General features: G+C 38.9%; 1 protein-coding gene across 1 annotated transcript; it reads right to left on the bottom strand.

Moving 5' to 3' along the window:
* Window positions 1–25039: 25039 nt before the first annotated feature.
* LOC142178811 (putative expansin-B14) lies at window positions 25040–53616 on the bottom strand. The gene is made up of 4 exons (XM_075248532.1): window positions 53479–53616; window positions 26108–26256; window positions 25714–26026; window positions 25040–25159 (listed from the first exon to the last, which is right to left on the bottom strand). The coding sequence occupies exons 1-4, from the start codon at window positions 53614–53616 to the stop codon at window positions 25040–25042; spliced, it is 720 nt and encodes a 239-aa protein (XP_075104633.1).
* Window positions 53617–72089: the final 18473 nt, after the last annotated feature.

Below are 72089 nucleotides of genomic sequence, written 5' to 3'. Positions count from 1 at the left end.
AATTTATGCTTTTGAATCATTTCTGCGGCCGCGAGAGAAATTTTGCGGACCGCACAATTTTAACTGCGGACAGCACAATTTGAAATGTGGTCCGCACAGTTAACATTGCCTCCGCACTTTGGGAGTTTGCGGCCGCACGTCCGCACTCCAAAATGTGCCCTCTGCACTTCAAGTGTCCCAAATCCGCACTTCAACTGTCCCAAAACATCATCAGAGTGCCGAAGTTCCCAAACCCGTTCAAAACTCACCCAGAAACTCACCCGAGCCACTCGGAACCTCAACCAAAATACCAACAAGTCGTAAAACACAGCGCAGACCTACTCGAGGCCTCAAACCACATCAAACAACGTCGAAACTGCGAATCGCACTACAAATCGAACTCATAAATTTTCAAATCTTCCAACTTTCAAAACCCGTGCCGAAACATATCAAATTAACCCGGAATGACGTCAAATTTTGCATGTAATTTTTAAATGACATAACGAAACTAATCCAACTCTCAGAATCACATTCCGACCCCGATATCACCGAAGGGAAGTTCCGGTCAAACTTCCAAACCTTCCAATTCCAACTTTCGCCATTTCAAGCAAATATCAACTACGAACTTCAAAATAAATATCCGGACATACTCCTAAGTCCAAAATAACCATACAGAGCTATTGGAACCATCGAAATTCTATTTCGGAGTCGTTTCCTCAAAAGTCAACTCTCCGGTCAACTCTTTTCTTTTAAACTTCTTAAATAAGAATTGTTCTTCCAATTTGATCCTGAATCATCCGAAAACCAAACTCGACCACACACGCAAGTCATAATACACATCAAAAAGCTGCTCGAGACCTTAAGTCGCTGAGCAAGACGCTAATTCTCAAAATGACAAGTCGGGTCGTTACACAATACATGTGTAGAAATAATTGAAAGTTTTACACCGAAAAAGAGAAAAAATAGGTTTCTGAACGTGAAATCAATAGGTAATTTGACTTCAGATTATAGTCTTACGGGCAATCAAATATGTACTTATTGTATTTTTTTCCAACTTTTCTGTCAAATAAAATTTACTAGAGTCGAATGTTAAAAATTAAAATTACACCTAACATATTTTCGTAAGGAAATCAATTTAAACCATTAGATCTTGATAAATAGTGGATTGAATTAAAATTAAATTTTTCTTTTTTGGCCATGAATTAGAGCTTTATGTAGCTGCTATATATGTATTTCCGATAATAATATCTTCTTAAAAGATTTACCACTTTTTGAATTGTGACTGAATAGAATTTATTTCAGTTATATAAAATTATAAAATAAACGCTAAAGAACTAAAGATATTTTTTTGAACATAATAAATATTGTTCTCATTTAGATAGCTCAATAAATAAAGATATCATATACCATAAAAGTTTTTCGGATGCCTTATTTGTGATTTAAAAATGACTTATATGAAAATTTGAAAATTAAAATTAAATCTTTTGGTCTTCTAAATATTTAGGATGAAAGTTGACATTATAGTTCCTAAATATTAATAGTGACAATATAAAGTTTAAAGAATAACTAATATTGAAGAGTATTTTACTACAACTAACTTAATTTAAAAAGATAATATAGTGAGACATTGTCACCTATAAGACTGAATAACCGAATGCAAGAAAGAAAAAAAAAACGATATCTCATTTATAATATATTTGGTCTTCTACTATTTCATCTTTAATGCTTCAAATTCATATTATTACCAATTTCACTCTTAATTTTATATCATAAATTGACCTTTTAAATTTCTTTCACTATTAATGCTCTTCCTACAAAAATTAATTTATATACCTTAAAGAGTTGTCGACGTGACAAATAAACTTACTTATATAATGATTAAAAAAAATTAACTTGAACTCTTTTGTATTAGTTAATTCAAAAAATTAATTATTTATTCTCAACATTAAAGAATATAAATTAACTTTTATTATCAAATTCTTAATATTAGTTCATCCCAATTTTAAAATTTAACTATAATTAGAACTTTGTTCAATAGAATTTTTAATTTCAAATAGTTAAAAATCATTAGTATGTCAATTTTGATTCGTTTTAGTGCTTCCAAAATCATTGTTCATTAGTATGTCAATTTTGATTCGTTGTTGTGCTTCCAGAATTATTGGGCTTTTTACTTCTAGAAAATATTACGCATATTTCTAAAGTTCTGAATAATAAGAAAATCTTATAGTTTAATATAGTTTTAAAGCTTTAATATTAATAGACGTCAAATAAGGACATTCATATAAGGTCTTAAAGCGTTAATATTAATAGACGTCAAATAAGGACATTCATATAAGGTAAAAAGTTTAATAATTTAAAGTGCTAAATATTAGGATTTGCTTTCTAGTTTAATAAGGAAAGATTTTATAAAATTTTTTTAGTTGATTTTAAAGTTCTAAAATTTAGAAAAGCAACTTAAAATTATAAATTTATCCAATGTGAAATCTTTTTTTAAAGGGTAAAAAAGGCGAACGACATTTCGCTAAGGGCCTTCGTGCTTTTAATATAGTATAGATAGATAGATATATATATATAGATTTGATTGTCCATGTTTTGTAATTATTATATAAGCTAAAATCATAATGGAATATAAAGTCCCAAAACATTAGGATTTCTCACATAGTTTAAATAAGAAACGATTTAAATTTTAGTAGAATTAAAATTCCAAAATATTAGGAAGATAATTAAATGACTATTTTATCCAGTATGAACTCTGTTTTTAAACGGTAAAAAAGGAGAGCGACATTTCGCTAAGAGCTTTCGTGCTTTTAATATAGTATAGATATAGATAGATAGATTTAGTGTGTCAAATTAAAGTGACACATAAAAAGCATGTGAAATTTCCTCCCCTGTTGATCAGTACACAGTGTTATAAAGATGAAGCTATTTAGATGCAAACTTCCAACATTAGTCTAAAAAATCTCTCCACACGCATTGAAGTGAATCAATGGCAATATGTACCAATGTGGGGATGCTACTCATGGCCACCTCCAAAAGACCTCCGCCACTAGCAGCTACTTGTTTAATTTTCTTATTCCAGCCGTGGAAAGCCGTCACTTGTATCAAAATCTTCCCTCTCTCTCACGACCCAAAATCCATTATAGGTCGTGTTGGCGCCTAACATCGCCGTCAGGCAAGCCAACAATAATTTATCCACTTAATTATTCATTTTTATTACTTTTGAAATCATAATTTTTATTAATTAAATAGTATAAAATAGAATTTACATGGTAAAAATAATAATATTACGTGAACTACAATAATGAACACCCGTAGGAACCCTAAAAATCTGGTGTCACAACTGTATGAGCATTTTTCTAAGGATTACAATAATAATAATAATAATACAACATTTGTCCAGAATGTAAATAGACAGGATAAAATACATAGTACGATGGAGACTCGGTGGCTGTGATGTGTAGCCTGGAATGCAGCTCACATGAAGTCCCCTCAACAGGTGCGCCTACGCGCCAAGATGATCAGCAAATGACTTGTCAGATCCTGCATAGTTAGTGCAGAAGTGCAGCATACAACAACAATAACAACCCAGTATAATCCCACTAGCGGGGTCTGGGAGGGTAATGTGTACGCATAGCTTACCCCTACCCTAGGGTAGAGAGGTTGTTTCCGATAAACCCTCGGTTCCTTCCCTCCAAGAACTCCCCACTTTGCTCTTGGGGTGACTCGAACTCACAACCTCTTGGTTGGAAGTGGAGGGTACTTACCACTAGAGCAACCCACTCTTACCACTAGGAAATATTCAGAAGTGCAGCATGAGTACAAAAATCAATACATACCCAGTAAGTATCTAGCCTAACCCCGAAGAAGTAGTGACGAGGGGTCGACATCGACACTTACTAGAGGTCCAAATAAATAATATGATAAATTATAAGTAGATATAAAGCACACAATAATAATGGGGTAAATCTGTAAGTTACATAATCTTCTGAATATTTCCTTTAAGGTATGAATTTCTCAGTCTTGTATTTTATCTTAACAGCTCCGAAAATGTCAAGTGCTAATATCAAATAAATAAAGAATACCATATAAATTATTGGGCATCAGTGGAAAGGTTTATTTCGTAAATATTCGGACTACTAGCGATATAACGCACGATTCTGACGAGGTCGTTCGGCCCGATCCAGAATAATATGTACACTGCCGAGCGTCGTGCGGCACGAACCATAGATGCATCTATATACTACCAAGGCGTTCGGCCCGCTCCAAAAGGAAAGCAAGGAATTTACCGAATTACGAGACACGTGTTTACAATACAACACATGGGCATAAAATGAATATGATCTTTACCATTTTTCAAATAACTCACACACAACTCAAAGTGTTAAGGATTGGCCTAGTGTACATATATATTTATTTCTAAATCAATTTTTATTATAACTTCAATTAATTAAGCCAGCAGAATGAGTTCAAAGAATTCAAATATTACATGATAAGATCCTAAGTCTACCCGGATGTAACGACCCGCCCGGTTGTTTTGAAAGTTATAGCCCCGATCCCCTATTAACTGCTTCTACCATATCTATTTCTGCTATTGTGACTTACCGGGAGGGTTCGTTTTGATTTTTAGAGTGTTTTGGGACACTTAGTCCCTAAAACGGGAGCTTAAGTCTTAGGATTTTGACCGTAGTCGGAACGTTATGAAGACGACTCCGGAATGGAGTTCTGTCATTTTCGTTAGCTCTGTTTGGTAATTTTGGACTTAGGTGCATGTCCGGATTATATTTTGGAGGTCCGTAGCTTATTTAGGCTTGAATTGGCGAAAGTCAAATTTTTTGAGTTTTGGACCGGTAGTGGAATTTTTGATATCGGGGTCGAAATCTGATTCCGGAAGTTGGAGTAGGTCCGAAATGTTGCATATGACTTATGTGCGAAATTTGGGGTCAATAGGACATGGTTTGATAGGTTTCGGCATTGGTTGTGGAAATTTGAAGTTTCAAGTTCATTAAGTTTGAATTGGAGGGTGATTCGTGATTTTAGCATTGTTTGATATGGTTTGAGGGCTCGACTAAGTTTGTATGGTGTTTTAATATTGGTTGGTATGTTTGGTCGAGGTCCCGGAGGCCTCGGGTGAGTTTCGGATGGTTATCGGATCATTTCTGGACTTGGAAGATTTTCTAGTGCTGGGCTGGTTCTGCTATAATCGCACCTGCGCAAGGCTGCCTGCAGGTGCGAGCCCGCAGGTGCGAGCAAATTGGCGCAGTACCGGAGTTTAGTGGATTGGTCAGGGGTCGCAGGTGCGTGGAAAAAGGTCGCATCGGCGATGCCCGCAAATGCACGAGGTTGTCCGTAGGTGCGAAGTAAGACCGCAGAAGCGGACGGGATTTCCACAGGCGCGCACGTGCAGGTGCGGCCCTTTCATCCCAGGTGCGGAGGCAGAGGGAGCAAGTGATTTGCGCAGAAGCGCTCATTGTTCGCACAAGCGCACGCGCAAGTGCGAGCCCAGGCTCCGCAGGGGCGGAAATGCCTGTGCAATGTTTAAAACCGAAGGGCTTCGTGATTTTTGTCATAATGGACATTGCAAACTCGGTTTAGGGCAATTTGTGAGAGCATTTTCGAGAGATTTCTTGAGGTAAGTCCCTTGTGCTTATTTTGGATCAATAATCTTGTTTCCCCATTTATTTTTCCACCTAGTTAGTGTATATTTAAGGAGGAATTTGGGAGTTTGAGACTAGGGATTTGGAAAGTTTGATTTCTGTATTTGAAGGACCATTTGGTGTCAGATTTTAGTAAATTTGATATGGTTAGACTCGTGAGTGAATGGGCTTTCGGATTTTTTAACGTTTAGCCGATTCCGAGACATGGGCCAGGGTCGATTGTTTGGGCGAATTTTGGAATTTTTGTTAAAATATTGATTTCATTAATTAGATGAGTCTATTATGGTTGTATTCATGATATGCAATTGTGTTTGGCTAGATTTAGGCCATTCGGAGTCGGATAATCGAGGAAAGGGCATTCTTACGGATTGATTGAGCTTGACTCGAGGTAAGTGGCTTGCCTAATTTTGTGTGGGGGAAATCCCCTTAGGATTTGGAACTATTTTGATATATGAGCGCCGTGTACGTGAGGTGACGAGTACGTACACGGGCTAATTGTGTAAAAACCCGATTTTTCTACTAAGTAATAGCCTGATTTCTTTCTTATTTGAGTTTCATCAGCATGTGTAGTATCCTTCTAGATTAGAATAGCATGCCTACTTGCCCTAACTGTTTACTTGAACTACGTGCAACATGTTTATTGAATTTACCTGTCTTTCCTTAATTGGTACTTAGGTTGAATTGTAGAATTTTGTGTCGTAACTATAGAATTCTTTTGTTTAGCTGCATATTTACTTTGGGACTACGGAACGGTATTCTGGGAGATCCCCCTATACTACATATTTACTTTGGGACTACAGAACGGTATTTCGAGAGATCCCCTTGTACTGTATATTTACTTTGGGACTACGGAACGGTATTCCGGGAGATCCCCCTGTACTGTATATTTACTTTGGGACTACGGAACGGTATTCCAGGAGATCCCCTTGTCTTGCATATTTACTTTGGGACTACGGAACGGTATTTCGGGAGATCCCCCTATCTTGAATATATACTTTGGGACTACAAAACAGTATTCCGGGAGATCCCCCTGCATATTTACGTTTGGGACTACGAGACGGTATCTCGGGAGATCCCTATTGTATTTCTGTGTATTGAGCTGTTACCTTCTATGAATTCTTTCTTGTTAAATTTTAGTCTTTATCTTACTGCGATATTTCATTCTTGCCTTGCTTTATTATCATATTCTAGTAGGGCCCGGACCTGGCCTCGTCACTACTCTACCGAGGTTAGGCTTGGCACTTACTGGGTACCGATTGTAGTGTACTCATGCTACTCTTCTGCACATATTTTTCGTGTGCCGATCCAGGTGCTCCTTATCTACCGCATTATCAGTGATCCGGGTCAGCTTTGGAGACTTCAAGGTATATCTGATGCGTCCGCAGACCTCAGAGTCCCCTTCTACTCTTTCTCATGTCCATTATCTTCTGTATTTTTCCTTTGTTAGATTCTGATGTATAAAGACACTATATTTTCCTTTTGTAGTTTGTGATTCACGATGTTTCGAGTTTTGGGATTGATGTGTATTTTTGAATAGTTAATTGTCAAAGGTTAGGCTTACCTAGTCGTAGAGACTAGGTGGCGTCACGACATCATACGGAGGGGAAATTTGGGTTGTGACGCCGGACATAAACATGTTATGGCTACGTACGGAATATCGTCACCTTGTGCGCACGTAGCACCCACAACTAGTTGCACATGACAATAAATATTACCTAGGGGTAGGTTTCCCCCTTATAACGACCCGACCAATCGTTTTGCCTTATAGATCGCCATTCCCCTAAATAAGACTCCCATAGGTACTTTTACTGTTTTATGACTTGCGGGGATGGTTAGTTCGGGATTTGGAAGGGTTCGGGTTGAAATCGGAACACTTAGTTCCTTAAGGTTGGCTAAATAAGGCAAAGTTTGACTTTGGGCAACATTTTGAGTCAACGACCTCGGAATTGGGATTTGACGGTTCCAATGGGTTCGTACAATGATTTTGGACTTGGGCGTACGTTCGGATCGGGTTTTGAATGACCCGGGAGTGTTTCGGCGCTTAATAGTGAAAGTTGACTATTTGAAGTTTTTAAAGTTCTTTAAATTTGGTTTGGAGTAGGTTTTGGTGTTATCGAGGTCCGTTTGGAATTCCAAGCCCGGGAATAGTTCCGTATGGTGATTTAAGACTTGCACGCAAAATGTGGTGTCATTCCGAGTAGTTTAAATATGTTTCGGCGCGCTCGTAGTAAGTTGAAGAACTTGAAGTTCCTAAGTTTATTCATTTTGGTTTGAGCGATGATTATTAGTTTTGGTGTTGTTTTATGCGTTTCGAGGGTTCGAGCGAGTTCGTTTTATAATTTTAGACTTGTTGGTACGTTCGGACGGGGCCTCGGGGGCCCCGGATGCCTTTAGGATGATGCGCAGATTGAGTTAAGACTCAAAAAAGGCTGCTGGTGCAACAGTTCTGGTGTGACTGCATCTGCGAGCTTTGGGCCTCAAGTGCGAGCCCGCATGTGCATGGGTTGGGTCGCAGAAGAGGCTTTGGAACGTTTGGCCATGAACCGTAGATGCGGGTTGTCACGACCCAAACTCACCTATAGGTCGTGATGGAGCCCAACATCCATGCTAGGCAAACCAACTAATGATTTAAACATATATTCATTTTTAAAAAAAATTTCAGAATATTCAAACTCTTCGAAATATCAAAAATTAAGAAAGATATGAGAAAATAAGATAAATTAAAACCCAAGTGAAATAATTAAATTCACAAATTCTACTAGTGTGTGCCAAAACCTGGTGTCACAAGTGCATGAGTATCTAGTAACTTATACAAAATTCTAAATAATGTCTGAAATAAAATAGACATAATACAAATACAAGAGGAGGCACTAATTGCTGCAGAACGGCTCACAAAGGTAGCTCACCACTAAGCTTCTGGGTAATATGGGTGAGCGCCGATAGGTCCTCCGATAGTACCTGTCACAGGTCCTGCACAAAAAGTGCAGCAAGCATAGCATGAGTACGTAAATAAAGTGTACCCAGTAAGTATCAAGCCTAATCTCGAAGAAGTAGTGATGAGAGGTCGACTTTGACACTCACTATGGGTCAATAATATTACAATAGAATATATTGAATTAAACATGATTTTAAGATGAACAACAATAATTTTTTTAACAAGCAGAAATAATTAATTCCCTACATTTCAATAATTTCCAATTTATCAATTAACTTCACAAATAGCAATAAAAATATCAAGGTATCGTGTAATTATTATTATTAGGCACGATTTTGGCCGAGGTCATACGGCCCGATCCAGAGTGCCGTGTAAACTGCCGAGGGACGTGCAGTGCAATCCATAGATGCATCTATACTGCCGAGGCGTTCGGCCCGCTCCACAAGAAAGGAGGACATCTTCTTATGAACCTCCGAAATGAGAAGTTATTATAATATTAACGCGTTGGATGTTCAATATATATATATATATACATTTTTGAGATTTAATGCAGGAGGATGTACAAATTTCTACAACAGTTAAATATTCTGAACAAAATTTCAAGTGAGATTTCAATCTTTTACCATTTCCTCTAACAATTTTCAACATAATTCTATTACTTTAATTAAATAAGGATACAATTATCACAAGTAATTCATGATTTGATTCCTAAACTACCCGGACTTTAGCAATATTAGTAGCTACACACGGACTCTCGTCACTTCGTGCGTACGTAGCCCCAACAATTAGAAACAATTATTAATTTAAATCACCTATGGGGTAAATTCCATCTTACAAGGTTAGACAAGAGACTTACCTTGTCTCGAAGCCCACTTCCTGATCACAACGCCGCGTAAAAATCCCAATTCGGTGCCGAAAACTCCGAAACTATCCAAATGTTATATAAAATAATTAATACATGTTCGAAAATTCGGATTTAGACTATTAAATAAATTACCATCCAAAAGGGTAAATTCCTAAAATTCACCTCGGGCCCACGTGCCCGGATTTCGGAAATTTTTGGAGGAAAACGTTACCCATAATCTCAATATTTCAAATATACAATTTTCATCCAATTCCATAATCATTTTCGTGGTTAAAATCTCCTTTTTATACAAATCTATGTTTTTCCTCTAACCCTTTATTTTCACAAATTTACAGGTTATAATCTACCCATAATCTATGTATTTAAATCAAAGTGTGTACAATTAACTTACCTTCAAGTTGCTAGTTAAAATCTCCTCTCAAAAAGCTCCAAAAGCGCCCAAAAATGGAGGAATTACGGGCTAAAATGGCTGAGCCTCGCCCATTTAAAACGTTCTGCCCAGCATTAATTTCGCACCTGCGGAGAGCTAGCCGCACCTGCGCCTCCGCACTTGCGGAAAAATCTTCGCAGGTGAGAGTTTCCCTCGCCTGGCCAAGCTTCGCATCTGCGCCCTAAGGACCGCACCTGCGCGTCCGCTTCTGCGGTGCTTCTTCCGCACCTGCGGCTCTAGCCGCTTCTGTGCCGTATTGCATCGCACTTACGCACTCGCAGGTGGGCCAAAAATCTCGCTCCTGTGATCCCTGGGCGTGTTTGGCTTGTACGCTTTTGCGGCTCGTGGCTCGCTTCTGCGAACTCGCACCTGCGGCTGCTGCTCAAGTGCGGTTGCAGCAGAAGCTGGAAGCTTCAGCTGCTGCTCGAAAGTCCAAATTTGATTTGAGCCTCGTCCGATTAACACCCAAGGCCCCCCGCGGCCCCCGCCCGAACATACCAACAAGTATGAAATCATAAAACGGACTCTCTTGAACCCTCGTAATGTGTAAAATAACATCAAAACTAAGAATCATGCCTCAAACCAAATTGATTCAATTTAAAATTTTCAAATTCTTCAAACTTACTCCGAACGTGCCGAAATATACTTATACTACTCAGAATGATACCAAATTTTGTGTGCAAGTCTTAAATCACCATACGGAGCTATTCTCAGGCTTGAAATTCCAAATGGACTTCAATTACTCCAAAACCTACTCCAAGCCAAATTTAAAGAACATTAAACCTTCAAATAGTTAATTTTCACTATTAAACTTCGAAATGCTCTCGGGTTGTCTAAAACCCGATTCGAACATACGCCCAAGTCAAAAATCATCATACGAACCTATTGGAACCGTCAAATCCTGATTCCGGGGTCATTTTCTCAAAATGTTGACCGAAGTCAAACTTGGGCTTTTAAAACCAAATTAAGGAACCAAGTGTTCCGATTTCAATCCGAACACTTCCAAATCCCGAACCAACCATCCCCGCAAGTCATAAATTAATAAAAGCACATATGAGGAGTTTTATTTAGGGAAACGGGGTTCTAAAAGTCAAAATGACCGGTTGGGTCGTTACATTCTCCACCTCTTAAACAAACGTTCGTCCTCGAACGAGTTTAGAATTATACCTGGAGTGCTGAATAAGTGTGGATATCTGCTCCACCTGTCCTCCTCGGCCTCCCTAGTCGCTTCCTCGACTGAGTGGACCCTCCACTGGACTTTTACCGCAATAATCTTCTTGGACCTCAACTGGCGAACCTGTCTATCAACAATGGCAACTGGCTCCTCTTCATAATCCAAGCTCTTATCTAGTTGAACCGTGCTGAAGTCCAACACATGCGATAGGTCGGCATGATACTTTCGGAGCATAGATACATGAAAAACTGGATGGACTCCTGATAGACTGGAGGCAAAGCAAGCTCATAAACAACCTCCCCAACTCATCTCAATACCTCAAATGGTCTTATAAACCTTGGGCTCAACTTGCCCTTCTTCCCAAATCTCATGATTCCCTTCATCGGCGAAACCTTAAAGAGAACTTTTTCACCCACCATCAATGATAAATCATGCGCTTTCTGATCCGCGTAACGTTTCTGCCTGGACTGTGTTGTACAAATTCGATCCTGAATTAATTTTACATTTTCCAAGGCATCTTTTACCAAATCATTACCATGTAACTTAGCCTCACCGGGCTTAAACCATCCGATGGGTGAATGACATCGCCGACCATATAAAGCCTCAAATGGAGCCATCTCGAAGTTGGATTGGTAATTGTTATTATAAGCAAACTCGGCCAAAGGCATGAAACGATCTCACTGACCTCCAAAGTCAATCACACATGCCCTGAGCATATCCTCCAAAATTTGAACTGTCCGCTCTGACTACCAGTCAGTCTGTGGATGAAAGGCTGTGCTGAGCTCTATGCGGGTCCCCAATTCACTCTGTACTGATCTCCATAAATGTGAAGTAAACTGAGGGCCTCTATCTGATATGATGAAAATTGGCACACCGTGCAACTGCACTATCTCCTGAATATAAATCTGGGCCAACCTCTCCGAAGTATACGTAGTCACAACCGCAATAAAGTGTGCCGACTTGGTCAACCTGTCGACAATGACCCAAACTGCATCAAAATTCCGCAAGGTCTGCGGCAACCCAACTACGAAGTCCATAGTAATGCATTACCATTTCCACTCTGGTATAGTCCTCTGCTGAAGTAGGCCACCTGGCCTCTGGTGCTCATATTTAACTTGCTGGCAATTTAGACACCTTGCTATATACTCAACTATGTCCTTTTTCATCCTCCTCCACCAATAATGCTGCCTCAAGTCACGATACATCTTCGTAGCACCTGGACAAATAGCATATCAAGAACTGTGTGCCTCCTCTAGAATCCTTTTCCTTAGTCCATCCACATTAGGAACACATCAACGATCCTGGAGTCGCAAAACACCATCCGCGCCAATAGTAACTTCCTTGGCACCACCCCATAGTACCGTTTCTCGAAGAACCATTAAGTGTGGATCATCAAACTGGCAAGCCTTGATCTACTCAAATAGTGAAGACTGGGCCATAACACACGCAAGAACTCGGCTGGGCTCTAAAATATCCAGCCTCACAAGTCTGTTAGACAAGGACTGAATATCCAAAGCTAATGGCCTCTCCTCTGCTGAAATGAAAGCCAAACTACCCATTCTCTCCACCTTCCTACTCAAGGCGTCTGCAACTACATTTGCTTTGCCCGGATGATATAGGATAGTAATATCATAATCTTTTAGTAACTCAAGCCATCTGCGCTGCCTCAAATTTAGGTCCCTCTACTTGAACAAATGCTGCAAACTGTGATGATCAGTGTAAACTTCACAAGACACCCCATAAAGATAATGCCTCCAAATCTTAAGAGCGTGAACAATTGCAGCTAACTCTAAATCATGTACCGGGTAATTCTTCTCGTGGGGTTTCAGCTGACGTAAGGCATATGCAATAAATCATCCCTCCTGCATTAATACACAACCCAAACCAATGCGTGAAGCGTCACAATACCCTGTATATATTCCCAAACCAAAAGGCAACACCAACGCCGGTGCTGTAGTCAATGATGTCTTGAGATTTTGAAAGCTCACCTCACAATCATTAGACCATCGAAACAGAGCACCCTTCTGGATTAATTTGTTCAAAGGTGCTGCAATATATGAAAAGCCCTCCACGAACCGACGATAATAACCTACTAAACCTCGAAAACTCCTGATCTCAGTCGCCGAAGTGGGACGATGCCAATTCTGAACTGCCTCGATCTTTATAGGATCAACTTTAATGCCCTTGCCCGATACAATACGCCCCAAGAATGCTACAGAATTTAGCCAAAACTCACATTTGGAGAACTTAGTATATAGCTTTTGTTCCTGCAGTGTCTGAAGCACCACTCTCATATGTTGTTCGTTCTTTTCCTTACTACGCGAGTAAATCAAAATATCATTAATGAAGACAATGACAAATGAATCGATATATGGCCTGAATAACTTGTTCATCAAATTCATAAAAACCGCCGGAGCATTAGCCAAACCGAAAGACATCACCAGAAATTCATAATGACCATATCTAGTCTAGAAAGCAGTCTTCGGAACATCCGAATCCCGAATCTTCAACTGGTGGTACCCCGACCTCAATTCGATCTTAGAAAACACCCTAGCACCCTGCAACTGGTCAAATAGCAATACGCGGCAACTGGTACTTGTTCTTAATGGTGACTTTGTTCAGTTGGAGATAGTCAATACACATTCGCATAGTTCCATCCTTTTTCATCACAAATAATACCGGTGCACCCCAAGGCGATATACTCGGTCTGACGAACCCTTTTGCTAGTAACTCCTCAAGTTGTTCTTTCGATTACTTTAATTCTTTCGGAGCCATGCAATACGGTGGGATAGATATAGGCTGGTTATCTGGAGCCAAGTCAATACAAAAATTAATATCACGATCTGGTGGCATGCCTGGAAGATCTGAAGGAAATACATCGGAGAACTCACGAACTACAGGCACTGAATCAATAGTCGGAGTCTCTGCAGTAGTATCCTGAACATTGGCTAGATAAGACAAACAACCCTTCTCGACCATATGTCGAGCTTTTAGAAAGGAAATAGCATGATTAGATGCACTGACAGACGAACCGTTCCACTCCAACCTAGGAAATTCCGGCATTGCCAAAGTAACAGTCTTAGCATTGCAATTTAGGACGGCATGATATGGGGATAGCCAGTCCATGCCCAGGATAATCTTGAAGTCGGTCATATCAAGCAGTAGAAGATCTGCTCTAGTCTCATAACCACAGAATGTAACAACACAAGAGTGGACACATAAACAGGAGTACTCAAGGACTCTCAAGAAACACCCAGGAAATGAGCAAATAGGGATGACACATATGAATACATAGATCCTGGATCAAATAAAATGGAGGCATCCTTGCCGCAAACAGAAATAATACCTGTAATCATTGCATCTGAAGCCTCTGCATTTGGTCTAGCCGGAAAAGCATAGAACCGGGTTTGAGCACCACCTGGCTGGCCTCCACCTCTAGGACGACCCCTACCTACCTGCCCTCCACCCCTGGGTGGTCGGACGGCTGGTGGAGCAATTGGTGCAGTAATCATAGGCTGCTGAGCCTACTGCACTGGTCTACCCCGAAACCTGGGGCAAAATCTCTGCATGTGACTGGATCCCCGCACTCGTAACAACTTCTCGGTGTGATGGGTTGCTGACTAGAAGTTTGACCCTAGGGACCTGAATACCCACTGGAAGAACCCTGAATAGCTGGTGGGCGATAAGAGCTTTCTGGCATAGCACTGAAATAAGGTCGCACTGGGGCACCCTGAGGAGGCGGTGGTGCTGGATATGGGGGCCTGCTAGACTGCCCTCTCATGAACTGAACTCTACCCCCAGACGGAGTACCTCTGAACTCTCCAGAATATCTAAACCGCTTATCCCTCATAACCTTCTCTCGGCTACGCTGACGCACACCTTTCCTTCGGGCTATCTCCATAACCAACTCATATGAAGTCCCCATCTCAACCTCTCGGGCCATAGTGTCCTGAATGCCAGTATGTAAACCCGCAACAAACCTCTATACTCTCTCTGCCTCAGTAGGGAGTATCATAAGTGCATGGCGAGATAACTCATAAAACCTCGCCTCATAATCGGTCACTGACATCTGACCCTGCTGGAGCTACTCAAACTGGAACCGCAACTCTTCCCTCTGGGAGGGTGGAATGTACCTGTCCAGGAAAATACGGGTGAACCTGTACCAAGTCATGGAAGGAGAATCTGCTGGATCTACGGGCTCTGCCCTCCAGCTGAAAAGTAGCAAAGTCTACCCCGTGAGACTTTAATATCCTCATGTTGTGCAGTATGTCCCTGCACCGATCAATGAAGTCCTGGGGATCCTCATGTCGCTCACCCCAAAGACAGGAGGATGTAGTCTGGTCCATCTATCCAATAACTTCTGCGGCTCGGCGGCCGCAGCTGGTCTGGGCTCAAGTGTAGCTACTGCCACTGGCTGGACACCACCCACAGGTAGTGCACCCTGGGTCTGATATACAATAGCTGCCTACCCATGAGCCTATGCAGTAGGGGTCTGTGCTCCCCCACCTGCCTAAGATGTGGCTAGGTCTGCTGGAAATAAACTGGCCTGAGTCAGTGTGTCCATGAACCGCAGCTTATGGCCCATGACCTCCTGGAATCCCAGTGCAGACGTGAAATCCACTGGAGCTGGCTCTGCTACGGGCTCCTCGCCCTGTTCCTCAATAATAGGATCCTCTGATGGACCCACTGGTGGCACAACCGGAAAACTCTGGGACGTCCACGTCCCCTACCACGGGCTGGAGCCCTCCCTCGGCCTCTACATCGGCCTCTAACAACATGGGGAGTAGCTCTTCCCTGGTCTGGAACCTTATTAGAGCGCGTTCTCACCATCTGTGAGAGAATAACAGAAAGATATTTAGTACTACATTATTTTCACGATGGGAGATGAAGAAAGGTAGTTTTCCTAACACCTATAACGTCTCGAAAATAAGTACATACGTCTTCGTACCGATCCGCAAGACTCTATTAGGCCTGCTCATAACTTGTGAGACGTACGTGTACCTAGGCCTCTGATACCATGTTGTCACGACCCAAACTCACATATAGGTCGTGATGGCGCCCAACATCCCAGCTAGGCAAGCCAACTAATGATTTAAACATATATTCATTTCTTTAAAAATTTTCCGAATATTCAAACTCTTCGAAATTTAAAAAATTAAGAAAGTATGAGAAAATAAGATAAATTAAAACCCAAGTAAAATAATTAAATCCATAAATTCTACTTGTGTGTGCCAAGACCTGGTGTCACAAGTGTATGAGCATCTAGTAGATTATACAAAATTCTAAATACTGTCTGAAATAAAATAGACTGAATACAAATACAAGAAGAGGTACTAGTTGCTGCAGGACGGCTCAGAAAGGCAGCTCACCACTAAGCCTCTGGATAACGTGGGTGTGCACCGATAGGTCCTCCGATAGTACCTGTCTCAGGTCCTGCACAAAAAAAAGTGTAGCATGAGTACGTAAACAACGTGTACCCAGTAAGTATCAAGCCTAATCTCGAAGAAGTAGTGACAAGAGGTCGGCTTTGACACTCAGTATGGGTCAATAATATTACAATAGAATATATTGAATTAAACATGATTTTTAGATGAACAACAATAATTTTCTTAACAAGCAGAAATAATTAATTCCCTACATTTCAATAATTTCCAATTTATCAATTAACTTCACAAATAGCAATAAAAATATCAAGGTATCGTGTAATTATTATTATTAGGCCCGATTTTGGCCGAGGTCGTACGGCCCAATCCAGAATGTCGTGTACACTGCCGAGGGATGTGTGGCACGATCCGTAGATGCATTTATATTGCCGAGGCGTTAGGCCCACTACACAAGAAAGGAGGATATTTTCTTATGAACTTCCGAAATGAGAATGTATATATACATTTTTTAGATTAACACAGGAGGATGTACAAATTTCTACAACAGTTAAATATTCTGAACAAAATTTCAAGTATGTGAGATTTCAATATTTTACCATTTCCTCTAACAATTTGCAACATAATTCTATTGCTTTAATTAAATAAGGATACAATTATCTCAAGTAATTCATGATTTGAGTCCTAAACTACCCGAACTTTAGCAATATTAGTAGCTACACACGGACGCTCGTCACCTCGTGCGTACGTAGCCCCAACAATTAGCAACAATTATTAATTTAAATCACCTATGGGGTAAATTCCATCTTACAAAGTTAGACAAGAGACTTACCTTGTCTCAAGCCCACTTCCCGATCACAACGCCCCGTAAAAATCCCAACTCGGTGCCGAAAACTCCGAAACTATCCAAATGTTATACAAAATAATTATTACATGTTCGAAAATTCGGATTTAGACTATTAAATAAATTACCCTATCCAAAATGGTAAATTCTTAAAATTTACCTCGGGCCCATGTGCCCGGATTCCTGAAATTTTCGGAGGAAAACGTTACCCATAATCTCAATATTTCAAATATACAATTTCCATCCAATTCCATAACCATTTTCGTGGTTAAAATCTCTTTTTTATACAAATGTAGGTTTTTCCTCTAACCCTTGATATTCACAAATTTACAGGTTATAATCTACCCATAATCTATGTATTTAACTCAAAGTGTGTACAATTAACTTATCTTCAAGTTGCTAGTTAAAATCCCGTATCAAAAAGCTCCAAAATCGCCCAAAAATGGAGGAATTACGGGCTAAAATGGCTGAGCCTAGCCCATTTAAAACGTTCTGCCCAGCAGTAGTTTCGCACCTGCGGAGAGCTAGCCGCACCTGCGCCTCCGCACTTGCGGAAAAAGCTTCGCATGTGAGAGTTTCCCTCGCCTGGCCAAGCTTCGCATCTGCGCCCTAAGGACCGCACCTGCGCGTCCGCTTCTGCGGTGCTTCTTCAGCACATGCGGCTCTAGCCGCTTCTGCGTCATATTGCATCGCACCTGTGCGCTCGCAGGTGTGCCAAATATCTCGCTCCTGCGATCCCTGGGCATGCTTGGCTTGTCTGCTTTTGCGGCTTGTGGCTCGCTTCTGCGAGCTCGCACCTGCGGCTGGCCAAGCGCAGGTACGGTTGCAGAAGAAGCTGGAAGCTTCAGCTGCTGCTCCAAAGTCCAAATTTGATTTGAGCCTCATTTGGTTAACACTCGAGGCCCCAAGGCCCACGCCCGAACATACCAACAAGTTTGAAATCATAGAACGGACTCTCTCAAACCCTCGGAACATGTAAAACAACATCAAAACTAAGAATTATGCCTCAAACCAAATTGATTCAACTTAAAATTTTCAAATTCTTCAAACTTACTCCGAACGTGCCAAAATATAATTATACTACTCGGAATGATGCCAAATGTTTCTTGCAAGTCTTAAATCACCATACGGAGCTATGCTCAGGCTCGAAATTCTCAACGGACTTCAATTACTCCAAACCAAATTTAAAGAACATTAAACCTTCAAATAGTTGATTTTTACTATTAAACTCCGAAACGCTCCCGAGTTTACTCACACTGTCCATAGCCAAAGAAATAGGACGCCTCTCAGGCATAAACTCTCGCATTTGTGATATTACCATAACCTCCATACTTGGTTTTAATCTTTCACAATCAAATGACTAACATGCCACGCTTATACAATCTTTTCGTGGGGCAAAATCCCATGACCTTTTCCACCAGGTAGCAAAATCTACACCTCCATACCACCGACCGTACTAATTCTATAAAGTAAATCAAGAATCCGCATATCAATATACAAGGCCTCTTCAATAGAAAGTCGTTCTCAGGTTACACTAAAGAAAATGCCAGCTTACTCTGAACATCTGAGTTTTTCCCTACTCATTCGAGCTCGTGACATTCTTGTCACACCGAACCGCCACCTTGATCCTCAACTTCCAATTCCCATGCTTCTCACTGCACCCATCATGCCGCTACACGAGAGTACAAGAATTCATCATAACCCCTGAACTACTAGTAGAATAAACACTTCATTGGCTAGAAACCTTTCACTTAACTCATTTCAGAAGAACTAATGCAACACACAATTGAATTCCCAAACCGCAGAAAATACAAACCTCAAGTCGTGATCTAGACCGTCATGACTCTTCCGGAATCCCTTTACACAACAAGGCCATTTGAATCAAATACCTCCCGAATCAATCAAGTTACGGTGGTTGTCAAGCCCGCTCGTACATCCACAAACCACATGTATAACCTTACATGCTGAAGGAACTGATCATTGCCACAATCATGTTGATTCAACCATTACTAACCGACCCAACTTCTTTCAATTTACTCTGGACTTGCTTCAGAAATAATAATAATACCTCCATTAAAAACATACAAACCCAATCCGCACTCATCCCGAGTGACCGGAATCGCGAGACCACATCGTCTCGATGCTCATGAACCATCTCATACCCGTCTCAAGCGCACAATAGCATCTCCAACTAGTACACCCATTTTGCAAGACCTTCCGCGAATCCGAAGCTATTTCTTCCTTTACTCCAATACTGTACCGCATATCCGATGATGACATAGAAAATTCCAAGTTCCATTCGCAATCCACTATGAAAACTCGGTCCTTAACCACACAACGGACCAAAAATCCTTAGGAACTGCACTTAAATTCTTGAACCCACTAGGACTGTTGTCGAGAGTCACCCACTCTGATCTGGTCCCGAATATAACCAAACTCCAACGCTCTGCTATCACATGAACACCCTCTCGAAGAAGCAACTAGCTGAATTCCTTTCCTTGTACATTACACACATAAGAAGCATAAACTCCGAGTCTACCCAAAAGCCTGAATATGACAGATAAAGCCAAATATAGCACACATCCATCGAGTTCTTGGCTGAATTACCCCTGATGTTTCCTTTTCTTAGTCATAAATAATCCACCAATGCACCGATAACCAGAAGCTGCACAAGCAGAGAACCACGCGATCCAATCGTAGACGGTGGGGCTCCCCCACTTAGCTGTAAGCTACAATTATGTAAACCTAAAACTCACAACAATTTCTCCATCTCAATTACCGTGATCTCGCACCGTCAACCTGCCAAATTTCTTGTAGTTTCTTATTTAACGTTTCATGAAAATTTTGAATTATCAGTCAAAATCGTATACTCGACTTTTCGCTTCGTAGTAAGTAGAACTCTTCGTAGAAACTTCATCAAAATCACACAACCGATGACCTGTCCACAGGAGATAGCCCACCTATAGTATTCCATGCTGACATCTTCCAATAACGCTCACAGAGTACAACTCCCACGAGTTCAGTAAACCCTCCTGAGCCCATGCTCGTCCACCAGTTGTACAAGTCTATTCCTTCCCCGTTGACATCAACTTAAAGTTCAACAATACCTTCCAAACCCGAAGCTATGTTGCATCCGTAACGATAATCAAATATTCACACTCCTCTTTATTTCAAGAAAACTCCTTCCTACCATATCCAATCTTCCTAGATATAGTAACCACTATCCCAAATAAAATTCGTAGACCAAATCACCATCCATCATGATTACCATACCGCTCTAAACTTTCTCAAGGCACACAGCTATCCTTCCACAAAATCTATATGCTAATCTACCATTCTTACTTCGGTTAAACCATATCCTTTAAGCAACTTCTTGACTTCTGCTTTTCATACTTGACCTGCTAGTAATTCAACCACCGCGAGACACCTCCTCCCATGTCCTTCCTCATCCTTCGTTGCCCAATTGCTGCCTTAAATCAAAATCCATCTCTGTATCACCTGAACTGATAAATTGCTACCAACTCTAAACCTCCTCAAAGATCATCTTTTTCGAGCCATCGGCATTAGAAACACCGATTTGATTCTGAACCGCTACACACCGCTATCTCTGACAACCGCTCCTCAGGCACCATTTCACAACACCCTGCCCCGAAGGCAAATCAAAGAAGACCATAACACTAGTGAACCCTAATGCGTTCGAACAAGGACGATGACACCACATCACAAATGAGAATTCCACCACACTCAAAAATATCAAATCTCATTACTCCATCAACCAAAACCTGAACATCTATAGTCCGGTTGCCTTTTCTCCACTGGAATTTAATGCTGAACCTTTAAATTGTGCACCGAGGAATCCTCCTTTAGAGACATTTAGTGCCTTAACACATAAATGAGCACCCCACCATTACATCAATACTGTGAGATAACAACGCATGAACATCATAGCAATCTGTGCATACCTCAAAAGCATCAGAAATACAGCTATTGAGCTGAAATGACATAACATCCTTCCGCAAGGCGACGATAATTATCTACCCAAACACGTAGGGAAGAACATCCTGCACCACGTCTGTAGTACTAATATAACTACACGACGTCCAATTGACACTAGCGCTCAACATCGTATAAGAATTAGTAGGAATGGAATAAAGGAACAAGCCTCAATGGAATCAAACCGCATGATGAGGAAATCAAGAAGGGAAGTGCTCCTAACAGCCCTGTAGCCTTTCGAAGATAAGTACAGACGTCTCCGTACCGATCTGCAAGACTCTACTGGACTTGCTCATGACTCGTGAGACCCAAGTGAACCTAATAATCTGATGCCAAGTTGTCACGACCTAATATACATTATAGGTCGTGATGGCGCCTAATACCGCCATCAGGCAAGCCAACGGTGATTTATCAACTTAATTACTCATTCTTATTACTTTGGAAATCATAATTTCCATTAGTTAAGTAGTATAAAATAAAATTTACAGGGTAAAATAATAATATTACGTGAACTACAATAATGAACACCCGTAGGAACCCTCAAAACCCGGTGTCACAAGTGCATGAGCATTTTTCTAAGGAGTACAACAATAATAATACAACATCTGTCCAGAATGTAAATAGATATGATAAAATACATAGTACGATGAAAACTCGGTGGCTGCGATGCGTAGCCTAGAATGCAGCTCACATGAAGTCCCCTCAACAAGTGTGCCTACGCGCCAAGATGATCACCAAATGACCTGTCAGATCATGCACATTTAGTGCAGAAGTGCATCATGAGTACGTAAATCAATGCGTACCCAGTAAGTATCTAGATTAACCCGGCGAAGTAGTGATGAGGGGACGACATCGACAATTACTAGAGGTCCAAATAAATAATATGATAAATCATAAGCAGATATAAAGCACACAGCAATAATGCGGTAAATCTGTAAGTTACATAATCTTCCGAATATTTCCTTTAAGGTATGAATTTCTCAGTCTTGTATTCTATCTTAATAGCTTCGAAACTATCAAGTGCTAATATCAAATAAATAAGAAATACCATATAAAATACTGGGTATTAGTGGGAAGGTTTATCTCGTGAATATTCGGACTACTACCAATATAACGCACAATTCTGCCGAGGTCGTTCGGCCCAATCCAGAATAATGTGTACACTGTCGAGGATCGTGTGGCATGAACCATAGATGCATCTATATACTGCTGAGGCGTTCAGCCCGCTCCACAAGAAAAGGAAGGAATTTACCGAATTATGAGACACGTGTTTACAATACAACACATGAGCATAAAATGAATATGATCTTTACCATTTCTCAAATAACTCGCCCACAACTCAAAGTGTTAAGGCTTGGCCTAGTGGACATATATATATATATTTATTTCTAAATCAATTTCAATTATAAATTCAACTAATTAAGCCAGCAGAATGAGTTCAAAGAATTCTGATATTACATGATAAGATCCTAAGTTTACCCGAACATAAACATATAATAGCTACATACGGACTCTCGTCACCCCGTGCGCATGTAGCACCCACAACTAGTTGCATATAACAATAAATATCACCTAGGGGTAGGTTTCTCCCTCACAAGGTTAGACAGGAGACTTACCTCAGTCCGAAATTCCATAACCGGCTCCAACGCCACTCTAACACCTCAAACTGATGCCCGTCACTCCAAAACTAGTCAAACAATGTGCAAACTAATCAAAATTTACTTTAATACCCATAATTACTCAATTTAAATAATTCCCAACTCCGCTCGAAAAGTCGATAAAGCCAACCCTCGGGCCCACGTGCCTGGATTCCGAAAGTTTTTGAAGATAAACCATACCCATAACACCACGAACTCAAATATATAATTTATTTCTAATTCCATGTCCAATTTCATGGTCAAAATAAAAAAAGACCAGATTCTAGGTTTTCAACAAAAAATCCCAAATTCCTACTAACTTTCATGTTTAAATCCATATACAAATCATATATTTAACTTGTAATAGGTGGGAGTCACTTACCTTGCCATAGATGATGAAAAGCTCCACTTGAAGCTCTCCAAAAATCGACCAAAACTAAGAGAGAATGAAAGAAAATGGCCAAATCCTGTTCTTAAAAGAACACACTGCCCAGCGACCATTCGCAATTGCGTAACAGTAGCACTTGCTTCCCGAAGGTGCAACTTTCTGCTTCTGCGGGCCCTCAATCACAGATGCGCATCCTCTTCTGCAGAAATCCCCCCCGCATCTGCGGACTCCCTAACTCGAGCAGCTTCTGCACATGCGCGCATACGACCGCACATGCGGTCTTCCAACCCAGACCACCTCCGCTTATGCGCTCCTTCACCCGCATGTGCGGTAAACTCCTTGCACCTGCGTCTCCAACCAACCTTAAGCCCAACCGCTTCTGCGGTCTTGCACCTGCGGCCCTTTCCATGCAGGTGCGATTGTATCAGATCCCAGCTGCCTCAGCACTGCTCCCAAGTCTAAACTCGATCCGTTTTCAATCTGATTGGCATCCGAGGCCCTCGGGACTCCATCCAAACATACCAACACATCCCAAAATACAATACAAACTTAGTCGGAACCTTAAACCACATCAAACAATATCAAAATCATGAATTGCGCCTCGAATCAAAGTTATAAATTTCCAAATCTCCAAATTTAATATCTTGTGCCAAAATGTATCAAATCAATTTGGAATGACTTCAAATATCGCACACGAGTCATAAATGACATAACGAAGCTATTCCAAGGCTCGGAACCCCAAATGGATATCGATAAACATCAAAATCCACTTCAAACCAACTTATGAAATTCTTAAACTTTTAAAATGCCAACCTTCCATAATAAGCGCCGAAATGCTCTCAGGTGATTCGATACTCAACCCGAACATACGCTCAAATCCGAAATCATCATACGAACCTATTAGAACCTTCAAATCCCGATTCTGATGTCATTTACTTAAAAGTCAAATCTTAGTTAATTCTTCCAATTTAAAGCTTCCGAAATTAGAATTTTCTTTCCAAATCAATCATGAACTTCCCGAAATTCAATTCCGACCACACGTACAAGTCATAATACCTGAAGTGAAACTACTCAAGGTCTCAAACCGCTGAACGATGTGCTAAAACTCAAAACGACCGGCCGAGTCGTTACACTCTCTACCGCAGCTACATGCGGCATGAAAACTGAACCATCACCTAATCAGTGCTATTTCAGCTTCAGATCAAAATCCCACTAGATGTTCAAGGAATTACCAACCTACTATGTGGGATTTTGAATATATTCAGTCCATACACAATAATTATGCGGTAAAATAATTTGTTTAGCACATATTCATGTTATTGAATAATCTGAATAATTAATTTGTTGTAACATCATTCAAACGATTACGTACGTTAATATTCGAGCTGATCATCAATTGTAAATGTGTTGCGTAGGGAGAGAAGTATATGAAGCGTTTTAACAAATTGAAGGAGGAAATGAAGAAGATTATAATGGCTGAGGGATTAGAAGAATTAGAGAAGTTGGAGCTGATTGATAATTTACAAAGGCTTGAAGTTAGTTACCACTTTAAGCATGAAATCATGCAAATTTTGAGCAGCATAAACCAGCACACTCCAGCCACAAGAGAAGTATATGAAGCGTTCTATGGCCGTGACTTTTCATTGCCTTGCATGTCTTCTTTTGTTGCTCCATTTTGTAGTTTTCAGGTGCCATTTCGTGTAACTTTTCTCCACTTCATGTCCAAGCATTCCTACACGTAAAATAAACTCTATTAACCTCAATTGTCGCACAAATTAGCATCCAAATAACAAGCAAATAGGGTAAATAACGTCAAAATATATGGAATTATAGCACGACGTTTACAAGTCTCCTGAATTGGACAAAATGATGTTGTTTTCTGATGAAGAGAAGAGAAAAAAAGAGAAAAGAGGAAAAAGATTGAAGGAAAAAAAAAAGAGCGTTCTCTAATAAATTTTCATAACTTTAGGGATTGTTTGTGGGCGGATATTGTGAATACTCAAGGGTGGTGGGCAGATATTGATGCATTCTTCCCGTAGAAATGATACTAGGTAGCCACTCTAAAGGTCTGCTATTTAGGAATTAGCCAATGTGTCATGAATTTTAATTTTTCCGTTCAATTTTTCAGGACACAAATATACTGAATTGTCCTAAATTTATGATTTTTGGTATAAAATTTCAGGACAAAATAAACAATGACTAATCCCTAAATAGCATACCTAAGAATGGTTGTTCGTGTATTTCTCCCTTTCTTTTTCCATTGCTTGTGAGGATCATACAGTAAGAGGACAAAAACAAAACGACTTGAAAATAATAATATTTGAAAGATATTTATTAAACTCCTAAAAGGAGAACATTTCGAAGTCATATTTGTGACATTGATTTTACTCATTATTTTTGTGTTTGTGTTGAAGAATACAATAAAAAATTGACATTGGAATTGTAGGCTTGTCCAGGTTTCCAGCCAACAGGAATGACATTGGGAGCAGTAAGTTTCTTATTGAACTCAGTTGTGAGCCTAAGAGAATATGGAGCAGGCTGTGTTGAAGGGTTAATATTAGTACTCCATGTTGCCCCAAATACATGATTCATAGTTATCGACTGCGTAGATCTTGCTGGCACAAGCTCCACTAAATTAATATCACCATCTCCACTTTCAAACTCTACATTTACTGATAAGAAATTAGCATTAGATCCCGGATCCACCTTGAATGCTACATTTGTGTTCTTGTATACGCACGGTACCCTACAATAATAAATACAACTGCTTTTAATAAATATTCTTTGTGCTGTCGGTATATATATCTCTATTCAGAAAAGTATGTACCTTTGGTAAGAGATTGAAATATTTCCCATATTATGTAACGCGTCAGCTTGTCCAGGCTTGGCCATTGCTCGCATGGCAGTTCCACTTAGATCAAAATGAATAGCACCTGAACACTGGTTTCCTGAGCAAGGGCCAAGATTACATTTCACCTATAATTTCAATGTATAAGTCATTCACAAAGTCTTAGACATTAGAGCAATTTATCGAAGGATTTCACTAATATATACTGACAGTGCAAATTAATTTTTACACTATTAGTTAGTGCATTTTAATATGTTATAACATGTTACTAGAAGTGACGAAAAACTAAATTATGGGCAAGAATTAATATGGACCTGGTAGCAAGCTCCGCAGCCTAAGCCTTTCGTGTGTAGAGGAGGATTTCCAGCAGATACAAAGGAATTATAAGGGGTTTGTGATACAGCATTTGTATATCCACAAGCTCCTCCATCTTGCATTACAAAAATGAAAATTAATTGTATGGTCCAATTAATAACAAATCTCATAAAAACAATTAAAAAGATCGAGTTTAATTACCCTGACTGTGTGTCGAAATCAACCTCTAATATATATAAATTAAATTAACGAAAACAAATTTTGTATGCATTAATAAAAAAGTTTTATTCAGAGTATAACATCATTAATTACCACTTCCTGCTCCATTTGGAGCGCCATAATATGTTGTTACAGCTGGTTGAAAACCAGCTAAAGATGCATGAGTGTTTTAACATGTGCACAAGTGCAGTGTTTAAACAAACATAGAGCTATAAAAGTGAAAATGAGAGGGAGATTAAAAGCCATAATATGCTTGGTTTACTAGATAGAACAAGAGTTTATTGTCCTTAATCTTTTTTTCTAATTGCTTGGAGAAACTCTATGGTATGGGTGCTCTTCTTATAGTGGAGAAAACATAATGCTTACCAAATATTAAGGAATATTTGATATCTAAAAGATATTAATGATCCTCCATGTTATACTGTAGTTTTACTTACCATAATGGCAATATATTAAAACTAATTACCAAAGAAGTACATATAAGTCTTGATAGATATATAGAAAGTTAGAGCTGACCATTGACTAAATTATCTTACACAAAGAAGATCTTGCTAATTTACCAAAATCATCCCTAGGTTCATTAAGAGATGATAACTACTTACTATTTCACATGAAATTATCTCGTTGATCACTTGCCAATATTCTTTGATATATTTTTGTCTAATCTATTAAAAGATCTTGAGAATTATTTTCTGACTGCTATGATCTTGAGATACTCTTCAAATCCTTATATTCTATAAATTCAGCTAGCCAATAAATATATAAAACATGCTATTTACTTGATAATGAAATTTAAAAGTAGACGCATGCACATATACGTACAAAACTTTCATAACTAACTTATGTTCGGACAACTTTTTTGTGGATAGTCCAATAGTGATAAAGTATGTGTACAAATGATAGATTATGCACAAAATTTATTACTGCTTCGTCTCAAATTATTTATCGTATTTCTCTTTTACACGTCTCTTAAAAAATATTAATTAGGCGGAGGGTTGAACTACTTGAACGATTGCATATAGATGTTCGTAACATGCAGCGGAAGATAATAACAATCCTAGGCCGATCTTTTCGTATTTAAAATTTATTTACATGTCAAAAATCGAATCTAAGACGTACCTGGTGAATAGAGTCTCGTTGCAAAATTTATTCGATAGTGCGAAGACTCTATGCGTATCCACACCGAGACCGATCCTTGCTATTAACTTTTTGATCAATGAAACCCGTGAACAAATTAAATGAAATATTGTGCTGAAATTTTTCTCAAAAATCTCAACTCAACGGTAGAAGAACAAGAAACACTTTTTCTTGTAATTGTATTTTCTCTCTTAGCTTTGTATTGCATTCTCACTTTCTCAAGAATTTCTGAGGCAAATTTTCTCCATCACCTTTCATATAGCATCACCTATAAACTCTTTTTCTATTTGATTGAGGTAATGATTTACTTAGGTAAAAATTTATTCCAAAAATAAACTTTATTTTATATGGAAATTCGAAATTCCATCAAATTGGCATCGTGACTGCCGATTTCAAATTTAATTCCAATTGGAATACAAGTATCAATTAATATATTATATTAAAAAATACCAATCCCATTCTTAATGGGTTTGAACCAACATCACGTCCTTCCTTAGACTTATTGGCAATCCAATCCTAAATTGATTTTTATATATATATATATATATATATATATATATATATATATATATATATATATATATATATATATATATATATATATATATATATATATATATATATATATATATATATATATATATATATATATATATATATATATATATATATATATATATATATATATATATATATATATATATATAAATAGAAAACTTCAATTTGTTCACAATATTAATTATATCCTTTGTGCTAACAAAGAATATAATAATATTTCATTTGGACAAATAACTAAATTTATTTAACTAATTAAATTCTTTAATTTAATTATCAAATAATAAAGTAATTAATCCTTTAGCAAAGATCAGAACACTCGTTAGTGTGCGACCCATAGGTTCAATACTAAGACGGTAGTAAATTGATCACATCAATATACTAATCAAGGGTGGCGTCTAGCAACACTCCTTACCGACCAGATAGAATGAAGTATACAATTTACTCTCAAGGACCAGTAAAATAATAATATAGTAATTTCTTCTGTCCTTATAGCTCTGGGTCACCCTAGGATATGGTTCAACTATCAAATCCTAATAGGCGACCAACTATGTGTTCATGTCAAATATAATCGATAATTGAATGACCTAAGAAACTCTTTTCTTCTTTCATTCAATTGCCCTGGCCAAGGTCTTAGTTTGGTCGTTTATAATTCATGACAACATGGAGCTTAAACTCATTACCAAGAGTTGACAGATTCCATCTCGATCAATCACTAATTCTACAAGTATTTAATCATACATGATATCCTTTCTACTATCTCCCTAAGGCCATAGGTGTCTAGTATCAAAGCATAATAAATAACTTGTCAATTACTATAATGATCTCAAGTCAAAGGAAATTCTTACATCATATTCTTCAAGAGAATATCCTATTGACAATTTATGATAATTGTCACAACCCAAAGCCACGTGACCGACACCTGGTACCCTACCCGACCCGAGCAAACCAAACCATGTGATGCACCCAAATCATATGCATGAAAACCAATTTAACTGCGGAACCTCCTTGAAAATCATATATATATTTTCAAGTTAAATGATAAAATATTTTTCAATTCAAAATCACACATGACCCCTTTCATGATAATAACAATGAGACTAAGTAAAATAGATATACTTTCATGTATGTCGTGTACAACCCCGTTACTACAACATTTCACAACTATCTAAAGATTCTCTATACCAAAGAATAGAACCAACGGTTGGAGTAATTCCTACAAAATAAAATAAGGAAGAATATGATAGCTACCACTGCTAAAAAATCTGGTTTTAGTGACGGACAAATTTTGTAGCTAAACAAAAATATCCGTCGCTAATCTCATTTAGCGACGGATTAGCGATAGATTATCAAGAAATTCTGTTAGCTACGAGCGATTTAGCGATAGATTAGCAACGACGTTCGTAGCTAATTCCAGATTTTTTTGTAGTGTACCACCAAATAAAAGTGGTGATTCATAATACTTCGGAAAGAGAGACATCCTTTCCTGACCGCATGCCACGTATCATACATCATCCTGAAACATATAAAGTAAGCAGGGCCCTGGAGGGGGCCCCTAAGGGCTGAGTACACCACAACAGTACTCAATAAGTGTCAAAGACTCTTTCTAACTTAAGTTCTTGGAACAAACTTTATAAAAATAATGCACCAATATTAGATATAAAACGATAAGAAATTTTATCAATTCATGACCCTTGTTATTTTAAATAACAACCAAGTGAAATATAGCTCGCAATATAAACTTCTAAAGCATTTACATCAATCCAAGATTTTGTATAAAATCATACAAAATCATTCCATTTCTTTAAGTCATCGAAATTACTTTCGGCTCCTTAGGCCTAAACATAAGAAAATCATCCTTACCCTTTACTGGGAGTACTATACCATCACCGACATAAGAAGGTCAACTAGGTTATGTACCAAGTGGAAAGTATCATATATCCTACTTGCTCAGGTCGTCTCATCGTAGTGTCATACGAATCGACTCAGCCATGCTAATAATAGCACAAAATAGTACTCTCTCGAGGGAGAGCACTCTGTCGTAGTCTATACCACAAAGTGGCCATCTACGCCTACATCGACACGTGTAGTTTCATGATAACGAACACGATATATCCAAAGCCAATCTCGGTGAACACACGTAACTCCCAAAATATTTGATACTTCAAAAATAGATTCATAGCATAGTAGCCTCAAATGATCAATTTTTATCAAATCATAGCATTTATAGAAAATCTAAATCCTTTGAACAAAATTTAAATAAATAACCTTTTACATACTAAAGCCTTTAGCAATTTAACATCAATCTTTAAAAGATACCACAAGTGCCATTCTGTTCGTCAATTTTCAAAAGAAATACTTTCCATGAAAGCTTATCTTTAGCACTCAAATATGTATACTCTTGTAAATATGTAAGTTTTGATAAAAACTTATAATATTTACCTTGAGTGTTATTTTGCCAACAAGATTTAAAATAAAATTTTATAAAACAGTATGACACTACATATGCAATATAATATTTTAATATATGGAGACATCCGTTCTTGTTTGTCCTTACAAGCACGAAAGCACATTTGCAAACAACTTAAGTATTAACTCGAAACATGCTTTTAGAGAAAGTTCCTCAAGAAGAGTAAGTTTTAATCAACTTACCTCACTTTCGCTTTATTAACATTCACAAGCTTTCAATCCTCCTCCATCATTCTAATATTGATTAAAATGCTCAACATCACCAACAAGTCGCTATCTATAATTAGATATCCTAATTACATCATGATATGACCTAAAATATTGATCAATATCCATATATGGCTTATAAGTTGGCTACAAGCCTCCAACAACTCAAATCCCCAAATAGTTTTACATGCTAGACCATTCAATTTTATTCTTATGTTTTAATACCCATTCGAAGTCATTAATCACACTACATCAATTGTCAATTGCCACCAAGTTACAATTCATCGTCTTCCATAATCAACACTTGAAAAATATACAATTCGAGTGATTACTTAGTTGATCACTTCTATCTTTTGCTAACAAATAATTTCATAGATTTATTGTATTCATAAATTTCATCGCCAAGATTATCATTCATCTTCTCTCTTATTTTCTCAAAAGTACTATTCATGCCATGAACTAGAGTTTCATAATTTAATATTTCAACCAATAAAACTTGTGACAAATGCTTCAAATACTTCTAACTACTCATAATAAATGAGTTTAAAGTATTGGAATTACCTCTAGTAGATCAATCCTGAAAAATTACAACTTTGGTAATTTTTGTGTTCTTGAGGATTTGATGATAAAATCTAGTATTTGGATGTAAGAATAATGTTAGAACTCATGTATATTGAGTAAGAATCAATCCAAAATATCATTAACAACATACCTTAGTTGATTGGACTTGATTTGAGCTCAAAATCTTCTCTTCACCATCAAGAACCCTAACCCCTAATATACAAAATACTCTCGTCCCCCGATTTTGCATTTATAAGCCCAGATTTCTAGGTTTTGGATGCGGCCCTGGATGGTTCGCATCCCCACTTCACTCCTCTTTGAAGCTCGGATGTGGACCTGGACGCTATGGCAGCACTTCACTGCCAACTTTTCTTTCTGACGCGGCCCCAGATGCTTCGCATTCGTAGACTCCTCTTCCAGCCTTTGGTAATTTGGTCATAACTTCTTCTAGGAATGTCCAAATGACAAACGGTTTGAAGCGTTAGAAACTAGACTCGAAGATATTTTATTTAATAGGTTTTCCATCACATAACCCCTTATATATATGTAGATATGTTCGTCTAAAGTTTGGTCTTGTGCATGCTCATTTCGAACTTTAATCTATCATGTAATTTCCAACTTGACTTGGGCTTAGGGCTATTCTTAGACCCCACATCACTTATAATATATCTAGTACACTTATTATCATATCTAATTGATATCCATCATATTAATAGTCCTCGTCTGCACACAAAATAATATAATTAGTACACATCAACTTTCTTAATAGCTCTTAAGTACTTCAAAATATTTTCGGGGTGCTACATTCTCCCCCACTTAAGAACATTCGTCCTCGAATATTTTATAAGTCACTTATAAGAATGGAGTTACCATCCTTTTCCCTCCAGCCATTATGCATTGGCACTTATGACTACATGGGTCTTATACTTTCTTTCCAAAATCTCAACTTACTTATAGCCCTTAAAATTTGGCTATCTTTACAAACTCTTAAATATTTCGGCAGAGTTTTTCCTATAATTAGGACTATCCAAAAACTTTAACCTGTCCAAAATAATTCCTCACACGGTAACAAATAACAATATCGCTCAACAACCAACAATACATAATATAATGTACCATCTTGACCTCACTCGGCCGTACATATACCATAAGTGCATCAAATGTTAATCTTTAAAACTTTTAACTTGTAACATATATGAATACCATTCAATATCAATAATTTCTACTATACATAGCTCTTATATCACTATTATACATGCCTGCATTTTCTTTAGTCATGCATACGTCAAGTTGTACCTGAAAAGTATCTTCAAATAAATCAAAAATCTCTCTGTGATTGGACTTCCTTAATAAACAATAACTTATTTTCATGCCCCCTTAATTTCTTTGCTTGATCAAGGCAATATCTCATAGTTTATGAGATCGAAGTTATATTGCCCACTTGGTATCTGCAAAACTTGTTCATTACGACTCGTAGTCTCAAACTTTCCTTATAACGAATACTTTCAAATTAGTCTGTTGTCCTTTATGAATCCTGTTTCCAGAAAAAGTCTTCCCACTTAAAACTTTTAATATTCGCTAATCATCAAAACTATTTTGGCTACCAAACACGGCACCGAGACACCCTAGGACACTTTAAAACCTTAGGTTCTGATACCAAGTTTGTATACCTTTAGAGTTCATGTTAGATCCATAATTTGATAACTATTGTTACCAATAAGTTTGCTCTAAAAGTAATTCAACTCACTTCGTTTGAGTTCATGACACTAGTTTGCCACCTACTCGCGGACATCCGAGTTCTAGTTTTATTTCTTAACTTGTACCAGTTCCTTGACACCATTAAGTATCTTGTGATATTTTTCTACCATAAATTTGGGATTGCATTTATTTTCATGCGCACCATAGACATGCTACCGTAGCCCGTAAACTTTTAATAGTCAAGAGTCATCGTTACCATGATGGTACTTGTACTCTTTTAATATTAGTGCTCTTCTTTGAACCCGTGCTTTTTACTGACATACTTTTTTTTTTGTATAGATGTCTCTCTCATTTAAGAATAAGCATTCCATTACCCCTTTCTATTTTATTCCGTGCAAAGTGTGCACATATTAAAAGGACTCCCTTATTCCATACAATTCCATGTATAATTCAAAGTACTCCCTCGTTCTCCGCAATACTTGAATTTAATTCAAATCGCACATGTCCCAAAGTTGTAGGAATACATTCGAGTTGCCTATTAAATCCTTGACTATCAGACATAAATTTCAATATCCCTGATGCAGAACATCTTAACTATTGCTCGTAATGAGTTTGCAATTGTTGTACAAGCACTTCATGAAAATTGTACCCTTCTGATCATAAAGGTTACTGATAATACCTCATTCGTCTTATTTGTTTTAGTAACTATAACCTTTCCTTTCCTTTTATTTTTTATTTTTTTATAAACCATCACTTTAAAGGTGACATCTGCTTACTCAGACGCTCACCCACTTAAGAGCAAATGAAATTTAAAACTCTTACCTACCACTCAAAGAGTTAACTAAAATTTCGGATAAATATTCTCGGACAATTTACATGCTCACCTGCTTTTACGAGCTATTCATCCCCCAATTAGAAATCTCTACTTTACCGCTTCAATCTTTTATCGTACATTGTCTTTTGTTTCATCATTATACCGATATGCCAATTATTCTGACAATATGATATATTTGTTATACTCATAGGAACTTTCTTTATTCATTTTTGTATCCAAGTATCACGTCGCTACTAGCTGCAACATATATTGATAAGGGCCATTATTTTACGCCCTTACAACATCTTTATAGTTAGCACTTCACTCTTTCATGTTCACTCTACCGTTGAAATCTCTTCTAATATTTCACCTTCAACCCATGCTCTAATACAGTTCTAACAAGTACGACTACCTTGCGCCTTTCATCTCATGCTTAAATATGCTGAACAAATGTGACTCCCTTAGGCTAAATTCACATATCATTATATAACTTTTCACAACATATAACATCTTCACAATGCTACATGTAAGAATTACACATCCTATCTTTATGCCACCATCATGTTCTCAAGCCACGTATATAGATGAGATTCCGTAGTATATATCTCTAAAATTATATTTCTTGCTCTTAAGTCCTTTCATGAAACTTTATTTTGATGGTATCCCACCGAGTAGGCTAATACTTATGATAAAGATGGAATACATGTAGGGTATTATTACATCATGTCTTCATCACAATGTGAACTATTTTGGTCATAGATAATACCACATATTTACATCAACACGTTTCATACGATAAATATATACTTGCATATTTTCTCATTCTTCATGGTATCGTTGACCTCGTCCATACACATTATGTAGGGAGTTATGACACATTATCATGTAGTCTTAGAATTCTTGTACTTCTCAATCTCCAAATCCGTACCATAATCATTTTCAATCATTATTTTGAGCCTTACGTCGTACACCTTATATGTATAACTTTCCAACAACTTTAACTTAGCCTATGAGCCATTTATATATTTATTCTTCTTGAATCATAAGGATTCGTTCACTCACAAGTTAACTGCTCTTTTAATATCGGGCACATATAGAGTTGCTTTGAGATCATTCTTGGAAATTCTTAATTTTTCATCATCTCAACATAATAAAATAAGACATACCTCGACTAGAAAAAACTCAAGATTATCATTCCACATCATTTTTCCCCCTTCTCTAACAACCTATATTGCTTCTTATAACCTCCAAGATTACACCTTTTATGCATCTCATGCCTTAATATTTTTACGCTTACCCATTTAAGTTCGCATACTTTATCCTCGTATACCTTGGTATGCATAATTAGAGATTGACTTTTATTTGTATCACATTCATCATCTAGAGGAACCCAAGGTTGTCAAGCCCATCTTTTACATATGGAATTCTTAGTCTATCCTCAACTCGTACTAACACGTGGTACTTTATTTCTTGTGTGCCACTTATATTACATATGCCACCATCATGACGATAACCTATCATGCTTAAGGGAAATCTGATGTCAAGTACAATTAAGGGTCATCTCTCTAGTCTTGTAACATTCCCTTTTCGGATGATCAAGAATTCCCTTTTTTTTGGAAGGTGTCTTTGGTCATTATTGACATTGTTTTAGCTATGCCAAACTTCTTATGAGTCATACTATGTTTACTACAAACTTGACAGATTCACATTCACTTATCAATTAGATCTATATCACCTCTCTATATCTTGTCATGATAATTTAAGATGCAACATCTTCATTTACAATATTCTTTTTTTTGTTCCTTTTCTAAACACGTTAATGGTGATTACCGTAGTAAACAGTACCTCCAACATCTTGACCAACGATCTTGAATTGAAATCTAGGGCCTAACATATGTGCCCTTATTTACATCCTTTAGTAAAATTCTTTATAAGTCAGGACAACATCCTGACAATACTAGCTGACATCATTACCTTATTTTCTTCCATGATTTCTCAATATTCGACTGAAAATTCTTATTTACCAAAGTCATACGTGTTGACTGTATCAGTCCCAATCTATTCTCAACTTATCCTTCTATTTTGAATAAATCTGACACTTTCTGGCTACTAGCCCAAACATCTCGTATTATAACTTGAACATTGAGCTTCATTCTTCTCACTTCAATATCTTCCTCAACAGGAAATCAATACGATCAAGAATCCGTACTCTCACTTCAGGCGCAAACGCACGATATAGAGTATGAAAAAATGAAATTCCCTAGATATCATTGTAGCATCCCCGATATATGTGTGGCCGGCAACACAACGATAAGAGGGACTCTACTTGACACAGCTCCATAAACTTCCTAGGACTCGACTTAGAACCTAGTTCTCTGATACCAAGTTTGTCACGACCCAAAGCATTGTGACCGGCACTAGGCACACTACCTGACCCGAGCGAACCAAACCATGTGATGCACCCAAATCATATGCATGAAAACCAATTTAACTGCGAAAGCTCCTTGAAAATCATATACATTTTCAAGTGAAATGATAAAATATTTTCCAATTCAAAATCACACATGACACATTTCATGATAATAACAATGTGACTAAGTAAAATAGTTATACTTTCATGTATGTCGTGTACAACCCCGTTACTACAACCTTTCACAACTAACTATGGAGCCTCTATACCAAAGAATAAAACCAACGGTTGGAGTAATTCCAAAAAAATAAAATAAGAAAAAATATGATAGCTACCACGAAATAAAAATGGTGCTTTATAATAACTCGGAAAGAGAGTCATCTTTGCCTGACCGCATGTCACGTATCATACATCATCCTGAAACATATAAAGTAAGAAGGGCCCTGGAGGGCTTATAAGTTGGCTACAAGCCTCCAGCAATTCAAATCGCCAAATAGTTTTACATGCTAGACCATTCAACTTTATTCTTATGTTTTAATACCCATTCAAAGTCATTAATGATAATACATCAATTGTCCATTGCCACCAAGTTACTATTCATAGTCTTCCATAATCAACACTTGCAAAATATACAATTCGAGTGATTACTTAGTTGATCACTTCCATCTTTTGCTAACAAATAATTTCATAGGTTCATTGTATTCATAAATTTCATCTCTAAGAATACCATTCATCTTCTCTCTTATTTTCTCAAAAGTACTATTCATGCCATTAACTACAGTTTTATAATCCAATCTTTAAACCATTAAAACTTGTAACAAATGATTCAAATACTTCTAACTACTCATAATAAACGAGTTTGAAGTATTGAAATTACCTCTAGTAGATCAATCTTGAAAAATTACAACTTTGGTGATTTTTGTGTTATTGAGGATTTGATGATGAAATCTAGTATCTGGATGTAAGAATGATGTTAGAACTCATGTATATTGAGTAAGAATCAATCCAAAATATCATTAATAACTTACCTTAGTTTATTGGACTTGATTTGAGCTCAAAATCGTTTCTTCACCATCAAGAACCCTAACTCCCAATACACAAAATACTCTCTTCCCCCGATTTAGTATTTATAAGCCCAGATTTCTGGGTTTCGGATGCAGCCCTGGATGCTTCGCATCCCCACTTCAGTCCTCTTTGAATCTCGGATGCGGATCTAGACACTATGGCAACACTTCACTGTCAGCTTTTCTTTCGGACGCGGCCCCAGATGCTTCGCTTCCGCAGAATCCTCTGCCATCCTTTGGTAATTTGGTCATAACTTCTTGTAGGAATGCCCAAATGACAAACGGTTTGAAGATCTCAAAACTAGACTCAAATATATTTCATTTTATAGGTTTTCCATCACATAACCCCTTATATATATGTATATATATTCATCCAAAGTTTAGTCTTGTGCATACTCATTTGGAACTTTAGTCTATCATGTGATTTCCAACTTGACTTGGACTTAGGGCTATCCTTATATCCCACATCAATTATAATATGTCTCGTACACTTATTACCATATCCAATTGATATCCATCATATCCATCATATTAATAGTCCTCGTCTGCACACAAAATAATATAATTAGCGCACATCAACTTTCTTAATAGCGCTTAAGTACTTCGAAATTTTTCGCGGTTCTACATTCTTCCCTACTTAAGGACATTCGTCCTCGAATATTTTACAAGTCACTTCTAAGAATAGAGTTACCATCCTTTTACCTTTAACCATCATGCATAGGCACTTATGACTACAGGGGTCTTATACTTCCTTTCCAAAATCTCAACTTAATAATCCTATGATCAAGAACAAATTTAGATTAAATTATAAGAAACTTCACTCTCATTATTATGATCTACATCACAATGTCAAGTCTCAAAATTTAATCAAGGACCTTATCAAGTTAATCAAATAATTAATAATAACTATGATAAAAGAATATCAGATGCCATATATTTTTATATCAAATAGCGTTCACAAAAATATGTTCAAATCATCAAATGTGAGATTAGATCTAGGGCATATCTACTATATCCCTAATAATCTCCCACTTGCACTAGAGCCAATCACTATTGTATTTCTTTCCCAATTTTCACTTGTGCTTGGCAAACTCCTTTACGCCAAAAGCTTTAGTGAATGGGTCTGCAACATTTTCCTTTCCATCAACCTTTTGAAACTCAACGTCTCCACGTTCAATGATTTCTCTTATCCAGTGATACCTTCGCAAAACGTGTTCGGATTTTTGATGTGATATTGGTTCTTTTGCTTGAGCAATGGCTCCAGAGCTGTCACACAATAATGGAACTATACCTTATATTTAAGGAACCATACCAAGTTCAGCTAAAAACTTTTTCATCCATACAGCTTCCTTAGTAGCTTCACTAGCTACTATATATTCTACTTCAGTCACTAAATCATCTACTGTAGCTTGTTTGGAACTTTTCTAACTCACCGCACCACCATTTAAGGTGAATACATAACCAGAAATAGATTTGCTATCATCTCTATTTGAATAGAAACTTGCATCAGTATAACCTTCAAGTTTCAACTCAGAATCTCCATAAATGAGGAATTGGTCTTTAGTCCTTCTTAAGTACTTAAGAATGGTCTTCACCACCTTCCAATGTTCCTCACCAGGATTTGCTTGATTTTGGCTAGTCACTCCAAGTGCATAAGCCACATCAGGACGTGTACATGTCATGGTATACAGGATAGCTCCCATATCACTAGCGTATGGGATCCTACTCATGTGTTCTCTCTCTTTATGTGTTTTAGGACAATCCTCCCTACTGAGAGTTATTTCAGTGTCTATCGGTAGATAGCCTCTTTTTGAATTATCTATGTTATACCTTTTCAAAATGGTATCAACATACAAAGACTGGGAAAGTCCAAGCAGCTTCCTTGATCTATCTCTATAGATCTTTATTCCTAATATATAAGCTGCTTCTCCCAAGTCTTTCATGGAGAACTGTTCAGATAGACAAATCTTTGTACTTTGCAATGCCGGTATGTCATTCCCTATGAGCAATATATCATTAACATACAGTACTAAGAATATAATTATGCTTCCACTAACCTTTTTGTACACATAAGGTTCTTCTTCGCATCTAACAAAAATGAACTTTTCAATTGTCTTGTTAAAGAGAATATTCGAACTTCGAGAAGCTTGCTTTAGTCCATAAATGGATCTTTGTAGCTTACAAATTTTATTATGATCAGACGAAGATGTGAAACCTTCAGGTTGTGTCATGTACACATCCTTATCTAGCTCACCATTAAGGAAAGCAGTTTTCACATCCATTTGCCATATTTCATAATGATAGTATGCTGCTATAGCAAGCAAAATCCGAATTGATTTGAGCATTGCCACGGGAGAGAAAGTCTCATCATAGTCGACTCCTTCTTTCGGATGATATCCCTTGGCAACAAGATGGGATTTGTAGGTCTCCACCTTTCTGTCCGCTCCAATCCTTTTTTTAAAAACCCATTTACAACCTATAGGTTTTATATCCTTTGAAGGTTCAACTAAAGTCCATACTTTATTTTTCTTCATGGATTCCATTTTGGATTCCATGGCCTTTTGCCATCTCTCATAGTCAGAACTTTGTATAGCATCTTCATAGGTCTTAGGGTCATCATCATTATGATCAACCTCATTTAATACATCATCTTGTACCATTAGATATAATCTAGTTTGTACATGACGTTCTCGTGTAGACCTTCTAAGATGCGTTTGTACAACTTGTTCACCTTGTGCTGGATTTGGTTGTTGTTCAATTTGGTTTGGAACTGGTTCATTAACCTGTTCTTGAACTACATTTAGTTCTTGAACATCAACCATTGAAGTTGAAGTTCTTCAACTTGTGTCTCATGATCTTGATTTGTTGTTGATTCATTAGTTTCTTGAACTTCACCAAGTTCTATTTCTCCTCTATAATTTCCTTCCAAAAGAAATTCCCTTTCCAAAAAGGTTGCTCCTCTAGCCATAAACACTTTATGGTCAGAAGGGTGATAGAAATAATATCCCATTGTTTCTTTGGGATACCCAATGAACCTATACTTATCAGATCTTGAGACAAGTTTATCAAATCTAGGATGGAAGGGGGGAAGTCTATATGTACAAACGATCTAGGCATGTATTCGAAGTTTCCCTGGGGTTGGTAAGGCGAAATGAGGCCTCCCTAGCCCATTGAGTGCTCTACCTCGGGCCATCGACATCATACGCTCTACTGAAATTAGATTTCGCGAACAAACAGCTATATCCGATCTTGGTTGGCCTTTCAACCCTAGCCACAAGTCATCCCCGTATTTTGCCACATACGTGGGTTAGAGCTCTCTTCAACCCGCTCATGGCTAGATCGATCGGTTTCAGGTCAAATAGGAAGAACTAGAAGATTCCACCTCTAGAAAGCGCCTACACCTAATGGCTTAAGCTGTTGTTCCCATTTCCTCGCTGACCCATCATGCAAAAGGTACGTCGTTATAGTGAGTGCGCTTTACATAAAGTAAAGGCTCTAAGCTCCGCTCCTTCGACTGATTGTTCGCATCGGATCTCAGGTTCTCTATTGAACTCCCTAAATAGGGTTCTTTTCACCTTTCGCTCACGGTACTTGTACGTTATCGGTCATTGAGGAATACTTAGGCTTAGAAGGTGGTCCCCCTTTATCGCGTAAAAGCGATCAACATTTGAACACACCGCGTTTTACTGGGAAGTATCGAACCTTGAGAACGAATCTACAGGGCCATCACCTTCTTTGGCCAGATCTTCCAATCTTTTCACAACTACAGTTCACTGCGTCTGCTCCTTTAAAGGGCGGCGGCTTGAAAGCTTACCTTATTATTAAATAAAGGTTTGGAACCCTAACCAACATTTTGGATTTTGGACTAGGTTGGGGGTCGTTAGACCATAGCTTGCTGCTAAAAAACATTGCTAGGCTAGCGCGGCTCGCTTTGCTCTTCAAGCTCCGCCCCCCTTACTCAACCTCAACATCTATAAAAAAATCCCTTTATCCTTTTCTAAATAAGGTACACTTTGAAGCCATAGCTTGCTGGTTTTTCCATCATCCAATCCACAACAAATCGAATGAAACCTAGCGAAAAAGAAGTGAACACTTTGCTAAGGAACGAAACTTTGTGTTTGTTTTTCTTCAAACCCCCAATTCACTCTTGCTCGCTGCTATTAACGGGGTCTCGGTTGATTTCCCTTCCTTTAGCTACTAAGATATTTTAGTTCGCTAAGTTTGAAAAGTCCAAAGAGTGCAGACTAGCCACGGAGCTTGGATACGGTTTCCTGATCGGAGATCCATGGATCACAGACGGTATCTCCCTATGGCCTTTCGCCTCTAAAAGTGTCCTTCCTTCTCAATGCCCGGGCATCCATCCAATGCATTCTTTTCGATCTTGTACCCGATGTAGGCTTGCAAAGTACATGCGTCACAAGCGGTATACTGAACACCAACCCAATCTCGATGAAAAAAAGGAAAATCAAGTACATACTTAACGACCTCTATTCCTGACGTGAACGGCCACTTTCCATTAGTTAGACTTCACACACTATATAAACAAATAGCTGAAGTGCGCGATAGAAAGCAGAAAAATAAATTGATTGACTATTGAGTGCACACCCATAAATAAACGACTATGGGTAGTTCAGGTGCATTTAAAGTCAACTACAACTAGAAGGCATATCGATCTTGACACCAACAAACCTTTGACTTTGACTGTGAAAAGCGGAAAATAAGCACACAATAGTTTAGAGTAGAAGGGGTGAAAGCCACTTGATTGTAAGGAGAGGAGCTATAAGTTGGAATTCAATAGTCTAAGAAATGGTCATCTGTGCGTAATAGCTACTGGTGTCATCACCCTGCAAAGAGGTGGGGTCGCGCCCCATTTTCTTTCTCGCGAAATCGGGTTTCGACATGTGACAACTCTTTTAAATGGGTATTAAAAGAGAAGAATCACCACCTAACAATTTTAAGGTGCGTTAGGGCAAATAACTCTGTTTGACTAGTCAACGTCACCAAAGATCGGGTAAAGGCTCAAATTACCTCAAAGAGAAAGTGTTAGGCACTCTTCGAGGTCCACAACTATGGGTCCCGGCCGAACTTAGAACTATGTGGATTATATAATTAGACTAGGTGATCAAATAAATAAAGAGAATATAAAGGTCGGAGAAGTTCATTATCACACAATTGGCACAAATCTTAAGGACTACAAGGATACAACTACAATGTTTAAATGACTAAATATAGATATCAAGTATATAAAAAAGGGGGGGGGTCTTAAGTTTTGTAGCCTAAAGGATCACCCCGTGCAACATAAATAATATTTCACAACTCCTTTTAGATAGGAGTTGCTCATATTATTCAGCGGACACAAACTATCATCTCCTGCTATCCGATTACTATGTAAAGTTGTTTACCTAAAGCGCTCTAATTCAGTTCTAAGTCATGTCCTATGCGTGCACTACCCGTCCCATGCCTATGGCCCAGGAGGCTTTGGACCTACTATTTGGATAGTTTTAGATGGTACTTAGGTTGCTCAAAAATGATAAATTTAAGCGACATTCAAAACATGTAGTAATGCATATAAAGACAATAAATGGCTCAAGTTGGCCTCCACATGTAAGCAACAAATGCACGCGAGCAAGTTCATAGTGTAGGCAGTAGACAAATTTCGGAATTAAGACGAGTTAGAGTCCTTAAATCCTATAGTCATGGCTTCTATGATTCTGATTTCCAGTATTGTACAAGAAGTACTCCAACTTTAGACCAAGTAATTTGCAGATTATAGGTATTACAAACCCTATAGGCATGGTCTATAATTATTTGCGCAATGAGGCAGTACAACTATTTATAAAAACTCAGGATTAACAGCATTGATTTTCATAGACAGTGTTTCTCGGCGAGTGAGAGTATTCTATAGGCAGGATTTTATCAGTTGGCAGTCTAACTTGATTTTATAATACTTTATCCCCTATAGGCATATCATCTAGGTAGGGCAGTATAATGAAAGCAACAAAAATAACTAATTAGTTAGTTAAAACCCTATAGTCATGGTATCTAGATGAGCATTGGCAAAGGCATGTATTATTATATCCTATAGGTATGATGTCTAACAAGCAATTACAAATGTCGATTTCTGTAGACATGCTGTCCAATAGCACACAGTAGTAGACATGGAAGCAGGTACAACATTTGCCTAAACTAACACACTTTGGATAGTATACATGTATTAAACAAGTTGAGTGGAATGTGTGATTTCTTATAGGCATGACGTCTGTCGGTGTACAAAAACATACTAAGCGAGAACAACAAGTAGAACACATAGGCCCTATAGGCATGCTTTCTACCCATTTGTGTGAGAATTAGAATACCCTACCCCATTTATTAATTTCCCCATCTGTTGAGTTTACAAAAAAGATAAATTATTACAGACCCAAAATTAGTGAATACAAGTGCGAAATTAAATATTAAAAGATTATAGGCCCAGTACATAGCAGGCCCAAAAGAGTACAACCCATTAAAGCCTGGGCCTTCAGCAGGTTCTTTCCTCATACGTGCAGCAAACCCAGATTCAAATACACCCCAAACCTCAGAGTGCATCAATTGCTCAACTCAAACTTACACAAGAATCCACACTAGGTCCAAAGGGAAGACCTTCTTACCCAGCAATAGCAGATGAACAACTTAACCACACAAATTAACAAACTACGCGTGACAACCAAGTAAACAAATTCTGAAACCTACTAAAAGAGGTTTTAGGTCATAGATACAGAATCATAAACATATTGACAGGACTCACATAAGGCATATCAAAGCTTGAATTTTAGAAACAAAGGGGTTTTGAACATGAAAACTAGGAGAATTAGTAGAGCTCTTTAACAAGGTGAGTTCGACAAAGAAAACTAATAACATAGGTTCATGATCGAGTAATTATTCAACAGAGAAAAGGGAGTAGTATGCTGAAATCATTAAGAAGATTGAGGAAGGCCAGTTTACAGGACAAACATACACATACTAATTCCCAGCAATCAAGACATTAACCAACATGGGTCAAAGATAAATTTTAAACAAGTGAGTTTTATTCGAAGCAATTATTGTCAGAGAGATATGCAGTTCCATATGAAAGTGATCACATGTAGCATAGCAACACTAATAGCAATGGCCTACTATAAACCTCAGCAATGTCCTAACTCATGATATCATGCAATACTTAAAAGGGAATGAGACAAGCAAGCATTATTATTTGCACCCTATTGCCTAGATAGCAGGAAGAACTAACATATCCATTTTACCCTAGAATTCATCCTAAATCAAACATGCAACGGGGCTTGAATGGAAACATGCTTCAGTCAATCAACATAGCCTCAGAGATCTATCTTATTGGAAAAAAGGACTTCACAAAGTCTAGAATGCCAACATAGAAGTGCAGGATATAGAAGAGGACACACATTAGTCTAAAATAAACTAAGAAAAACTGAAATCCATTCTAATAACGAAAGCATCTCATGTGTGCTGTAACCTAATGAATTCAACTAACAAAGAACATGGAATTGCATGGGGATTATAGAACAATATCATGACAGTATAGTATCAGGGACTCATAAATAACGAGGAAACTGAATCATGCTTACAGAATTTAAACATCACTAACACATAGAACACATATAAATAAACAGAACGAAAATAGTTAACATTGCAAGAGGTAAGGACACTAACCAATAGCGAAATTAAACGAGCAAAATAATAAGGAGTTTAGAATACTGGTAGAAAGAATCCCAGATCCCCGATGCTTCAGAGTTCACAAGAGCCTCAAAAGGGCTCCGAGCAGTGCTTGCATCGGAGGAGGTTGATAATATTATGGTCTTTCCTTTCAGCCAGACAAAGACCTAAGTGTTTTAGATAAGATGAACGAGTGAGGAAAATATATTAAGTGCAGTAGCAATGATCATTTCGTCCGTTTAGGGGGGGGTTAGGGAAGGGGGTTTTATAGTGTTCAGTTAACCAAAATCAGAAAAGGAAAACATCAATCGAATCACAAAAATAAGGAAAGAGTAACATGCAAAATCGATTTTGAATCGGATTAGGAGAAAACCAAACAAACCCTAGTTGACAGAAATCAAAGATTGGTCGAGGATCTTGGTGAATCAGACCTATATAGCCTTGCTATTAATGTATATAGATGAAATATTGTCTGGATCCCAATGATTGAAGCTGATTCCCCTTGATTCGAAGATTTGTACTTGCCAAATAGAGCAAGAACTATATAATACCATAAAGAGGCAACCAGTTGAGAAGGAACATAAGTATGGTAAGCAAATAACGGGTGAATCCCATTATTAACGGGATTAGGAGAGGAATTAGGGAAAGGCGGCGATTAGGGTTCTTCAGAGAAAATGGAGGAGATTGAGAGGTTCAAAGGCGGATGTAGTGGGATAATAGGGTTAGGGTTATGGGTAAGGGTGGATTTATTGCAAGATCGTGTAAATAGCCTAACAATACTAATATAATTATATGAAATGAAGTAAAAATATTTAAAACATATATGTGGATGCAAATAATAATTTTTTTGTGATAACTAAGTCATCAAAAATAATATAAAGGAATCATTAGTAAATATTCAAGTAATTTAAATGCGAGAAAATTAATTTTAAAGTTCTAAAAATTATGAAAAATTATAAAAAATGCTTATAAATTAAATAATGACGCAAAGATGACATTTTGAAAGTATATATACTATTTTAAAAAAGTATGAGGACAAAATTGGGTATCAATAACTGCCCCTCTTTACCCGGGAATGATGAAAGAGTTGTCGGGTAAAGAAAATGATGACCAATTTTGGCCGATTTGAATGGGGTATGATGTGATTTAAAAATGGGGGCCGAACCCTGGTTCCTGAGTTGCCTACATATCCCTGGTGTTACGGGAATCAAGTCATGTGTAGTTCTGGATCTAACGATGAGCAAAGCCGATGGAGTTGTTATAAGAATGATAGTATGTTTCGGGCAAGTGTTGTAAGTAACGGGCGATTTTGATGGGGTCATGAATGCGAATTTTAGATGTTACGAGTGTATGAGGCAAATGTTCGAACGGTCGTAGAGTAAAATACAGTCAATTATTGGTAGTCGGTTACGTTTGAAGCAATTGAAGGATGTGAGCGCTGCGAGCGAAGATTGCTCCCGTTTGCAGAACAGTTACTTTCGAGTTACCTGTAAAACTTAAAACACGGTACATGCAGATATATATGGGTTATTGCAAAAATTTAAATATGATGCAAATTCCCTTTGGACCATGAAGGTTGTCTTTGGACGGTGAGGATGATGTCCTTAGACCATGACGTCCTGGGCCATGAAGTGTATGATAAGGGATTCACAGGTCATGAAATGGTGTCCTCGGGCTATGGGGATGGTGCCTCTGGACTCTGACACCTTTAAATAATGATATGCAATATCGAGAGATCCTCAGGCCATGGAATGGTGTCTCCCGGCTATGAGGATGGTGCCTTCGGACTATAACGCCTTCGGAAAAATGGCGATGTTTCAGCCTATGAGATGTAGAGATATGGCGGTATCGATTGTTTGAAAAAGGAAACAGGTGATGCTTGATTGTATGCGGGGACGGGAAAAGGCAAGGCTTAGTCTTGTTTGAGATGAGGGCAGTGTTTAGTCCGATGCGAAGAAGGGAGATAATGCTTAGTCTCATGCAAGAAAAGGCAGTGCTTAGCCTTATGCACAGGACGAAGACAGTGCTTAGTCTCACGCTAGGAAAGGCAGTGCTTAGCCTTATGCAGTATAGTGGAGACAATATTTAGTCCTATGAAAATAAAGGGCAATGCTTAGCCTTATGCAGGAAACAAAGACAACGATTAGTCTCGTGCGGGGAAAGGCAGCGCTTCGCCTTATGAAATTATAGAGGCAATGCTTAGCCTTATGCAAGAAAATGAGACAATGCTTAGTATCATGTAGAAGAAGGAAAAGCTTAGCCTTATGCAATTATGAAGGCAATGCGTAGCCTCGTGCAAGAAAATGAGATAATGCTTAGTCTTATGTAGGGAAAGGCAGTGCTTAGCCTTACGCAATTATGGAGGCAACGCTTAGCCTCATGCAATAAAGGGAGACAATGCTTAGTCTCATGCAGAAGAAGGCAATGCTTAGCCTTATGCAATTATGAAGGCAATGCATAGCCTCGTGCAAGAAAATGAGACAATGCTTAGTCTCATGCAAGAAAAGTCAGTGCTTAGCCTTATGCAATTATGGAGGCAACGCTTAGCCTCATGCAAGAAAGGGAGACAATGCTTAGTCTCATGCAGGGAAAGGCAGTGCTTAGCCTTATGCAATTACAGAGGTAATGCTTAGCCTCATGCAAGAAGTGGAGACAGTGCTTAGTCTCATGCAAAGGAAGGGAGACAAGGCTTAGTCTCATGCAAAGGAAGGGAGACAAGGCTTAGTCTCATGCAAAGGAAAGGCAGTACTTGGCCTTATGCAAGAAAAGCAATGAGTGACAGTGATAGAGCGAAGTATTTCTTAGCTGGATGTGTTTATGTTTGGTAATTTGTCATCATGAAGGTAGTGATTTGATGTGCGTATGTTTTTGTGAATATTGTTGTTTTATAGTGCCTGCATTCAAAGAAAAATCGTGAGCTTTGCGGGGGGGGAGGTCGGTTCGTGCTCTTGACTCCTTGCTTTGCCAACACTCTTATCTTGTAGTCCCTGTTTGAGTTACCCTGGGTAGCATCCGGCTGTCATAGAAACAAAGTTTTCGAAAAATATATATGCATTTGACAAATTATTTGCAAAAATATAGTTGCTTGAAATGTATTGTAGTATGTGAGATCAAATAATTTAGATGAACCGGTGACTGCGATACATTTAGAGACATTACAACCTCCTTGATTTAGAATTTTGAGGGTCGTCCTCAAAATTCTGCCCCAGTTTAAATGCATACTTTTGACAATACTTTTCGGTTGTTCCACACATGACGATGTCGACTTGAACTTGCGATCTTGCCCCAGTTTCAGATCATGGAAAAAATGAAGATTTTATTAAGATGTGATCGAACCCACAGGGCTGCCTACGCATCCCCTCTTAAACGGGAATCATGTCAAGAGTAGTTCAGTTACATCAAGTGAAGAAGTGCGAACAATCCTAAACATAGTATCTTTTGACTGCGTCTGAGTTGATAGGTTTTGGCCAAATCTCTCCGTCCATTTCTGCATGTATAAGTGCTCCTCCTGTCACTACCCAATGAACCATATAGGGACCCTGCTAATTGGGTGAAAACTTCCCCTTGGCTTCATCTTGATGTGAGAAGATTCATTTTAGCACCAATTGACCCGGTGTAAATTGCCTCGGTCTGACCCTTTTGTTGAAGGATCTTGCCATCCTGTTCTGATAGAGTTGACTGTGACATACCGCATTCATTCTTTTACCATCAATGAGAGCTAGTTGCTCGTATTGGCTCTGTACCCATTCTGCATCGCTGAGCTCGTCTTCTTGTATAATTCTTAAAGAAGGGATTTCTACTTCGACAAGAATAACTGCTTCAGTGCCATAAACCAATAGGTAAGGAGTTGCCCCAGTTGATGTGCGAACTGCGGTATGCTATTCGAGTAGAGCGAATGACAACTTCTCGTGCCATTGTTTGTGATTATCTACCATTTTCCTCAGTATCTTCTTGATGTTCTTGTTAGCGGCTTCTACGGCTCCGTTCATTTGCGGCCTGTATGATGTGGAGTTCTTATGCTTGATCTTGAAGGTTTCACACATGGCCTTCATCAGATCACTGTTGATATTGTCAGCGTTGTCAGTGATGATTAACTCTGGTACTCCGAACCGACAAACAATGCGGTCCCGAACAAAATCTTCTACGACCTTCTTAGTTATAGCTTTTTAAGATGCTGCTTCAACCTATTTTGTGAAGTAGTCTATGGCCACTAGAATGAATATATGCCCATTCGAAGCGGCAGGCTCGATTAGGCCGATGGCATCCATACCCCAAGACGTGAAAGGCCAAGGTGAACTTGTTGCATTTAGTTCATTGGGTAGTACCCGTATCATGACAGAATGTATCTGGCATTGGTGGCTCTTCTGAACATACTTGATGCAGTCTGTTTCCATAGTTATCCAAAAATACCCTGCTCTTAGTATCTTTTTGGCTAAGGTGAAACCATTCATGTGTGGTCCGCAGGTTCCGACATGTATTTTCTCGAGCAATCTGGAAGCTTCCTTGGCATTGACACACCGTAATAATCCCAAGTAAGGAGTTCTTCTATATAGAATTCCTCCGCCTTGAAAGAAATGGTTGGCTAATTTCCAAAGCGTGCGCTTTTGAGTATGGGTAGAGTGCTCTGGATATTCTCCTTTTGCCAAATATTCCTTGATGTCGTGGAACCACGAATTTCCATCTCTCTCTTTTTCAACATGAGCACAATAAGCTGGCTGTTTATGAATTCCTATTGGGACAGGATCGATGAAGTTCTTGTATGGGTGTTGTATCATGGAAGATAGAGTGGCCAATGCATCTGCGAACTCATTTTGAACTCTCGGAACATGTTTGAATTCTATCTTTGTGAACCTTTTGATCAGATCTTGTACACAGTGCAAATATGGCAATATTTTGGTGTTCTTTGTAGCCCATTCTCCTAAAGCCTGATGCACCAAAATCTCCAATTACCAGCAGCTCCTGAACATTTATGTCAATGGCCAACCTGAGTCCCAAGATGCAAGCCTCATATTCTGCCATATTGTTGGTGCATGGAACCCTGAGTTTTGCAGATACCAGATAGTATTGGCCGGTTTCTAATACCAACACAACTCTAATACCTACTCCGTTGAAGTTTGTTGTTCCGTCGAAGAACATTCTCCAACCATCATATGCTTCAGTGATATCTTCTCCCACGAACGACACCTCCTCATCGGGAAAATACGTTTTCAATGGTTTGTATTCTCCATCTACGGGAATTTTTTGCCAGATGATCCGCCAATGCTTGCCCTTTGACCACCTTCTGAGTTACATAGACGATGCCAAACTCGCTCAGAAATATTTGCCACTTTGCTAGCTTACCCGCAGGCATGGGCTTCTAAAAGATATATTTCAGTGGATCCATCCTCGATATGAGATATGTAGTGTATGCATAGAAATAATGCCTCAACCTTTGAGCTATCCATTGCAAAGCACAGCAGGTGCGTTCCAGCAAAGAGTACCGGTCTTCGTAGGGTGTGAATTCCTTGCTCAAATATTATATTGCATGCTCCTTTCTTCCAGTTTCATCATGTTGTCCCAAAACGCAACTGAAAGCTCCATCTAGTATGGACAAATAAAGCAGCATTGGTCTTCCTAGCTCTGGTGGGACCAGAACAGGCGGTTTGGATAAATACTCCTTGATTTTGTCGAAGGCTTTTTGGCATTCTTCAGTCCAACATGTTGCAGCATCTTTCCTCAGCATTTTGAAGATCGGCTTACATATCACTGTTGATTGTGCTATGAAGCGACTGATGTAATTAAGATGCCCTAAAAAGCTTATCACATCTTTCTTATTCTTCGGAGGTGGCAAATCTTGGATTGCTTTGACTTTTGATGGGTCTAACTCAATCCCTCTGCGATTGACGATGAATCCTAACAATTTTCCAGCAGGGACTCTGAAAGCACACTTTGCAGGATTCCGTTTCAGATTATACCTTCGAAGCCGATCGAAGAATTTCCTTAGATCTGCTATGTGATCCGTACTCCTTTTGGATTTGATGATAACATCATCCACGTACACTTCTATCTCTTTATGTATCATGTCATGGAAAATAGTTTTCATGGCTCTCATGTAGGTGGCTCCGGCATTCTTCAGACCAAATGGCATAATTTTATAACAATATATTCCCTATGGCGTGATGAAGGCTATCTTTTCAGCATCCTCCTCATCCATCCAGATCTGATGGCACCCCGCGAAGCAATCCACAAAGGATTGGAGTTCATGTTTGGAATAATTGTCGATCAATATGTGTATATTAGGCAACGAAAAATCATCTTTGGGACTTGCTCTGTTTAGATCTCGGAAGTCAACACATACTTTGACTTTCCCATCTTTCTTCGGAACTGGCACAATGTTGGCCAACCAAGTCGGGTACTCGACCACTATAAGAACCTTGGCTTTGATCTGCTTGGTGACCTCCTTTTTTATCTTCAAACTCATATTCGGCTTGAATTTTCTGAGCTTCTGCTTTACCGGTGGACATGTAGGATTAGTGGGTAACTTGTGAGCTACTATGGATGTGCTCAAACCCACCATATCGTCGTAGGACCATGCAAAGATATCTTCATATTCTTTTAGGAATCTGATGTACTCTTCTTTTCTGACGGTGATAGATGGATGCTTATGCGTGTTTCCTTGACCAGTTCGGAACCCCCAAAGTTAACTGCTTCAGTTTCGTCCAAATTGGACTTTGGCTTGTTTTTAAAATTTTCCACTTCTCTGACAATTTCCTCACGTATCGTATCATCTTCCAGGTCCTCTGAATCACTATCCTTATGTTACGTTGTTTCATTACATGTCACAGTCATAGATTCTTTGGGATAGGTAATAATAATGCCGTAAAAAGAGAAAATGTAAATAATAATAGTAAATACGAAAAGTAGCAATGCATTAATTGAAATCTTTAAAATGTTAGCAAATGCGGCTCGATGACTCGAGCAATTATTTCAAAAAAAAATATTGAAAATGTCTCAAATGCTTAAAAATAATTGATCATAATCTGCCAAGCTACCCAGGAACTCGACGGGCCCAGGATGGTGCAGCAGTCCAGTTTTTGAGAAAAGCTCCTTTCCCAACGGTCTGAATGGTAAGGTCTTCCTCCTCTTCCTCCTCAACTATCGCACTGCAATCCATATCTTTTTTCATCCAGAAACAATTTCCTCATGCCAGCTAAGACTTCATCTTCCTCAGATCCCCACATCATGTCAGCTCGATGCAATGTCTGGTGCAGAGGTGGTACTGGTTGTTCCAGCGGATAATAAGGGCCACGCCATGGCAGCGACCAATTTTGGTACTCTTGCCAAGTATATTCATATCTGAGCCCAAAGGTTGTGCCATGACGCTGCGGTTGTATGGGTTTGGTGATCCCTTAAAGGTTTTTGCCCAGACCCTTGCCAGGTTCATATCCTGTCCATAGTAATATGCTTTCTATCTTGTTACTCCACCATCGATCCTTTTCAATTGTGTTGACTCGCTCAACGCGATGGTACGTTTCTCCACCCAGCTTCTTCCTATTCTCGATGATTGGAACGGTATGATTGGTATATATGGGGTTGCTTCCATCCCCATGGATAATCACTTCTTGATGAATCCATTCAAACATCACAGCCTGATGTAGAGTAGAAGCCACTGCCCTAGCGGCGTGTATCCAGGGTCATCCCAATAATAGATTATAGGTAGCAGATATATCCAGCACTTGGAACTCAACATCAAACTAGGTCGGGCCCATTTGTAGGTTGAGGTTGATTTCTCCAATTGTGGCTCTTTGGGATCCATCAAATGCCTTTACATTCATACTTCCCATCCGTATCTCGTGCAGGCCTTTACCCAACCTCTTTAGAGTAGTCAGTGGGCATATATTGAGACTTGAACCCCCATATATCAGGACCCTGGCGATGAACTTATCCTCAATTGCACTATGATGTGTAGTGCCCTGTTATGACTTAGTCCTTCTGGTGGTAATTCATCCTCGTGAAAGGTGATTTTGTGGCTTTCCAGTACCTGCCCGACCATGTTGGCCATCTCCCCACTAGTGATGTTGGTGGGTACATAAGATTCACTCAGCACTTTCATCAAGGCATTCTTTTGTGTCTCAAAGTTTTGCAGCAGTGACAAGACGGATATCTGAGCGGGTGTTTTGTTCAGATGATCGACAACAGAGTATTCCCTTACTTGTACCTTTCTCCAAAGGTCATCAGGGCCAGTCTCAACAACAGGCGGCTTAGATGCAGCTTCTTTTCTTGTTCCTCCCAGGTGCTCAGGTGTATAGACGCTGCCAGTTCTAGTCATGCCTTGCGCCGCACCTGTTTCCTCCATTTTTGCTTTTCCTTTTCTCCTTGCTTCCGCAACATAATCCCATGGGATAACATCTGACTTGTAAGATGGCATGGGGGCTCCCATGATAGTGAAGGGTCTAGTTACCTCGACTTCAAATGGTGCTCTAGTTTGTACCACAGTGGGTGTGAGGGTGACCGGAGACGTTTTAGGATCATCCCACTCCCGAATGAGTCTGATTGCCCCTCCAGATCCCATTCCTCGTCGGTCTCTATCACATTCACTCCCTTACCTCTGTGATCCGGGAGGGGATTGTTACAAAACCAGTACATGGAGTCAGTTGTACTGATACTGCACTCTGCACTTTCTGTGCAGATTTTTGTATCGGCTCGGGTTGATCGAGATTTTGCTATCATACCGCTATCCGGAGACTCAAGGTATATTTGTCGGCGTTCACAGACCTTGAAGTCCCCATCTATCTTTTCTGTTCTATTGTTTCTTTCATTTAAACAATTGTATTTCTTTCAGACTATTACTTGTAGTAAATTCAAGAATGCTCGTGAATTGTGACTCCAGATCCGGGTGGTAGTAATTGATACAGTCTTTATATTATTCCGCACTTACTATATTTCATCTTATCTAATTATTGTTATTTACTAAATGAAAATAAGAATTTGGGTTGCCTTGCAAGTGAAATGTTAGGCGTCATCACGGTCCCGACGGTGGGAAATTTTGGGTCGTGACAGTTTTGAAGCTCTCAATCTCAACTCCCACCTCTGAAATCAACTCCAATGTGGGCAAGGTATTTAGAGCAAGACAACGTAAAATGCATAAGAACTTTTTTCTTAAAAGACATAAGAACTTTTTTTTCTACTAGCTTAGGACAACTTAAAAGACATAAGAACTTTTTTCTTTCAACTTTCTAATCAACATTCTAACTTGTCAAACACGGTACTATGGACTCCAGCAACCACTCGTGTCGCTGCACTTTATGCTGCTGTTGATTCTTATGTCATGAATTCTTAGGTGAGTCTTCACTACTCTATCTAACTTAATTACAGCTCAGTTTCAGGAAATGTAGAATAACTAAGCTTTTATTAGATATTAATATTAAACAGTTTATGTAACAGTGAAAAGGTGACAAAGTAAGAAATATCAATATTAAACAGTTTATCCAACTGCTAACTTCAATTTCGGCCCACATTGACAACCTAGATTTTTCGAAAAGAAATTCTCACAATAATTTCAAGCACAGAATATTAAAAACAGAACAAGAGACAATCCGAAACTCACAACTTACCGAACTTAAATAAGATTTTCAAATTCGAATTAGTGCAAACTTAAATGAGATTTTCAGATATTTTATATACACTTACAGGTCTCTTGCGATGCTCCCCAACACTAATAGACACACCCGTGTGAGTCCAGTGGCAACTCTGCTCCCACCACCATAATAATTTTTTGTATTTATTTCTGACTTTTCAACACAATTAGGATCTTTCTAAAGTCTCATCCAACTTTGCCACACATCATTTGGAATAGATTTCCGTTGCACCTCATTTGTTTTTTAGTTTGCTAATGAAATCACTGTATCTTTTTGCTACCCTATGCCCCCATTGGTTCCACATAGCAGTATCAATTGAAGAATCCCAGTAGAATACCTTCTAAAATAATTTTGTAAAGTAATAACATTAATAAATTATATATAAAAGTTAATATACTTTCTAAATTCAATTGTGATGGATTATACCTTGAATTCTCCAAATTAAAATATTTTTATCTCATACGAGACGCTTTTCCAGTTGATTCCATAAGGATCATGTTTATGCTTGAAAGAATTAGTTATACACTCAGAGCATTCTCTTGAAGGTTCTAACCTGAACAAATTAGAAGACAGTATTTCAAGGTATACCATATATACCTCGAGGCATATCTACAAAATATATAAAAAATAAATAAGGACATGATACAATGCATATCTAACTGTATTATTCATCTAAAATTTATTAACAAACAGCAGGTTCAATCACTTTCTTTCAATGCAAAGTCAATCTGGTAGATATTATTCTAAGTAGTTTATGGCTACAATCACGCTCTAGATTATCCATGTTCCTATTTAATATTGAAATAAATAAATTATAGGTAAAGTGAATGCTTTCACTATGGTATACAAAGAACAAAAGTACTGATCGACTAATTGTACTCCTTACAAATTTGAACAATTTAAAAGATGTCAACATAGGATTACACTAAGATCATGCTGCATCTAGTGCAGAAACTGAGTAACATCAATTAAAAAAAATTGCCCAAAACAACAAAGATCTCATAAAACTTATATTAAACAAGATAAATGTTCACCTTTGCAAATCCGAATCTATCTTTTCCAGTGTTAGGAATGTCAGGAATGTTAGCATCCATCTTGCGGTGACATAAAACATATCAGGAAGGGATAAAAAAGAGCAATACATTTATAATATCATAACTATAGCTGACAAAGATCCTTAATAATTTGACAACTCTAGTCCATAGAGTGTCTCAAGAAAATAAAGCTAATTTGTTAAGAATTTATTTTTACAGTATCACTATTGTAGTACTCGGAAAGGCCTTGTGGAAATGGATAAGCTAATTTACTTTCTTCTAACAGATGAGGAGACAAGTAAAATCTAACATCATTGATTTTAAATGGTAAAAATAATATATGATCAAGAATTTTTCATACACTCTAAGGTTACAATAATTCTTTAACAATAGTTACTAGTATAATATACAAAGAATCTCACGAATGGATAAGCTAATTTGCTTTCTTCAACCAAGGAGGAGCTAATCAAATATAAAATCATTAACTAAAACGAGTAAAACTAGATGTGATAAAGAATTTTTATACATTCTGATGTTGCCAAAATTCTTATACAATACATATAACTCACAACATCTACACCAATTTTAACAGCATTATTGGGGCATCCAATTATAAAAAGGTATACCAATTCTCTTTAATAACAACAAACTGAACCTTTCAAATTTTTAAAAATTTGATGTAAAATATTCAAGGCTAAATGATGTCTCAAAACATAACTCCAGGCCTATAGACAAGTTGGTGAGAAAAATTAGTCTAACTGAAATGTAACAATAAATTTAACAAAACCAAACAATTAAACTCAATTGACCTTATGGAAGTATTCAACGTCTGCAAATTCTTTAATAAAACCAAAAGCAACTAAAGAGAAAAGAGGAAAATTTGATTAACTATTAGCTTACTTTTAGAAGGAGTGAAAATTGAAATAGGCCTCACGAACAATAGATTGAACAATGCCAATCTGTAACGAAACAACCACAATAATATATATCAAAATACATGCATCTAAACCCTAGAACACACACCGCATAATTCCCAACGGCAAAGCCTATCATTCTAAAAATCAAATATTCAACAACAGAAGTAATTAGAAATAAACGAAATAAAAATAAAAACATATAAAAAATAAATCACTGAACGAATTATTTAGAAATATTCGGATAAGATTGATAGTAGGTGAAGAAATATATATAGGAGTAACAAAAACAACAAAAGTTGGTGAAACCAGAATCACCATGGTGGCAGAAAAAGATATAGATATAAAAATTAATGTGGAGATAGAGAGAGATGAGTTAGGATTACCTCAAGACGGTGGCCGGCGATGGTGGAAGAGAAGGGAAAGTGCGGCAATGGTATATGAGCCTTAGGTTCACACCCAACTTGTTGTATTGGATGCAAGAATCTCATATTGTTGAAGATGAGAGAAAGTCGGCGAGTTTGATAGAGAGAGAGAATGTGAGTCGGTAAGCAGATTTGTGCCATAGATAAACTTTAATTTTAAAAAGGTATAGCGACTGAAATACTTTTGTCGCTAATAAAAACTTGGGCAAAATTATTTTTAAGAATCGAACGACGGAATTTCCTTCGCAATTAAATTTTGGAATGTTTTGATAAGTAAAATAAACGCAGCGACAAAGTTTCTGTCGTTAAATCCGTCGCTATATTTTAATAATTTTTGTTACCCCACTTTTGTCGTTAATTTTGTAGGTAAATAAAGCCGCCAATTTTTAGCGACGGATGTAAAATTTTATCGCTAATCCATCGCTATATTTGGTACTAAATCTTTTGTAGCTTATTTGGCGATAAAAAATAAAATTCGTCGCTAATTTGTCGTTATTTAGCTACGGAATATGGCTTGTCGCTAAAATCCGTTGCTAAACGTTGTTTTTTTTGTAGTGATTGCTTTGTATTGCGTAAATATGATGTTCCTTACAAATGATCAGACCCCTTTTATATAGTAGGGGAGTCTTACTCTTGATTGTATTTAGGAATTCCATGATAGGCTAATTAATCGGCCTCTCCTTGATACGTTCCAGGATTTCCACCGCGATCCTCGCCTGATTGTGGACATTTAGGCTTTCCGTTATTTGGCTTGGTAAGCATCCCTTGGTCTCGTTCAATCTCCATCTTGCTCGGTCTCGATCTTGCTCGGTCTCGATCTTGGCTAGTCTAGATCTTGGCCGAACTCGATCTTAATCGATCTCTGGGTCACGAGCTCGGCAATCTAACTTCACACCATGGTTCGATATAACACGAGTTTGAACCTTATACAGATTGTCCCCTCGTTTCTCGGAGAGAAGATCACGAGAAATGATATGAATTTCCGAGCTCCGTCTCGATGGGTAATGACGTAAACGACGAACGTCACTGGTACACCCGATCATGACGTAAGAAACAACTCGAAATGTCCCGTCGGTCCAGTTATCAAGGTATTAAATGACTGTCAGTCGCTGGTCGCCCACTACCGGTTCTGAATCGTCACCAGCAAGCTATAAGTACCCTAGCTTTTTCTCATGCAAACTTTTTACGTTCAAAGCTCTTCCTACTCTTGCTTTTTTTCAAAAATCCCTTTGCTTTACAACTTTTTCACCCAAATTTCTTGAATTCTCATCAATCCGCATACTATATTAATTCTCTTTTCTCATGTTATTCAATGGCGAAAACTTCTAAGACCAGACCGTAAAAGGAGGCTGCTTCTTCATCACGGCCCGCCGGCGGTGAGGCTGCGGCGGAACCCCACCCTGAGGAATTAGTTCTGGCAGGGTTCCTGACTGTTACTAATTTTAGGGTCAAAAAGGCCTCCTTGGTAACGGGCCGATGTGAGCCGGTCTCGAGGTAAATATGCACAATCACTGAAAAACCCCTTGCTAGGGTTAAATAGGGTTGCAACTGTGTCAATAAGCATGTGGTGGTTCCTTCGCCCGAGGAATCGATCACTACCCACGTGAGGTATTTCTAAGTGTTTACACTTACCCTTTTACGTTGGGTCCCTTAGACCCCATCATCATTGCCTTTTGCAAGAGGTATGATGTGATCCTTGGCCAGATCCACCCCTCCTTCTGGATAATAGTGATTTTCCTCCAATTTTGTATAAGCAAAATTGAGGGATGTCCCTTTACCCTCGACTACCTTATGCTCCTCTATAGTCCCCGACTCTATCGAGGGGGGGCTGATCAAGCTTGCTCGTCGAACCAGTAAGGCTCCGTTATCGAGCATAGATGAAGGTCGGGACCGAGGTTGGATGGGTCGATTTGTTCGAGTAAGGACTTCGAACTTGATCCCTGCTGAAGACATGCCATTTCCCGAGAAATGGAATATGAAATGTAAGTAGTACTTCGCTTTGAAGGTTTAATCTTATTGCTTTTCTTATTTATTTCTTCATTGATATTTTTTGGCGTCACAGATGTGGCCCAGATGTCGGACCCAATTCCGGAACTTAAAAAATGGGTCGAAGCCTTGTGTTACAGAGGCCGTACTCAGAGCGTGCTTGGATGGAGTTGTCGAATGGTCGGTGGGAGGACCGCAATCATGGTAAGTTTCCTTCTTAGAACGGTAATCGTTCGGGCTTTTTCTCGAGCTTACTCATCTTTTTCCTTTGTAGGCCTCGGAAAGGATGTTGCAATGAGGCCCCATCTTATGACGAAGAAGTCTTTACCCAACCACTGCTCCGAAGCAGGACAAAGAGAAGAAGAGGAAAAGGGCTTCGAGTTCCCCGGGCTCGGAAAAGAAAAGACTGGTGAGGAGGTCTCGCAAGCCCGGGGGGACACCGGTGCTATGTCTTCGGATTCAATCCGTCGATTAAGGGAGGATTTCAAAGAAGAAAAGGAATATAATTCAAAATTGGTGGCCCGTGTGCGGGCCGACGTCATCGTACAAGAAGTTCTCGAACCGGCAAACGCTGAAGTTGAAGCATACCGACATGACTAGGTCGGTGAGAGAGCTCTAGTTGAAGCTTCCGAGCCAGAAAGGTCAAGACCATTCCGTCCCAAGCTAGAGGGGTCGGGGAAAGTTCCCCAATAGATGAACATGGAGATGTCGACCTCAGCGGGTCTCTTCAAATTTCGGATGCCAAGATCCGTGAGGCCAGTATGTTAAGTCCTCAGGGAGTGACCGATATCCACGACTTCTTGAATGGGGTTGATTTTGCTGCTTTGGAAGACGTCACCGGGCTTGGTGACCTACCGGTATCAAGGAAGGAATCGTTGTCGGGAGCCACTAATCTATTCAATAAAGCATGACAAGCTTTAAATCAGTTAAATTGGCGTGCCTTTTTTTCTCATATATTCTAACTTTTAAAGTTGTAAATAACCATAACATCTTCTCTTATGCTTTTATGCTTCGGTGCTGCATCACGAGGCTTTCCTCCGATATCGGTAGGATTTAACTCATCATAAAGCCGAGGTGCGGGACCTCACTGAGAAAAGTAACACCTACAAGCTTCTCAGTGAGAAGCTTCAGGCCGATTTAGTAACGGCTCGGGACGAGCATGCCGAGATGGCCGAGCAGGTATTCCGAGTGCTTCACGATAGTGAAGATGAATCGGAGATAGTAAATAATGATCAGATCCTGCAGGTCCGTCAGAGGATCGAACAGATCGGGGAGCTTAAAAAACAAGTAGATACAATACAAGTCGAGGCTGAAGAGTTCAATAAAAAAATGGATATTTTAGACTCGAAAAAGGAAGCCGTCTAAGCACAACTGGAGTTGGCCGGGACCCAGCTCCAAGCTGCAAAAGGGAAGGCCTCGGTGCAGGTCGAGAAAATCAAGGTGCTTCAATCTCGATTGGACTTGGCTGTTTCTGATAAGGAAAACTTGGCTAGCAAACTCGAAGTGGCCAGATCTGAGGTGGCCGTGGACAACATCAAAGTTGATGTCAAAGTGGACCAATTTAAGGTCGATATCGAGGCCATCCAGGCGAAGGCTAAGAGCATGGTGGATCATGCAAAATGGCAAGCTCGAAGGGAAGTCCTCGAGGGAGTTCATGCTCAGGGCTTGGTTGTTATGGCCGAAATCGAGAATGCCAAAGTAGAGGAAAGTAGGGCCCGGAAGCTTGCCTTTCCTGAGGAAGACTCTAACGGCTTAAGCGAGTCCAAAGATGGGGAAGATTCTGAGGATGGAGATGTTACCCCCGATGAAGACCAGGCCACTTAGGCCTTCATAGTTTTTCTTTGTTTTGCATCTTTTCTTTATGTTAGGCCAATCTGGCCTTTGTAAAGATTATTATATATATATATATATAAGGCTTTTCTTCCCCTTCCGGATCTCAAATATTTCCACTACTTTATTACTTGTATTCACAAAGGTCGAAATGCCTTAGCGTGAAACAATGAGGTTGTGTTCAAAGGTTCGAACAAATCTTAATTTTATTTCCTTTCTGGGTTAAGGCGTTGTTGGGGTTCGATGTTACCGAAGATGTTTTCCCCGAAAATATCTTAAGTTTATGATTTTGCCTAGGGCAGTCTTTAAAATTGATTGTGAAATTTTTTTTCTTTTTCGAAGGCTTATTTTTTGTTACGGGTTTCGGACATCTTCGAGCCTGTTAAATTGGTCATAGAATTTTAGTTCGGGAACTGCCCATTGGGCTTATTTTCTCGAGTCATCCAAGCTTGCTCGATATAGAGTCCCCGAGTGGGGTGGCCGTGGACTTTAGAAACCGGGGAGTTGCAATAGGTCTTTTATCCCCGAGGCTCGATGACTTGGGTTGTTTGAGTTGGACGGCAGTCCCCGAGTGAGGGGGTGGTCGTTCTCATTTTGGTTATGTATTGATCTTAGGCTTGTTATTTTCGAAAGTACGAAGCTCTTTAAGGGGATGTAAAGAGGAAAAAATTTTAAAACATAAAATGATTGCAAGGAAAGTACTTCTATTTATTCTCGTTTGAAATAATCATACTTGCGTACATGTTTTATGCCGGGGCTAGAGCAATCTACATGGGCACGGTTCGTTTTGACCATTTGGCTCTTATAATAAATCCTTCCTATCGAGACCCTCTCTTTATGAATCCCTTTATGAAGTAGTTTCCTTGCTAGAGTTGATATTCGAAGACAATGCATATCCCAAAGGTAGCCCCCCCAGTATTCGAGGTTGATTGCAAAGGAACCTCGGATATTGTTGCAAAGGCCCTTACAATGCATATCCCATCATCCAAAATCTTGAGATTCATTGTTGCCTCGATAAAAACCTTACCAAAAAACCCCTTTGGGACAAAATCAGTCTAAGGGAAAAAGAGTGCAACATGTGCTTTCAGACTTAAAGACTTTGTGCCGTTCACCGAAAAATCCAGCGTTGTTTCTTGTTGACCACGTGCAAGTGTTAGTCTAGTAAATGGAAAGGGGTCGTACCTTAAGCAGTAATACCATTTTAGGTGAGATATATTCTAATTGCTTGGTAGTTGTTCTCCATTCATCGTTCCGAGCATGTAGGACCCTTTTTCGGTAACCTCGAGAATTTGGTATGGTCCTTCCCAATTTGGACCCAATTTCCCTTCATTTGGATTTCTGGTGTTGAGGGTGACTTTCCTTAGCACTAAGTTCCTGACGTTGAAATATCGAAGATTGGATATTTGATTGTAATATCTCTCGATCCGTTGCTTTTGGGCGGCTAATCGGATGAGGGCGGCTTCACTCCTTTCATCCAATAGTTCAAGGTTCATATTCATGGCCTCGTCATTTGATTCCTTTGTTGCATATTAAAACCGGATACTTGTCTCTCCGACTTTGACCGATATTAGGTCTTCGGCACCATAGACTAATGAGAATAGGGTAGCCCCAGTACTGGACTTCGAGGTTGTGCGGTATGACCAAAGAACTTCGGGCAGAATTTCCTTCCACTTTGCTTTGGCGTCGGTTAGCCTCTACTTAAGATTTTGGATGATGGTTTTATTGGTCGATTTGACTTGCCTATTCCCTCTAGGATGATAAGGTATTTATAAGATTCTTTTGATCTTATGATCTTCGAGAAATTTGGTTACTTTGCTGCCGATGAACTGTTTCCCGTTATCACACACAATTTCGGATGGTATCCCGAATCGGCATATGATGTGATCCCAAACGAAGTCGATGACTTCCTTTTCCCTAACTTTCTCGAAGTCCTGTGCTTCAACCCACTTAGAAAAATAGTCAGTCGTAACTAAAATAAATTGACCTTTACCTGGTGCCCATGGAAGAGGGCCAACGATATCCATTCCCCACTTCATGAATGGCCATGAGGACAAGACCGAATGGAGTAGTTCCCCGAGCTGGTGAATCATCGGTGCATGTCTTTGGCATTTGTCACATTTTCGAATGAACTCCTTTGCATCTTTTTCCATGTTTATCCTATAATAGTCGGCTCTGATTACCTTTTGAACCAATGATTCGGCACCAGAATGATTTTCGCAAGTGCCCTCGTGAACTTCCCTCAGAACATACTCGGTGTTTCCTGGTCCCAGACATATCGCTAGTGGACCATCGAACATTCTTCTGAACAAGGTTCCGTCTTCAAATAAGGTGAATCGTGCTGACTTCGTGCTCATGGACCTCGATTCTTTTGGATCCGGGGGAAGTTTTTGGGTTTTCAAATACTCTATGTATTTATTTCTCCACTCCCAGGTCAAGCTTGTGGAGTTTATTTCGACGTGGCCTTCTTCGACTACTGACCTCATGAGTTTCACGACGGCCCCCGAATTGAGCTCGTTGTATTCAACCGATGACCCTAAGTTTGCGAGGGCATCGGCCTCACTATTCTGATCTCGAGGCACATGTTGCAAAGTCCACCCCTTAAATCAGTGCAAAGTTATTTGTAACTTATCTAGGTATCTTTGCATTCGTTCTTCCCTAACTTCAAACATTCCGTTAACCTGATTCACAAGGAGGAGGGAGTCACATTTGGCTTTATCACCTACGCTCCTAAGCCTTTGGCTACTTCGAAACCTGCAATCATGGCCTCATTTTTGGCCTCGTTGTTAGTCAATTTCACTGTTCTAATAGATTGTCTAACCACATTTCCTGTGGGCGGTTTTAGTACGATACCGAGTCCGGATCTTTTTGCGTTTGAAGAACCGTCCGGGAAGAGGGTCCAGCTTCCCGAGGACGTACTCGAGTTTACCAACAACTCTCTTTAAACCTCGGGTACTAGGGCCGGCAACAGGCAATTTTTGGAGTGTAATTTCGGATTTTTTTGGGAAAATATTAGTATTTTGATGTGGAATTTATTCCTATAAATTGTATGGATTGAATCAAATTTATTGTGGCTAGATTCGAACCTTTCAGGAGTTGATACGCGCAAAATAGGATTACTGGAGCATTGTTTAGCTTGCTCGGCATTGGATTCGTATTATGAACCTTGAATATACATATTATGTGAATTGTTTGAAGGCGACGCATATGCTAGGTGATGGGCGTGTGGGCGTGCACCGTAGAAATTGTAACGTAATTGGTTCCGTGGGACTTTGTAGTCATAATCTTGGAATTTTCTATATAGTTTTATGTGTTAAAGAAATTGAGCTGAGAATCATATTAAAATCATGTGAGGCTATGTGCCAGTATTATTGAGACCCACAGAGGTCATATTGCTGTGAATTATTTGTTTAAATTGAAATTTCATACTCAGTCATATTCATGTCATTACATATCATATCTTAGTCTTTGTTGTTATTTACTGATACATCATATCATTATTTTCGGGCTATTATCATGACATTGTGTGCCCATGAGAGAGAGACTGGAGAGATTGATGACTGAGTGAGGCCGAGGGCCTGATTGTGAGGATAATTATGGGATCGGGTTGCATGCCGCAGCATGCCATGTTGGCTTTATATACTTTATTATTATGTGGATCGGGGCTACCCGCCTGCAGCAGGCCTTATAGGCTTTATTATAGCACGCGAGTTGTCCGTGCAGATTATAGCGTTTGGGCTGAAGGAGCCCCTCCGGAGTCTGTACACACCCCCAGTAAGTGCATGTACCTACTGAGTGCGAGTGCCGAGTGCTGAACGATTGGGATGACTGAGTGACTGTGAGGAATGTGTGACTAGGAGGACTGAGTGATTGGGAGGACTGAGTGAAATGATACTCTGAGAGTATGCATATGATTTTATCACTGAGTTGCATCGCATTGACATGCACACATGACATACAGGCATAGAGATGTACTTTCCTCATGCTGTAAAGTATCACATCATTCATTATTTCTCACACATGTTGACAGATGGGCATAGTGATGCATTTGTTTTACACAGGTTATCTGGAAGAAAAATGAAACATATCATTTACTATTGAAAGGACTTTGGGAAAATTATTGTTTTCAAATTTATTCATACTTTTGGCAACTTCGGTAAACGATTTGGGTTTACACTGATGTACTTGAAAGAAAGATCTATTTTTTTTTTTGAAATCATGATTTAGTTGAGTATTTTATCTCTGAGTTACTTCTTGTATTATTTGTTTTACGTTGTTATGTACTGTTGTGGACTATTGGTTTTGAACTCGACCTTGGTAAAAGCTCATAACTATGCCTCCTAAGAGGTCTAGCAGTCGTTGCAAATATAATCTGGTTTACAAGTCCGGAGTCGAATTCCACAGGGAAATAACGTGTTAATTACAACTAATAGTTTTGCACGGATTCAAGTAATCAACCTTCAGAAATATTGTAAAATAATTTGAGATTTTACTAACTAGGATCAAAGTAATTAAAAATGCAGTAATTTTATAACTAACAAGGCAAATATTATAGACAAGATTTGGAAAAGTCTAAGGTTATGATTTCCCATATTGTCGAAATTTTCTCCGCTACGTCTCCTATAAATTCACCTAAATATTTTTCTACCGATCGTGAGTACTTTAAGTGTCGTAGATCTCTCTCGAGTAACTACTATAATTTACTAGACATATTCTCTCGAACTACACTAGCTGGCACTAATTTACCCCTCACGACGATCGCACCAAGGCTTCGTTATCTCTAATCCTGCCTTTAAACCCTCCGTATCGATCTCTCAACTACGTTAGGAGTGGTGTTGTTTAACAACTACCTAAATGTAAGAGATCTTCAATTAACCACAATGAAAATATAGTTGAACAAGTAGAGAAAAATCAAAAGCAAACCTATATTAAACGCAATAGAGAATCATCCTCCAATAGATTCCATCAAACCTTAGATTAAAGAGTTTAGCTACTCATAAATACAACAACAATCAACATAATGTTTAAAGACATGAAACTACAAAGTAAAGAGATAAAGGAAGGGAAAACTCGTTTAATTCTTCCTCCACGGTGCTTGGCAGCCTATTTCTTCTCCAAAATCATGTCCAAACCTAGAATAACTCATTTGGGGAATATTTATGTCAATCCCCCGATCCAATTTCGGGTTTGGGTCTTTTAATCCGCGACTTTTAATTACCGTGCTATAGACCTTGCAAAGCCTGGTCTATAGCGCGGTCAACCTGGCTATAAACCTCGCGAATCCTGGTCTATAGTGCGGTCGACCTGGATATAGACCTCGCAAAGCCTGGTCTATAGCACGGTCAACTTGGCTATAGACCTTGCAAAGCCTGGTCTGTAGCACGGTTTGGATACTTGATGCTTTTGTGCTCTTTTCTTGTATTTTTGTCCTATTTTTGTGCAATTTTCATTCGATGATTCCTTCCGATATTCCTACATATAAAATAACACAATGTAGCTCAAATATCGCACAATAACTCATTAGATCAACAAAATATAGGGTGAGTAATGTGCTAAAATTAAAGCATTATGGCATCACATCACCGCCCCACACTTAAACTTTGCTCGTCCTCGAGTCAACCACCAATTTCTAGAGAACTTTTATTTTCTTTTAGCACATCCGAAGCACGCCATACCTATGACTATGGTTGATAGCAATAATTAAACTTTAGCATATGTGTTCGACACACATTTCCATTTACTTTATACCATACTTCAAATCTTTATTCAACAAAAGGACAACATGTTTCTAACAATCCTAACCTCATAAACTGACTCAATATCACAATGCATTCATGGTTTGAAAACTTAACATCATAGAGAAATCTAATAACGTCACCTATCCCTTGAAAAATCATATGCCCTCACAACAACAAGAGAGTAAGTTGAATCCACACATTCGAATCAAATGCTCAAATATATTTTAAGGATTCTCATATATCAAAAAAATTCCTCACTCTCACAAAGAAGTCCATTGCATGCACAAAGTACCATAGGCTTGTCCATTATATAAACCTCTACTAATGTAGACTTGCTCGATCTAAAATCAATTAGGACTTTTATGGTTGTAATGTTGGCTTAAGGATGGGTAGGATAAATTTAGGAATAGTGACTAACCCTCCTAAACACTTTAACACATCACACATAATTAACTTTAAGCGCATTTGTCTTCAACCCAACTGCATTTTCACAAACAATATCATCCCCAAAGTATTTCCTCTTTCTTTAAGCACTACTTTAATTCACACCCACTAGCAAGAACAAGATCTTTTTTTTTATGATTAGTTTCCGCTAGTGTGTATTATTTTTCAAAACAAGTGAACCCTTTTTTCTTTCATTGGTTCCACTTGAAAGTCACCCCACACATAGTCCTTACTTCTTATAGCGCTCACTTCACAATTAAAGTGCTTTACGAGGTACAATGATCAAAATATTGTTAATTGAGAACAAATGGGCATAGGCTTGTAGTGTGGTTTCCAAATAAAAGTCTATAGGCTCAAAAGGATTGAATAGGGATAAATTTTATTTATGGTAGACATTAAGTTCAAAAATATTAAAGAAAGCCTAAAATCATTTTTCAAACCGAGCAAAACCTAAAATTTCGCTTCAACTCACACGTTGGGCAAGTTCTAGACTCTCATGCAATGACACGGACTATACAATTCTCACCAGACATGGCACATGACTCACCAAGGACGGTTCCATTCCTATTCTCAAACAATTGCAAGTATTCACAGAGCCACAAAATATTAAGCATCAAACACAAAGTGACACAAGCCAAGAAAATGAGATATAGGTGTCAACAAACATGTTATTACTCAACAAGGCATAATAAACATTTTCAAACCATAGGGAAGGTTCTACACCTGCTAGAGCCTAAATATTCTATTATCAAACTAGTCAAATACGCCTAGCAATTCTCATTTTTTCATTCTTTTATTCCCTAAATTCTATTCTAATCTAAAGACAAAACAAAAACTACAACCCGGTTCAACTACATCCCGTGAAACTGAACCGAGGCACAAAGAAAAACCACGAGGGATTATTACTACCTAAAATAATAAAAAGGACCTTATATATATATATATATATATATATATATATATATATATATATATATATATATATTAGCAAACTTAAATCCCTCAAGAAAACTGCCTAAGAGATTCATCATTGGGAAAAGTCCAGTCATTTCATTTTTTTTAATTATTAAATAAGGGGAAATACGAAAATAAAATAAACATTGAACACACGAACTAATTAGTTTATCTAATATTTACAAATGACAAAGAATAGCTTCCACCTCACACTTAGATCATGCATTGTCCTCAATGCATATATAAATTCATAAACACAAAAACATGTAAGGTGGTTGGAAAAACTCCGTGATCAGACATCGTCCTCGCCCTCATCGTCGAAGGCTCCATCTGCACCTGTCCAGTCCTCATCCTCTTCTCCCCCCATCATCATCATCACCATCCTCGCCGAACTTATCTGGCTCGTCCTTGAAATATACTGGTGTGTTGACATCCTCATCATCTGAGAGTCATTGACCATTGCCAAGCCTAACTAGCTCTTGTGCAAGAGGATTGAGCGGATAATGCTCCTCCAAGGTGGCCCTCTCCTCAGTAGTGGTTGGCCTTCCCCTGATCCTAAAATGTAAATCCATCATCCCATATATATGTGCCATAAGGCTGTCATCTCGAGCATTGCTCTCGGCACCTGTCATTGTGGCCATGGCATTCTCCTCTTTCACCCGTATGCTTGTGATGTCCATTAGTCTGAGAGGTGGAGGAATGCTTTATCAAAATCTCGCTCCTCCTCCACCTCTTCTTTGCGTAGGTACTGAGTCAACATGTTGGCAAAGGACAATCTGTCAATGCACTTGATTTTTCTCACATGGGACATCTGGTAGCGTATTAAGTGGCCCACATTCACTTTCTGGCTAGTCATGAGGAAGTAAAACATGCATATCCTTTCACTTCTTATAAGAGTCTCATGATTGCATGGTAATAGTCGCGTGTTGATCAATTTCAGTCACACCTGAGCTTCCGGCTTCATTATTTTCTTTGGAAATTTCCCATGGCGTTGGGTCTTCTTGTCACGAACCCAAGCGGCCATAGAATTGGCACCACAAAGAGTGTGTCTCAATGCCTGATATGTAGGACGGGTGATGAAGTTGTCCAAGGGTTCTTGTGGAACATCCGGAGCTCCCAAAAAATTGCATATAGTTGTTGCAGAAAAATAGATCAATCGTCCTTTAATTGGTACCAGTTGCTCAGGATCATTCGGATCAAAACCGGTATAAAATTCCCAAAAAAGGTTGACATTTATATCCACGGTGTTTCTAAACATGTAGCTTAAGCCAAGGTCATGAATACCTTTCCAAATTGATTGGTACTTAGCTTGTAGGCGCTGCTCATGAATAGCTAACTCAAAATGTATATGTCTCGGCCGACAAAGCTTGTACCAATCCTTGGCAGATTGAGGTATGCTCTTCAGTCCAAATTCTCGTTGTCCCTCAGGTTGTAGGCGTGTTGCTATAGCTGCAATTGCTTGCAACACTTCAACTTGGATTGAAGTGGCCTCCCCACATTTTCTCTTTTTCGGTAGAGGTCTGGAAGAAGCCTTGGCCTTAGTTAGAACAGTAGCCTTGCCCTTGCCTTTACCATCATCATTTTTAGGAGGCACACTCGTACCTACATAAGTGAATGTTCCTCAGTGATAAAGCAGATGAATCAATTCAAAACATGGTCTTGCGATCCCACACTTAAGAGTTCATTACATGATGTTCAACCATTGAGGCTACTCAGACTTCACCTCTTTAATTTAGCATGCGAATAAAGCAATGGCAAAATGGTGTTTACCACAATTGCTATGCATGTAGCTGCTGTTGAGCCCAACTAAATTTGCAATTTGGAGTGGTGCAATGCAACTTAGCACAAGTATTATAATCCTGGAGACCAGAACTTCATTTGGGCAAAGAGTGTCTTTGAGGCATTTCGACAAACACTTAGCATGTGCTAGTGTTGTCAAAGTGGTTGTAGAGATGAGGGATTGCCTCACCATCCCCAAATCGGCTTGGGGATTTCATGTTATAACCTTGTACCCAACATCAATACCATTCCTATGGGATTTATGGGATTAGGGCGAGAAAGCAATTTGATGCTATGAATACGTACCCAAAATTGTTGGAATTTCATTTCTTAACTCAATTCAAATTTTTGATAGATGAAAGAGTTAGGAACATACCTTAGATGCTTAGGAGGATTGAAGTGTTCTTTAATTGATGTCTCAAGTGAGTAAAAGAGTTGATGCAAATCGTCTTGAATGAAATTTGTGTGTGAGGGTGAATGGAAAAATGGACGGGCAGTGTAGTGTGTTTAGTGAGGTGTGTGTCTTTGTGTAGTTTTTTAATATAAAGATATTAGAAAACAAAGTAGTGTTTTAATATAAAAAAGTAAGAAAACAAAGTAGTGTTTTAATATAAAGAAGTTAAAAAACAAAGTAGTGTTTTAATATAAAGAAGTTAGAAAACTAAGCTTAAAAAATATTAAAACATCACTTACCTGGCGACGCACGCTCCCAGCGAGAAATTTACCTCACGAAGCAAGATCCATATGGAGATGAGATGCAAGCTAAGCGAGTTCATAGCGAGCTGGTGTTCTGGTTGGGCGAGGTCTGCAACGTGGTATTAAAAGAAAAGAAAACTGACCTCGCGATAACCCGCGCGACGCGAGGAAAAAGCGAGCTCTACCTCGCTGTAACCATGTGAGGTCCATGGCGATCGCTGAAGCGTGCATGTGGGCTGACACGAGGTACTGCTTAGCGAGCTGTATCATTTGCTACGTGAGGCTTAATGCTAGGTTTTTCTCACTGTATCCCTTGCGATGCGAGCTTAAACGCAAAGTAATTACCTGGCAACGCGAGCTAGAAAGCACGTTGGGCAGCAGGCGATGCAAGCTGTGCCGCAAGATTGACCTCGCTTAATCCCTCACTGGGTGAGCTCTATAGATAGCTTAAGACCTGGCGACGCGTGGTGTTTAGCGAGAAAGGGAGTGATTCGTTGTGCTTAGTCTGGTCGAGCTCCCAACAGAGAAATGGACAATAGGTTTACAACAATGGACAGTAGGTGATGTGTGGTGCGTGCGTGCATTGGGGGCTGGCCAACTGAGTTTTTACAGCGAAAATGGGAGATGGACAGGCGAAACCAATAGCTAGCTAGAAACATGGCTGGCGAGGATTTCAGCAAGCAAAGGACCGTGCGAGGAGATCTCTAATGCATGCTGAGAACCTGGCGATGTGAGATCCTAGTGAGAAACTTACCTGACACGGCGAGCTCCTTAGCGAGCTGCGAAGCAGGCGACGCGAGGCATAACGCAAGGTTATTTTCTGGCTATGCGAGGTTTGCTGCCCGATTTTGCTCGTTTTTTCCCTTGCGACGCGAAGCTGCCACGAGATTGGTCTCGCTATAACCCTCGCTGGGTGAGGTCTTAGCGCGCTGAAGTATGGGCAAAGCTAGCTGGAAATCACGCTGGGCAGCAGGCGAAGCAAGCTATGCCGCGAGGTAAAATGTTTGCGATGCGAGGTTTGCTTCCAGGTGCGCTGTGCATTTAAACTGGGTGACGCGAGGTACGCATCATTGTTTGGAGCGTACACATGTAAAAATAATTCGTTTTGTGAACGACTACAAGCGTCATGACTTTCCATCGTGCTCCATTACCTGTTCAGACAGCAAGATTTAGCTAAAAACTTGTTAGTGCATAAAACAAATGAAAATTTATAGTTAAGCTAAAATAAACTACGAATTGGATTGCCTCCCAACGAGCGCCTGATTTAATGTCGCGGCACGACGCATTCGATCAAACTTAAGGTTCACTCAACAATTGAGGCTCCTTCAAATGAATCACTGATACAACATTTTCCTCATCCATGCCAAGGTAATGTTTCAACCTTTGCCCATTAA

This window comes from Nicotiana tabacum, unplaced genomic scaffold (assembly GCF_000715075.1).
Source record: "Nicotiana tabacum cultivar K326 unplaced genomic scaffold, ASM71507v2 Un00001, whole genome shotgun sequence".
NCBI lineage: Eukaryota > Viridiplantae > Streptophyta > Magnoliopsida > Solanales > Solanaceae > Nicotiana > Nicotiana tabacum.
The sequence above is the reverse complement of the archived record's forward strand: the minus strand, read 5'-3'. Positions and strand labels throughout refer to the sequence as shown.

Excerpts from the sequence above, each read along its gene's own strand:
- LOC142178811 (XM_075248532.1), bottom strand. The coding sequence starts at position 53,616 with ATGGAGGAAACAGGTGCGGCGCAAGGCATGACTAGAACTGGCAGCGTC. Across the intron at positions 26,257-53,478 it reads CTGATGACCTTTGGAGAAAG|GTGAAATGTAATCTTGGCCC; the intron begins GTACAAGTAAGG and ends TTGAAATTATAG. Across the intron at positions 25,160-25,713 it reads GACAAGCCTACAATTCCAAT|AAAACAACATCATTTTGTCC; the intron begins GTCAATTTTTTA and ends TCTCTTCATCAG.